The sequence below is a fragment of the Engystomops pustulosus genome, chromosome 7, assembly GCF_040894005.1.
Source record: "Engystomops pustulosus chromosome 7, aEngPut4.maternal, whole genome shotgun sequence".
Taxonomy (NCBI): Eukaryota; Metazoa; Chordata; class Amphibia; order Anura; family Leptodactylidae; genus Engystomops; species Engystomops pustulosus.
Window position 1 is genome coordinate 18,434,962 of NC_092417.1, and position 72,089 is coordinate 18,507,050.

At 45.6% G+C, this 72,089-nt stretch overlaps 2 protein-coding genes and 1 pseudogene across 2 annotated transcripts; all 3 read left to right on the forward strand.

Annotated features, from left to right (window-relative positions):
• The first annotated feature begins 24,552 nt into the window (after positions 1 to 24,552).
• On the forward strand, positions 24,553 to 25,491 carry LOC140070016 (olfactory receptor 5B21-like). Its single transcript, XM_072116350.1, has one exon. The coding sequence runs from the start codon at positions 24,553 to 24,555 to the stop codon at positions 25,489 to 25,491; it is 939 nt and encodes a 312-aa protein (XP_071972451.1).
• A 16,395-nt stretch (positions 25,492 to 41,886) lies between these two features.
• Positions 41,887 to 42,825, forward strand: LOC140070017 (olfactory receptor 5B21-like). Its single transcript, XM_072116351.1, has one exon. The coding sequence runs from the start codon at positions 41,887 to 41,889 to the stop codon at positions 42,823 to 42,825; it is 939 nt and encodes a 312-aa protein (XP_071972452.1).
• Positions 42,826 to 64,393: 21,568 nt separating this feature from the next.
• LOC140070018 (olfactory receptor 5B21-like) lies at positions 64,394 to 65,332 on the forward strand (annotated as a pseudogene).
• Positions 65,333 to 72,089: the final 6,757 nt, after the last annotated feature.

A 72,089-nucleotide genomic window follows, 5' to 3' on the forward strand; every position in this document is an offset into this window, starting at 1 on the left:
ACAAAATATACTGGCAAACTTTTATCATTTACCGATATTATTTCAGCGCTCTTGCGCATCTGTTTACATTCCCCTCACCCGCCATAACCCAAACTTATAAGAACGCTACTACACTTGATCTTATACAAAAGGTTCTTAGAAGTGCTGTTCGGGGAGAAGCCTAGAGACAGGGGCTTGGATTGGCGAAAGCTCGCCTGGCAGCGGAGTGCCAGCTCCATCTCAAGATCCAACTAACATAGTTTTAACTGCAGCACCTTTAATCTACTACTAGTTCACTGCCTCCTTACATGGTCCCCTTATCAAACGAGTTGTGTCAGGCAGAATTTTGGGTTGTTTTCATGGCTTCCACATCAAACTTGTTAACTTTGTTGCCACCCTGCTGTGTAATCCACAAAATATACTGGCAAACTTTTATCATTTACCGATATTATTTCAGCGCTTCTTGCGCATCTGTTTACATTCCCCTCACCCGCCATAACCCAAACTTATAAGAACGCTACTACACTTGATCTTATACAAAAGGTTCTTAGAAGTGCTGTTTGGGGAGTAGCCTAGAGACAGGGGCTTGGATTGGCGAAAGCTCGCCTGGCAGCGGAGCGCCAGCTCCATCTCAAGATCCAACTAACATAGTTTTAACTGCAGCACCTTTAATCTACTACTAGTTCACTGCCTCCATACATGGTCCCCTTATCAAACGAGCTGTGTCAGGCAGAATTTTGGATTGTTTTCATGGCTTCCACATCAAACTTGTTAACTTTGTCGCCACCCTGCTGTGTAATCCACAAAATATACTGGCAAACTTTTATCATTTACCGATATTATTTCAGCGCTCTTGCGCATCTGTTTACATTCCCCTCACCCGCCATAACCCAAACTTATAAGAACGCTACTACACTTGATCTTATACAAAAGGTTCTTAGAAGTGCTCTTCGGGGAGAAGCCTAGAGACAGGGGCTTGGATTGGCGAAAGCTCGCCTGGCAGCGGAGCGCCAGCTCCATCTCAAGATCCAACTAACATAGTTTTAACTGCAGCACCTTTATTCTACTAGTTTACTGCCTCCATACATGGTCCCCTTATCAAACGAGCTGTGTCAGGCAGAATTTTGGGTTGTTTTCATGGCTTCCACATCAAACTTGTTAACTTTGTCGCCACCCTGCTGTGTAATCCACAAAATATACTGGCAAACTTTTATCATTTACCGATATTATTTCAGCGCTCTTGCGCATCTGTTTACATTCCCCTCACCCGCCATAACCCAAACTTATAAGAACGCTACTATACTTGATCTTATACAAAAGGTTCTTAGAAGTGCTCTTCGGGGAGAAGCCTAGAGACAGGGGCTTGGATAGGCGAAAGCTCGCCTGGCAGCGGAGCGCCAGCTCCATCCCAAGATCCAACTAACATAGTTTTAACTGCAGCACCTTTAATCTACTACTAGTTCACTGCCTCCATACATCGTCCCCTTATCAAACGAGCTGTGTCAGGCAGGATTTTCAGGTGTTTCACCAGATACATAGTGGAACTCGGCCCATCTGTCGCCGCCATGCTGGAGACCTGAAGTTGCAATCATAGCAGCGCAATATGGATGCCCCATACTGTCGCTCTAAATCATGGAACCATTTCCGTAAAAACAATTAAAAATAGAACCACTATGCTATTCCATTATTCCTAGGTGAAATATTCAAACGACCCGGCCTGCTTTGAAAATTATAATTTTTTCAAAGTAAACGCTTCTGGCCCCCAGGCCCTTTTGGGTGGGGAGGAGCCGAGAGACAGGGGCTTGGACAGGCGAAAGCTCGCCTGGCAGTGGACCGCCAGCTCCATCCCAAGATTAGGCAGCCTCAGAGGCATCCATGCATGCTGTCCCTGATGTTTCCTGTCCATTTTGCCTCCACGATCCTCCACAGCATCCACCAATGTCTCATTTCAACTCTCTATACCCCAGACGCTGGAGCACGAAAGGATATGCAGCACATCATCCCCTTATCAAACGAGCTGTGTCAGGCAGAATTTTCAGGTGTTTCACCAGATACATAGTGGAATTCGGTCTATCTGTCGCCGCCATGCTGGAGACCTGAAGTTGCAATCATAGCAGCGCAATTCGAATGCCCCATACTGTCGCTCTTAATCAAGGAAGTCGTCTCCATGGCTGCCTCCACATGTCGTCCCCTTATCAAAAGAGCTGTGTCAGGCTCATTTTTCGGGTGTTTCACCAGATACGTTATGGAACTTGGTCACTATGTCGCCACCATGCTGTGTTATCGACTAAATATACCGTCAACCTTTTGTTCACATAGGAAATCATTTCCCCTCCTTTGGTGAAACGTGAGTCCATTTAGGGTATGTCGCCATGACACTCTCTAGCCTGCCACTGCTGCCGCTGCCTCTGCATGCCGTCCCCTTTAGTGTCAGGGTGAATTATTGCATGTTTTAGATGCTATCTAGCCTTATTCTGACACTCTGTCATGGCCATGCTGTTGCCCATAATTTTGGCATAATGGTGCGATTAAGCAGCCTCAGAGGCATCCATGCATGCTGCCCCTGCTGTTTCCTGTCCATTTCCGTGGTGTTTCCATCCTTTTCTGAGGTTCCCAGGTGTTTGGCCAAACTTTCCTGTGCAGAGCCTTGGTCCCCTTGAAAAATGCTCGAGTCTCCCATTGACTTCAATGGGGCTCGTTATTCGAGACGAACACTCGAGCATCGGGAAAAGATTGCCTCGAATAACGAGTACCCGAGCATTTTAGTGCTCGCTCATCTCTAGTTGCCACTATGTTTGGTTTTTCCCTTTATTTCATCTGTCAGAAGGAAAGAAAAGCTTCACGATTGATAGCCAAAAGCAGGAGTGGATGCAGAACACAGATTACATGCAAATATCCCATTTACTGGTCATCTCTGTTTTGGATCCACCCCTGTTTGTTTTTGGCTTTAGCAATACAGATGGATTATTGACTGATTGAAAGCGGACACTGACGGATGAAAAGAAGGGGAAAATGATCAGTGACGTCAATGCAAAATTACTGCCGACACCCTCTCCACTTCTACATGTATCAGCGTTTAACAGAACAGGTTCTGTCATAATCTATGGAATCATCTGATGTCAGTGTAAAAAGAGTGGGTATATTTTGTAATGTTGGCCTCTGTAAGTGCCCATGGAATTGAAGAGTAAAGTGATTCTAAGAGCGGTGGCTGTCATGTGCATGTCATACTAAAACACATCATCAAAGATTAAACCATGCTCCCTTTGCATATTTGAGCATGGCACAACGTTTTACAACACCCTACAGGCTCTCTGCAGCCAGGAAATACCAGTTTTTAAAAAATCATTCACCATGATGGGGTCGAATAGAATTTTTGAAAAATTTGCCCACCTCTATCTGTCTTGTTTGCTCACTAGCTTTTCATGAAGGACACTTTTTCAAGTAAGCAATACTTGTTTCTAATGTCTTATCTAGAGATGAGCGAACACTAAAATGCTCGGGTACTCGTTATTCGAGACGAACTTTTCCCGATGCTCGAGTGCTCGTCTCGAATAACGAACCCCATTGAAGTCAATGGGAGACTCGAGCATTTTTCAAGGGGACCAAGGCTCTGCACAGGGAAGCTTGGCCAAACACCTGGGAACCTCAGAAAAGGATGGAAACACCACGGAAATGGACAGGAAACAGCAGGGGCAGCATGCATGGATGCCTCTGAGGCTGCATAATCGCACCATTATGCCAAAATTATGGCCAACAGCATGGCCATGACAGAGTGACAGAATGAAGCTAGATAGCATCTAAAACATCCAATAATTGACCCTGACACTATAGGGGACGGCATGCAGAGGCAGCGGCAGCAGCGGCAGGCTAGAGAGTGGCATGGCGACATACCCTAAATGGACTCAGGCTTCAAACCAATGGGTGGCAGAGAGGAACCAAAGGAGGTGAGCAAGAAGCGCTCAAATAATATCGGTACATGATAAAAGTTTGCCAGTATAGTTTGTGGATTACACAGCAGGGTGGCGACAAAGTTAACATGGAAGCCATGAAAACAACCCAAAATTCTGCCTGACACAGCTCGTTTGATAAGGGGACCATGTATGGAGGCAGTGAACTAGTAGTAGATTAAAGGTGCTGCAGTTAAAACTATGTTAGTTGGATCTTGGCATGGAGCTGGCGCTCCGCTGCCAGGCGAGCTTTCGCCAATCCAAGCCCCTGTCTATAGGCTACTCCCCAAACAGCACTTCTAAGAACCTTTTGTATAAGATCAAGTGTAGTAGCGTTCTTATAAGTTTAGGATATGGCGGGTGAGGGGAATGTAAACAGATGCGCAAGAAGCGCTGAAATAATATCCCTAAATGGTAAAAGTTTGCAAGTATATTTTGGGGATTACACAGCAGGGTGGCGACAAAGTTAACAACTTTGATGTGGAATGCCCTGTAATAGCTCTTGGGCGGTGTGCCTTTTATCGCCTAGGCTCAGCAGTTTCAGCACCGCCTGCTGTCGCTTAGCGACGGCACTGCTGCTGTGCCTAGAGCTACCGACTGATGGCGCCATGCCCACGGATGGTAATTCGGAGGAGGAGGAGGTGGAGGAGGGGTGGGAGGAGGTATAGTAGGCCTTTGAGACCTGGACCGAGGTAGGCCCCGCAATTCTCTGCGTCGGCAGTATATGACCAGCCCCAGGGTCAGACTCGGTCCCAGCCTGCACCAAGTTAAGTGTAGTAGCGTTCTTATAAGTTTGGGATATGGCGGGTGAGGGGAATGTAAACAGATGCGCAAGAAGCGCATGATGCGCATGGAGCTGGCGTTCCGCTGCCAGGCGAGCTTTCGCCAATCCAAGCCCCTGTCTCTAGGCTACTCCCCAAACAGCACTTCTAAGAACCTTTTGTATAAGATCAAGTGTAGTAGCGTTCTTATAAGTTTAGGATATGCCGGGTGAGGGGAATGTAAACAGATGCGCAAGAAGCGCTGAAATAATATCCCTAAATGGTAAAAGTTTGCCAGTATATTTTGTGGATAACACAGCAGGGTGGCGACAAAGTTAACAACTTTGATGTGGAATCCATGAAAACAACCCAAATTTCTGCCTGACACACCTCGTTTGATAAAGGGACGATGTATGGAGGCAGCTATATGGACGACTTTTGGAGGTAGCAATGGAGACAACGTGTGGAGGCTGCTATGGAGACAATTTAATTTGGATAGTGCCTGTATGTGGCAGTCCCAAACATTTTTCAAACCAGAGGAGCAGGTAGGTGGCCCTCCAGTAAAATGGGATAGATTGAGTGCCTGTATGTGGCAGTCCCAAAAATGTTTCAAACCAGAGGAGCAGGTAGGTGGCCCTCCAGTAAAATGGAATAGATTGAGTGCCTGTATGTGGCAGTCCCAAAAATTGTTCAAACCAGAGGAGCAGGTAGGTGGCCCTGCAGTAAAATGGAATAGATTGAGTGCCTGTATGTGGCAGTCCCAAAAATTGTTCAAACCAGAGGAGCAGGTAGGTGGCCCTGCAGTAAAATGGAATAGATTGAGTGCCTGTATGTGGCAGTCCCAAAAATGTTTCAAACCAGAGGAGCAGGTAGGTGGCCCTCCAGTAAAATGGAATAGATTGAGTGCCTGTATGTGGCAGTCCCAAAAATTGTTCAAACCAGAGGAGCAGGTAGGTGGCCCTGCAGTAAAATGGAATAGATTGAGTGCCTGTATGTGGCAGTCCCAAAAATTGTTCAAACCAGAGGAGCAGGTAGGTGGCCCTGCAGTAAAATGGAATAGATTGAGTGCCTGTATGTGGCAGTCCCAAAAATGTTTCAAACCAGAGGAGCAGGTAGGTGGCCCTCCAGTAAAATGGAATAGATTGAGTGCCTGTATGTGGCAGTCCCAAAAATTGTTCAAACCAGAGGAGCAGGTAGGTGGCCCTGCAGTAAAATGGAATAGATTGAGTGCCTGTATGTGGCAGTCCCAAAAATTGTTCAAACCAGAGGAGCAGGTAGGTGGCCCTGCAGTAAAATGGAATAGATTGAGTGCCTGTATGTGGCAGTCCCAAAAATGTTTCAAACCAGAGGAGCAGGTAGGTGGCCCTCCAGTAAAATGGAATAGATTGAGTGCCTGTATGTGGCAGTCCCAAAAATTGTTCAAACCAGAGGAGCAGGTAGGTGGCCCTGCAGTAAAATGGAATAGATTGAGTGCCTGTATGTGGCAGTCCCAAAAATTGTTCAAACCAGAGGAGCAGGTAGGTGGCCCTGCAGTAAAATGGAATAGATTGAGTGCCTGTATGTGGCAGTCCCAAAAATTGTTCAAACCAGAGGAGCAGGTAGGTGGCCCTGCAGTAAAATGGAATAGATTGAGTGCCTGTATGTGGCAGTCCCAAAAATGTTTCAAACCAGAGGAGCAGGTAGGTGGCCCTCCAGTAAAATGGAATAGATTGAGTGCCTGTATGTGGCAGTCCCAAAAATTGTTCAAACCAGAGGAGCAGGTAGGTGGCCCTGCAGTAAAATGGAATAGATTGAGTGCCTGTATGTGGCAGTCCCAAAAATTGTTCAAACCAGAGGAGCAGGTAGGTGGCCCTGCAGTAAAATGGAATAGATTGAGTGCCTGTATGTGGCAGTCCCAAAAATGTTTCAAACCAGAGGAGCAGGTAGGTGGCCCTCCAGTAAAATGGAATAGATTGAGTGCCTGTATGTGGCAGTCCCAAAAATTGTTCAAACCAGAGGAGCAGGTAGGTGGCCCTGCAGTAAAATGGAATAGATTGAGTGCCTGTATGTGGCAGTCCCAAAAATTGTTCAAACCAGAGGAGCAGGTAGGTGGCCCTGCAGTAAAATGGAATAGATTGAGTGCCTGTATGTGGCAGTCCCAAAAATGTTTCAAACCAGAGGAGCAGGTAGGTGGCCCTCCAGTAAAATGGAATAGATTGAGTGCCTGTATGTGGCAGTCCCAAAAATTGTTCAAACCAGAGGAGCAGGTAGGTGGCCCTGCAGTAAAATGGAATAGATTGAGTGCCTGTATGTGGCAGTCCCAAAAATTGTTCAAACCAGAGGAGCAGGTAGGTGGCCCTGCAGTAAAATGGAATAGATTGAGTGCCTGTATGTGGCAGTCCCAAAAATGTTTCAAACCAGAGGAGCAGGTAGGTGGCCCTCCAGTAAAATGGAATAGATTGAGTGCCTGTATGTGGCAGTCCCAAAAATTGTTCAAACCAGAGGAGCAGGTAGGTGGCCCTGCAGTAAAATGGAATAGATTGAGTGCCTGTATGTGGCAGTCCCAAAAATTGTTCAAACCAGAGGAGCAGGTAGGTGGCCCTGCAGTAAAATGGAATAGATTGAGTGCCTGTATGTGGCAGTCCCAAAAATGTTTCAAACCAGAGGAGCAGGTAGGTGGCCCTCCAGTAAAATGGAATAGATTGAGTGCCTGTATGTGGCAGTCCCAAAAATTTTTTAAAACAGAGGACCGGGTAGGTGGCCCTCCAGAAAAATGGAATAGATTGAGTGCCTGTATGTGGCACTCACAAAAATTGTTTCAAACAGAGGACCGGGTAGGTGGCCCTCCAGAAAAATTAAATGCATGAAGTACTATAGCAAGAGCCAGTGGGCCCTGTCAAAAATTAGCCATTTTCCTCTGCTTTACTGTACAAAGAGGAGGAGAAGGAGGAAAATGAGGAGGAGGAGGAGGAGTGGATCAATTATTCAGGTTGAGCTTCCTTCACCTGGTGGAGATTGGAAATTCTGAGAAATCCAGCCTTTATTCATTTTAATAAGCGTCAGCCTGTCAGCGCTGTCAGTCGACAGGCGTGTACTCTTATCGGTGATGATGCCACCAGCTGCACTGAAAACCCGCTCGGACAAGACGCTAGCGGCAGGGCAGGCAAGAACCTCCAAGGCGTACAGCGCCAGTTCGTGCCACATGTCCAGCTTTGAAACCCAGTAGTTGTAGGGAGCTGTGTGATCATTTAGGACGATGGTATGGTCAGCTACGTACTCCCTCACCATCTTTCTGTAAAGATCAGCCCTACTCTGCCGAGACTGGGGACAGGTGACAGTGTCTTGCTGGGGTGACATAAAGCTGGCAAAAGCCTTGTAAAGCGTACCCTTGCCAGTGCTGGACAAGCTGCCTGCTCGCCTACTCTCCCTCGCTACTTGTCCCGCAGAACTACGCACTCTGCCGCTAGCGCTGTCAGAAGGGAAATACTGTTTCAGCTTGTGCACCAGGGCCTGCTGGTATTCATGCATTCTCACACTCCTTTCCTCTCCAGGGATGAGAGTGGGAAGATTTTGCTTGTACCGTGGGTCCAGGAGAGTGAACACCCAGTAATCGGTGCTGGAATAAATTCTTTGAACGCGAGGGTCACGGGATAGGCAGCCTAGCATGAAATCTGCCATATGCGCCAGAGTACCAACGCGTAAGAATTCACTCCCCTCACTGGCCTGACTGTCCATTTCCTCCTCCTCCAACTCCTCCAACTCCTCTTCTTCTGCCCATACACGCTGAACAGTGAAGGACTCAACAATGGTCCCCTCTTGTGTCTCGCCAACATTCTCCTCCTCTTCCTCCTCATCCTCCTCCACCTCCACCTCCTCCGATATGCGCTGAGAAACAGACCTCAGGGTGCTTTGGCTATCAACAAGGGAATATTCTTCCCCCGTCTCTTGTGACGAGCGCAAAGCTTCCGACTTCATGCTGACCAGAGAGTTTTTCAACAGGCCAAGCAGCGGGATGGTGAGGCTGATGATGGCGGCATCGCCACTGACCATCTGTGTTGACTCCTCAAAGTTACTCAGCACCTGACAGATATCAGACATCCACGTCCACTCCTCATTGTAGACTTGAGGAAGCTGACTGACCTGACTACCAGTTCTGGTGGAAGTTGACATCTGGCAGTCTACAATCGCTCTGCGCTGCTGGTAAACTCTGGATAACATGGTCAGTGTTGAATTCCACCTCGTGGGCACGTCGCACAACAGTCGGTGAGCGGGCAGTTGGAGGCGGCGCTGCGCTGCCCTGAGAGTGGCAGCATCTGGGCTGGACTTCCTGAAATGCGCACAGATGCGGCGCACCTTCGTGAGCAAATCAGACAGATTGGGGTATGTCTTGAGGAAACGCTGCACTATCAGATTTAACACATGGGCCAGGCATGGCACATGTGTCAGTCTGCCGAGTTGCAGAGCCGCCACCAGGTTACGGCCGTTGTCACACACAACCATTCCCGGCTTGAGGTTCAGCGGTGCCAGCCACAGATCAGTCTGCGCCGTGATGCCCTGTAATAGCTCTTGGGCGGTGTGCCTTTTGTCGCCTAGGCTCAGCAGTTTGAGCACCGCCTGCTGTCGCTTAGCGACGGCACTGCTGCTGTGCCTAGAGCTACCGACTGATGGCGCCGTGCCCACGGATGGTAGTTCGGAGGAGGAGGTGGAGGAGGGGTGGGAGGAGGAGGAGGCATAGTAGGCCTGAAACACCTGGACCGAGGTAGGCCCCGCAATCCTCGGCGTCGGCAGTATATGAGCAGCCCCAGGGTCAGACTCGGTCCCAGCCTCCACCAAGTTAACCCAATGTGCCGTCAGCGATATATAGTGGCCCTGCCCGGCAGCACTCGTCCACGTGTCCGTGGTCAGGTGGACCTTGTCAGAAACGGCGTTGGTCAGGGCACGGATGATGTTGTCTGACACGTGCTGGTGCAGGGCTGGGACGGCACATCGGGAAAAGTAGTGGCGGCTGGGGACCGAATACCGAGGGGCGGCCGCCGCCATGAGGTTGCGAAAGGCCTCGGTCTCTACTAGCCTATAGGGCAGCATCTCCAGGCTAAGCAATCTGGAGATGTGCACATTAAGGGCTTGGGCGTGCGGGTGGGTAGCACTATATTTGCGTTTCCGCTCCAGCGTCTGGGGTATGGAGAGCTGAACGCTGGTGGATGCTGTGGAGGATCGTGGAGGTGACGATGGGGTTTTTGTGGCAGGGTCCTGGGCAGGGGGCTGACTAGCAGCTGACACAGGGGAAGGAGCAGTGGTGTGCACGGCCGGAGGTGAACGGGCTTGTTGCCACTGAGTGGGGTGCTTAGCATTCATATGCCTGCGCATACTGGTGGTAGTTAAGCTAGTAGTGGTGGAACCCCTGCTGAGCCTGGTTTGGCAAATGTTGCACACCACAGTCCGTCGGTCATCCGGTGTTTCCTTAAAGAACCTCCACACTTCTGAAGATCTAGCCCTCGCCGCAAGAGCCCTCACCACGGGAGCTTCACTAGTTGACAGTGGCGCTGATGCACCAGCTCTGGCCCTGCCTCTCCGTCTGGCCCCACCACTGCCTCTTCCAACCTGTTCAGGTCGAGGACTCTCCTCCGTCTCAGAAGCACTGTGTTCACCCGGCCTCTCAACCCAGCTTGGGTCTGTCACCTCATCATCCTCCGATCCCTCAGTCTGCTCCCCCCTCGGACTTCCTGCCCTGACAACAACTTCCCCACTGTCTGACAACCGTGTCTCCTCATCGTCGGACACCTCTTTACACACTTCCACTACGTCAAGAAGGTCATCATCACCCACAGACTGTGACTGGTGGAAAACCTGGGCATCGGAAAATTGCTCAGCAGCAACCGGACAAGTGGTTTGTGACTGTGGGAAGGGTCCAGAAAACAGTTCCTCAGAGTATGCCGGTTCAAATGCCAAATTTTCCTGGGAGGGGGCAGACTGGGGGGGAGGAGGCTGAGGTGCAGGAGCTGGAGGAGTGGGGATTTCGGTGACATGGGTGGACTGCGTGGAAGACTGACTGGTGGTGGACAAATTGCTCGAAGCATTGTCAGCAATCCACGACATCACCTGTTCGCACTGTTCTGGCCTCAACAGTGCTCTACCACGAGTCCCAGTAACTTCAGACATGAACCTAGGGAGTGTAGCTCTGCGGCGTTCCCCTGCTCCCTCATCAGCAGGTGGTGTCTCACCCCGCCCAGGACCACGGCCTCTGACCCCTGCAGTAGTTGGACGCCCACGTCCCCGCCCTCGTCCTCTACCCCTAGCCCTCGGGTTAAACATTTTTAAAATGAGAGTTATAACTTTTTTTTTTTTTTTACTTCTTTTTGTTTTTTTTGGTGTTTTTTTGTGTGTTTTTTTTTTTTTTGTGTTTTTTGTTTTTTTTTGAGTTTTTAAAACCAAACAATCCTATCCTATTGCTATGGCTATTTTCTAGCCAAGTATCAAAGGAAGCACACTACTATGCCAGATGAGATGACACTGAGTTATTGCCTAATAGAAATCCAACCCCTACTGAATTTTGCCACTTCGGCCTTTGCTATGGATATGTGCGCCACTAAGCGCAGAACACAGCGGTCGCAAGTCTCACTACAAATTGCTCAGAATTGGCAAGTACATGCACTGCAGAAACTACAGCCACCAGCAGATCAACCAGAAATCAAATATATAGAACGCTACTGTAGGCTTCAAGAAGCTGTTTGTATTCTCCTATGGCTATTTTCTAGCCAAGTATCAAAGGAAGCACACTACTATGCCAGATGAGATGACACTGAGTTATTGCCTAATAGAAATCCAACCCCTACTGAATTTTGCCACTTCGGCCTTTGCTATGTATATGTGCGCCACTAAGCGCAGAACACAGCGGTCGCAAGTCTCACTACAAATTGCTCAGAATTGGCAAGTACATGCACTGCAGAAACTACAGCCACCAGCAGATCAACCAGAAATCAAATATATAGAACGCTACTGTAGGCTTCAAGAAGCTGTTTGTATTCTCCTATGGCTATTTTCTAGCCAAGTATCAAAGGAAGCACACTACTATGCCAGATGAGATGACACTGAGTTATTGCCTAATAGAAATCCAACCCCTACTGAATTTTGCCACTTCGGCCTTTGCTATGGATATGTGCGCCACTAAGCGCAGAACACAGCGGTCGCAAGTCTCACTACAAATTGCTCAGAATTGGCAAGTACATGCACTGCAGAAACTACAGCCACCAGCAGATCAACCAGAAATCAAATATATAGAACGCTACTGTAGGCTTCAAGAAGCTGTTTGTATTCTCCTATGGCTATTTTCTAGCCAAGTATCAAAGGAAGCACACTACTATGCCAGATGAGATGACACTGAGTTATTGCCTAATAGAAATCCAACCCCTACTGAATTTTGCCACTTCGGCCTTTGCTATGGATATGTGCGCCACTAAGCGCAGAACACAGCGGTCGCAAGTCTCACTACAAATTGCTCAGAATTGGCAAGTACATGCACTGCAGAAACTACAGCCACCAGCAGATCAACCAGAAATCAAATATATAGAACGCTACTGTAGGCTTCAAGAAGCTGTTTGTATTCTCCTATGGCTATTTTCTAGCCAAGTATCAAAGGAAGCACACTACTATGCCAGATGAGATGACACTGAGTTATTGCCTAATAGAAATCCAACCCCTACTGAATTTTGCCACTTCGGCCTTTGCTATGGATATGTGCGCCACTAAGCGCAGAACACAGCGGTCGCAAGTCTCACTACAAATTGCTCAGAATTGGCAAGTACATGCACTGCAGAAACTACAGCCACCAGCAGATCAACCAGAAATCAAATATATAGAACGCTACTGTAGGCTTCAAGAAGCTGTTTGTATTCTCCTATGGCTATTTTCTAGCCAAGTATCAAAGGAAGCACACTACTATGCCAGATGAGATGACACTGAGTTATTGCCTAATAGAAATCCAACCCCTACTGAATTTTGCCACTTCGGCCTTTGCTATGGATATGTGCGCCACTAAGCGCAGAACACAGCGGTCGCAAGTCTCACTACAAATTGCTCAGAATTGGCAAGTACATGCACTGCAGAAACTACAGCCACCAGCAGATCAACCAGAAATCAAATATATAGAACGCTACTGTAGGCTTCAAGAAGCTGTTTGTATTCTCCTATGGCTATTTTCTAGCCAAGTATCAAAGGAAGCACACTACTATGCCAGATGAGATGACACTGAGTTATTGCCTAATAGAAATCCAACCCCTACTGAATTTTGCCACTTCGGCCTTTGCTATGGATATGTGCGCCACTAAGCGCAGAACACAGCGGTCGCAAGTCTCACTACAAATTGCTCAGAATTGGCAAGTACATGCACTGCAGAAACTACAGCCACCAGCAGATCAACCAGAAATCAAATATATAGAACGCTACTGTAGGCTTCAAGAAGCTGTTTGTATTCTCCTATGGCTATTTTCTAGCCAAGTATCAAAGGAAGCATCACTCCTGCCTAACAGTAAGCTAATAGAACACCCTAACGCTTTCCCTGACCAGCAGCAGCTCTCTCCCTAGCGGCATCCAGAGACAGAATGATCCGAGCAGCGCAGCCAGCGGCTAGTCTATCCCAGGGTCACCTGATCTGGCCAGCCAACCACTGCTATCGACGTGTAAGGGTACCACGTCATGCTGGGTGGAGTGCAGAGTCTCCTGGCTTGTGATTGGCTCTGTTTCTGGCCGCCAAAAAGCAAAACGGCGGGAGCTGCCATTTTCTCGAGCGGGCGAAGTATTCGTCCGAGTAACGAGCAGTTTCGAGTACCCTAATGCTCGACCGAGCATCAAGCTCGGACGAGCATGTTCGCTCATCTCTAGTCTTATCCAATTGGCCCTAGTTTTAGAGCAGTCTCAGTTCTTTGTACACTGCTTTACAGGTTACTAAAGAACAGTAGAATAAGGTAATGCAATGTCTGGTCAATCCATTGCCACCTTGAGGCATCTAAAATCCATTACTTGTTTTTGTATTTTTTGCAGAGAGTCTCTATATACAATCAGCTGTGTCTTGTATGACTGACTTCCTCCTGCTGCCCTTAGCTCCCTTGGCCTGGTATGTAGCTGCCATAGCCATGACACAAAGTAGGCTTTCTATCCTGTCTTATTTCATTACTATGTTAATGACTGATAGGTTATTCACCTTTAAGCTTTTTATTTGGTTTAGACATGTGCAAAGGTATAATTGTGGTCTCCGCGACTTTGATAGCTACCAATAGTCACATGACCTACTTGAAAGTAACCACTTTTAAGGTAAGGGTTAAGTCAAAGAATTAACTAATTCCATCTTACAACTGATACCTCAGTTGTAATCAGAGTAGATTAGGGATCAGGGGGGTCCTGCAAATCTTCTCGTAAAATCTCTCCAAGGTTTTTCATATTCACTATGTTTCCTGCGGTCATAGGCGCTTAGTTCTTCCAATATAGCAAATTGGGCTATTTTGTTGATCCATTGCCTTATCGATAGGGGTCTTGTCTGCTTCCATAAGAGTCGAATAAGGGATTTGGCCATAAGTAGGAGAAAGTGGGAAAGTTTCCCAAGGTACATTTTAGGTTGTGTGTTCAGGTTAATGTTGAGGAAGAGGAGCTTAGGAGTGATATGTGGGGCCTTTGAGCATATACTATGAATGATAGAGTCCACATCAGACCAGAAAGGTTTTATTTTTTCTCACTCCCACCATATATAGGTGTATGATATGATATCCAATTTGCATCTCCAGCAAATGTCTGGGATATCATGGTTGAATTTGTGGAGGGTTAAGGGCGTTTTGTACCATAGTGAGGTGAGTTTAAAGTTTATTTCTTGCATTGTGATGCATTTGGAGGGGCCACAACTGATTTTGAGGATATGTGTGATTTCTTCTGGTTCGAGATGTATCTGTTACACTTTTTCCCATGCACCCATGTATTGTGGGCTGGTGGAACTGTCCATTTCTATACATTTTTTTTATAGATCATGGATGTGAGTTTAGGGAGTGGGGATGTAGTGGCCAAGAATTCTTCTATCCATGTTAAATTCCTGTCGAGGGGGCGTATTTTTAACAATTCTTTAAAATTTGCTTTGATTTGCTAGCACCAGATAAAGTTGGACCCAGGGAATTGTTTATGAAAATCCGCAAAGAGTGGGAATGCACCATATAGTAAAATATCAGAAACTGTCCTATCACTCATAGATATCTGGGGAAGGAGACAATGGGGGTCATTTACTAAGGGCCCGATTCGCGTTTTCCCGACGTGTTACCCGAATATTTCCGATTTGCGCCGATTGTACCTGAATTGCCCCGGGATTTTGGCGCACGAGATCGGATTGTGGCGCATCGGCGTCGGCATGCGCGCGACGGAAATCGGGAAGCGTGGCTGAACGAAAACCTGACGGATTCGGAAAAACTGGCATTTAAAAAAGGAATTTGTGTCGCGGAACTTGCACTCACCTTCATCCAGGATAGGATCGTGAAGGTCTCCAATTTTCATGATGGGGGATGGTACCTTCCCTATCTCAGGGATTTTCATAGTTTCATAGTTTATATGGTTGAAAAAAGACACTTGTCCATCAAGTTCAACCAAGGAAGGGAAGGGATTGGATGAGGAAGGGATTTACGGGAAACAATTCTATATAACATAACCATCAATGTTATTTAGGTTTAAAAAGGCATCTAGACCCTTCTTGAAGCTCTCTACTGTCCCTGCTGTGACCAGCGCCTGAGGCAGGCTATTCCACAGATTGACCGTTCTCACAGTAAAAAAGCCCTGTCGCCTCCGGTGATTAAACCTTGATTTCTCTAAACGGAGACAGTGCCCCCTCGTCTTTTGATTTGATTTAATCTGAAACAACTCACCACCATATTTTTTGTATGGACCATTCATATATTTAAATAAATTAATCATGTCCCCTCGTAGTCGTCTCTTTTCCGGACTAAATAAATCTAGTTGTTTTAATCTTTCCTCATAACTAAGACCCTCCATACCCCTTATCATTTTTGTGGCTCTATGTTGAACCCTCTCCAGCTCCAGGGCATCCTTTTTATGGACCGGTGCCCAGAACTGGACAGCATATTCCAGGTGAGGCCGAACCAGTGCCTTGTATAGTGGTAATATTACATCCCTATCACGAGAGTCCATACCACTTTTGATACATGACAAGATCCTACTAGTTTTAGAGGCAGCTGCTTGACATTGCATGCTGTTACTCAATTTATGATCTACTAGTACCCCCAGGTCCTTCTCAACAATGGACTCTCCCAGATTTACTCCCCCAAGTACATATTTTGCCTTTGGATTATTGGACCCCGGGTGCATAACCTTACATTTATCCACATTAAACCTCATTTGCCAAGTGGATGACCAAACATTCAGTTTGTCCAAGTCATCCTGCAGCCTGTGAACATCCTCCATAGACTGTAATACACTACACAGTTTGGTGTCATCTGCAAAAATAGACACAGTGCTATTAATTCCTACCTCTATATCATTAATAAATATATTAAATAGTAGTGGGCCAAGCACAGAACCCTGGGGTACACCACTCATAACTGGTGACCATTCCGAGTAGGAATCATTGCCCACGACTCTCTGGATACGATCCTTCAGCCAGTTTGCAATCCAATTGCAAATGATTTCTGCCAAACCAATAGCCCTAATTTTACCCATCAGGCGTCTATGAGGGACAGTGTCAAATGCCTTTGCAAAGTCCAAGAACACAATATCCACAGCTGCTCCTCTATCCAGGCACCTGCTCACCTCTTCATAGAAGCAGATAAGGTTAGTTTGACAACTTCTATTCTTAGTAAACCCATGCTGGCTGTCACTTATTATACTATTTGATGTCACATACTCCAGTATAAAGTCTTTTACTAACCCTTCCAGTATTTTCCCCACAATGGAAGTTAAGCTTACAGGCCTGAAGTTGCCTGGCGGAATTTGGAGGGTGCCATCCAAGTTTGAGCAACTGCTAGTGTGAGGGGGTTTCCGTACTTTGTTAGGTGATCTTTATGTAATAAGATTTGAGTCACAGATCTACCCAAGATTTCTTCCACAATGTGTACATATGATTTGGAGTTGTAATTTTTATACTAGTCCCTGAGCCTGGTTAGGAATAAAAATAATTTTATAAATGAAATGCTTCTGATTAAACCAGTGTTGTTAGGGAGTGTGTTACCCTGCCTAAAGAGATAGGATATGAGAGCACATTTGAAACTTTGGAGGTTGGGTATTAGTCTGATAGTCCGGATTATGGCATTCAATAGATTTACTGCAGCTCGGGACAGTGCCGTAACTGACATAGACTGGAGAAACCCTTGGATGACCAATTAGTAGAGAGTTATAGTAGTCTAGGCGAGAGTGAATCACAGTGATTATTAGCATTTTAGAAGTTTCCATTGTAAGAAATTTTCAGATTCTTTCTAAGATGCAACCAGCAAGAGGATGAGATTGAATATATGGTCCAAAGAAGAAGTTGGAGTCCAGGGCAACCTTAAGACAGCAGACTTGTTGCCTTAGGCGTATGGTGACATCACAATGGAATTGGATAGATCAAGTTTAGGTCAGTTAATAGACAGTGGAAAGACACGAAGTTCCGTTTTGTAAAGATTACATTTCAAGAATAGAGAGGCCATGATATTAGAAATAGCAGAGAGACAGTGACTGGTGAGCAGGAGTACAGACTCATATAGCTGGATATCATCAGCATAAAGGTGATATGAAAATTAAATCTGCTAATGGTTTGTTCAATGGAGGCAGCATAGAGGGAAAATAGAAGAGGACCTAGGACTGAGCCCTGAGGAACCACCACAGTGTGAAGAAGAGGAGAAGAGAGAGATCCAGAGAAGGAGACACTGAAGTTGCGGTCAGAGAAATAGGAAGAAAACCAAGAAAGTGCAGTGTCCTTCAATCTAGCAAAGCCTCCTGGGGAGGAGCTGGTGGTCCACAGTATCAAACACTACTGAGTGATCCAGTAAAATGAGGAGAGAATAGTGCCATTAGAATTAGCAGTGAGGAGATCATTGGAGCTTTTAGAAAGAGCAGTTTCAGTGGAGAGCATAGAGTGGAAACCAGATTGTAGGAGAGAGTTAGTCGAGAATAGACCAGGCGTTCCAGGAGTTCGGGTTAGAAGGGGAGATTAGAGACTGGTCGATAGTTAGCAGCACTTGGTGGGACCAGGGAAGGCTTTGTTAGTAATGGGTTGACAACTGAATGTTTATAGGAATAGGCATAGACAGCAGAAGAGAGAGCGAGGTTGAAGATTTTAGTGAGGTGATAAGTGACCACTGTGGAGAGAAACTTTATGAGGAGTGAGGGGATGGGGTCACTAGTGCAGCTAGTGGGGCAAGCAGAGAAGAGGAGCCTGGACACTTCATCCTCTGACTGTCTCAAAGTAAAAGAGTGAAAAGGCTGAAGTAGCAGAGAAGGGGATAAATGGAGTTAGTGGAGAGGGAGATTATTTCTTGGTAAATTAAGTCAATTTTTTTTCTTTGAAGTAGGAGGCGAGATCTTCAGCCCCAAGGTTTGCAACAAGTGGCTGCACCTTTGGTGTTAGTAATGAGAGAAGAGTATTGAAGAGCCTTTTATGATTGTTAGAGAGAGCATATTAGATTCATGAAATACACCTGCTTGGCGAGATGGACGGCAGTGACAAGTTTGGAGCAGGTACGATGGTTGCCGACGTCTGTGTTGAAATGTTCAAACTAAGGGAGGTGCCACCTCAACTATGGCACTTTTCATGTTGTGACTTTAGTGGTTAATAGCAAGATTAGAACAGGAGACAGGAAATGGGGTCAGTGATGACCACAAAGATTCTATGATCAAGAATGGCCTGCAGAAAATGAATGGACTATTCTGAAGTAGGCTTCTATGAGCCCTCCACTTCAACGTCTCTTTCATGAACTTAATTGGATAAAAACAGTACCTCTAGACTGCTTCACTCCAAGCAGAAAGCTATCACATGGGGGATTTTCTGCGTAGTTGTATATATGCTTATCTGCCCATGTGGTCTAAAATATGTGGGGAGGACCATAAGAAAATTAAAAACTCGAATCAGTGAACATTTTAGAAACATCAAAAAAGGGCACACATATCAAGGATCGCGCAGGATCCGTGCACAATGTAACGTCACAGAAATTGTACATGGTGAAGAGGCGGAACGTACGCTCTGGAGGAACAATTGGAACTAACGGTGGAGTGACCAGGTTCCTGATCCGGAAGACTATACACGTACACCGCAACACTCCTCGAGCTGAGGAACGGGTGAGCTACTCCAGGAGGACGAACGCCATACTGTGAAAATCCCCCATGTGATAGCTTTCTGCTTGGAGTGAAGCAGTCTAGAGGTACTGTTTTTATCCAATTAAGTTGATGAAAGAGACATTAAAGCAGAGGAACATTTTTGTATCTTTATATTTATTGTGAATGGGACATTGGACTTTCTATCCCTGTTTCCTCTTGCGCCGTTGTTCTTTTTTACTTTCCAAGCTACCTTTCAATCATTGTAATATCTTCTATGAGCCCTGTCTGAAATCCTATTTAGCATCCTTGGATGAAGCTGAAACATGCTATCTGGAACCCTACATACCCGAGACAAACTGAAGCTATTTTCTCATGAGGAGTGTCCCAAAATACCTGCTGAGAGGTGCAGAAATCTCATTTACAGTTACAAAAATTGTTCAATTGCAGGTATGGTAAGGGTACCATCCTATCCAGTTTTATTCAAAAAACTCTTTTGAATCATGACTGTAAAACAATGGGGCAGATTTACTAACCCGGTCCATTTGCGATCCAGCGGCGCGTTCTCTGCGGTGGATTCGGGTCTTCCGGCGATTCACTAAGGCAGTTCCTCCGACGTCCACCAGGTGTCGCTGCTGCGCTGAATGCACTGGAGTTGACCAAGCCGGGCCGAGTGAAGGTAAGCGCGTGTCCAGCGACACTTTTTTTAAAAAAAATGCTGCAGTTTTTCCTAATCCGTCGGGTTTTCGTATGGCCACGCCCCCCATTTCCGTCGCGTGCATGCCAGCGCCGATGCACCACAATCCGATCGCTTGCGCCAGAATCCCAGGGAAATTCATGGAAAATCGGCGCAAAATGGAAATATTTGCGTAACCCGCTGGTAAAACGCGATTCGGGCCCTTAGTAAATGACCCCCAATGTCTGCCTTTCATTTGTTATTTTTATAGACATTTCATTTATTTTCCCTTTTGTCATATTCAAGTTATTTCTGTGACCATTGTGGGATTTTCCTTTCATTAAACGAAGGGCACCAACAATTTTGTCCATCTCGTTAGAAAAGCGCAATATTGTCTGAAAATAGAACTTAAGAACTAGGTAGAAAAATACAATATTCTCGGACAACAGGACTTCTGAACAATGTAGAAAATGACAAGGTTTTGTATGCCATTTTCTCACTGGCCACACTTATCTGATCCAAATATTTTTGTGGCTATTCTCATTGATTACACTTTTCTAAGTAAAAAAAGTAAAAAAAATGTAAGATTCTCTGACAAGGAGACTTCTGAACCAGGAAGAAAGGGGCAATTTTGTCTGTCAACAGGACTTTTCTGAACTAGGTATTTGTGTGCCCTTTTCTCACTGATCAACTTTTCTGAGTAACGTATTTGTGTGTGCCCTTTTCAGTGAACACATATTTATGAGCAAAGTAGACAAAGTAACAAGATTCCTGAACGAGCTTTGTGTGAATGCTATTCTCACTGACCACACTTTTCTGAACTAGGTAGAAAAGTGCAATCTTCTTTAACAACAGGACTTTTCTGAACTATGCAAAGTGCAAGGTATGATTGATGAGAATTTAAGATTTTTCTCTGGCTGATTACTAGACAGAGACTGGATTTTAAAGATTTTGCTGGTTGACAAAGTACATGCTAATCATCAGGTGTGGCATTTTCAACTATTGCTGTAAAATCCTGTATAAACAGTAAGAACATCCCTGCACTGATGCATTTCTCCACAGTGCCCTTATAAGGGCAACCAAAATGTACTATAACTTGCAAAAATTGCCGCAAGTTATACCTGAAATCTATGCCAGCCTGGACCAAACATAGATTTTTGTCAATTATTGAACATTAACATATTACACCAGCCTTAATATATCAGCCCCAATGTTTTTCAATAAAGTACATTAGGCAGCACCACTGTGTACGGCCCAAATTACCCAATTCTTCTATCATCTTTTTTTTTTCTTTTTAAATCTTTTAAATGTCCCTGTCTTCTTCGCTAGTAAACTCCAAAAATCTGTGTACAAAAGTATTTAGTCTGTGTTGTAAAAAGTTTGAAAAAAGTTTTTCTTTTTTTTAATTAAAAGTAATGAGATGAAGCAAACCGACTTTGAAACTTTCTTAACTTCTTTAGATGATTTTCTTAATTCTTTGGAGGAGCGTGTGTCAGGAGACCCATTATTATCACTGAGAGCTCTGAACATTGTGATAAATCTCTATCCACTCATTTACATGAAAAGAGGGATATTGCTGATACTTATATAAGGAGATGTAATCCTAATTCTCGTGTCTGTCTCTTTTTTTTTGGTGAGAAGGACATTCCATCAACAGAGCCAGGAATATTTCACCGGAAATATAAGTAAGAAGCCATGAAAAATGTCATATAAAGAAATCAAAAATAAGTTGTTATAATTTTTTACTGACTTGAAATGGCCCTTTCTTTGGTGACTAATAACCACACGTTCTTGAGGTAGGTGCATTCTAGAATTGTATATGAGTTATCATAAAAAATAAGGGTCTGTGTGACATTAAATCTTTAGAGAGATACAATTCTGTTCCCAATATTCTGCAAAAACTATTAATATGGAGGGTCCTTTCTTTCTTTAGCAAATATTATGTTAATATTGGTTAGGGTAAATTTTTATTTTTAAAATTATTTTATTGTTTTATATTTTTACCAAAAATACATTAAAGGGGTTGTCCGAGTTTTGAAAAAAAATATATATGTGGCCGGGAGCGGGCTGCCTAAAACAATAAAGCTGTACTTACCTTCCGGTGCCCTCCCGTATCCAGCGCTGCTGTTGCTCCGGTCCGGGCGCCATGTAAACAAACATGGCCGCCGGAGCAGCGCTGCATTCAGCTTCCGGCCGGACACGACAACCTTCCGGCCCCCATACACAATGCTGTGTAAAGGGAAGGATAGGCGTACCCGGCCACGGCCGGCCGGAAGCTGAATGCAGCGCTGCTCCGGCGGCCATGTTTGTTTACATGGCGCCCGGACCGGAGCAACAGCAGCGCTGGATACGGGAGGGCACCGGAAGGTAAGTACAGGTTTATTGTTTTAGGCAGCCCGCTCCCGGCCACATATATATATATTTTTTTAAACTCGGACAACCCCTTTAACCTCTTTGCAGCTTTTTTTTTGTAAATTTTTCACTCTCCACCTTCAAAAATCCATAACTTTTTCATTTTTCCATGTACAGAGCTGTGTGAGGGCTTATATTCTACGTAACAAATTTTACTTGTCAGTGAGGGTATTTATTAATTCATGCCGTGTACTGGGAAGCTGGAAAAAAAATCCAAATGTGGTAAAATTGTCGAAAAAACACATTTGTGTCACTTTGTTTTTCTTGCTCAGTTTTTAAGGCAATCACTGTGCTTCATTCTTTGGTTCAGTACAATTACGGTTATATCAAATTTATACAATTTTCAAAAATGAAAACAATCTGAATGAAAAAATAGTTTTGCCATCTTCTGACACTAATTACTATTTTATACTTTGATGTACGGAGCTGTGTGAGGTGTCATTTTTTGCGAGATGAGCTGATGTTTCATTGTTACCAATTAGAGGACTATGCAATGTTTTGATCACTTTTTATGAAATTTTTATAAAAGTTTCGGACATTTGTGCTCAATGCTCCTTTTTGGGGTTTCCCCTAAAGAAAGATTGGAATATTTAGGTTTATTTAAATTTTTTTACATTTTTTAAACTTTTTTTTTTTACTATTTTTTAGACCATCTAGGGCAGTGATGGCAAAACTTTAAGAGACCGAGTGCCCAAACTACAACAAAGACCCGTTTATTTATCGCAAAGTGCCAACATAGAAATTTAATTTGTGATTTATACTCCCTTCTCTGTCACCAATAAAGCAAATAGTCCCAGGTAGAGCTGTCACTTTATAATAGCTCTGTGCACAGCAAGTCCTGGGCTGTCTGGGACTGCAGGAAGATACCTGGAGTCCTCTCTGGTGATGGACTGAGTGCTCACAGAAAGGGCTCTGAGTGCCACCTCCAGCACCAGTGCCATAGGTTAGCCATCACTGATCTAGGGTTTTTTCAGTGATCCAAAGAGCCCTGACACACAATACCATCCATAAGTTTCATTGAAAAATGATAATTTTTATCTTTATGACACGTAAATCCAATTTGCATAATAATTTGGAATGTGATGTATGTGCTACAACATGTAGCCACATGTACCACTTTTGTGCGCCTAAGTGTAGTAGTTGCATCTACATTCTGGTGCACTGTTATAAATCACTTTACCTTAACACACTTTAGGCACAACATTGGCGCAGTTTCGGCGTAATGTTAGATTCGGGCACTTACATGTGCTCCTGCTACAAGCTCCTCTCTGCTTCTCCCACATCCCAGAATGAAGATAACACTCACAGCAGCACCTAGGTGTGTGACACCCTGCACCCAGTGATGTCCTCAGCAGGGGCTTCTCCTGGAAAGGATCCCCCAGTGCTGGTCTCCTGCTGCACCCCTGTAATTCTGCACAGTATCCTCCTCAGACACCAGTGTGATCTTCTCTGTAGTATCTGCAAAATTCTGCAAACTTCTCTCCTGTCCTGCTCTGAGCTGAGGATTTTGCAGAATGTTTTGTAAATAGAAGGTGATGAACTGTAAATAGAGTCTGCACAGTGTTTGTATTATCTGTACTAGTGTCTGCAGTGTCTAGCTGAGTGGGGCTGAGAGTGCTTACTTCTCAGTTAACGCCAGTTAAGTGTTTTTGCGCCCGTTTTTTTGTGCCTGAATGAAAAGTTGCAAGTGATGAATATCATTAAGCGCAACAAAACATCTGGATTTGTAGGATAGATGAGGGAAACATGGTTATTTTTGCTGCGTGGCTAGTTTGGAGTTTAATCGCAAAAATGGTGCAAAAACATTGCGCCAGTATGAAGAGGTGCGGAAAACATCAGAAAAAACGAGTGATACCTGTGGCCCATAGTATTTGATATAGTATTTGTATAGTATTTGATAGTATTTTGTGAGTGTAGCTTAAGAAGACTACCAGCAGATTTATCAAGCGTCAAAGTTCCTTTAATGTATCTGAAGCAGCAGAACTCCAAAGACAGATGTAGAATTGTCATAAGGAGCTGGTCTAATGATAAATTACCCATTTTGTGTTTGACACTCTTAATTTAGTATTTTTCTTAGTACCAGTAGGGGACATCAATGTGTTTTATATCTTTGTAGTATGTTGTGTCTGTAACAGTGTCATACTACACCATATGAGAACAACTCTGAAGTAGTGTTGAAAAGACCTGAAGACCAGTTCGGGTCTGTGCCAAACTATTCTGATTTGGGTCCCACACCGGTAATGTCTGCGATGGCTGCCGGCAAGTCTTTGAAGAAAACCTAACATCAGAAATCTATCAATTAAGGTAAATCTAATGGTTGGTTTCTAGTAACGTGCTAAAGGACATTTTATCAAGCTAATATCCAAAATTATGTGACCACAAACAATAATGTCACCAAAATTGTAAAACATGGAGAATTTGTAAATACAATAATACTCACAAAATTTGGTAAATCAACTTAATTGTATGTATTAACATTCTGTGTAGTAAATAACTATGTTGTTCTTTGCTTAAGGTTCTGGGTGTTCCTATGGAGAACTTTAACCAGACTCTTCCAGATGTGTTCTACCTGCTTGGTTTATCTACTGTCCCTCACATCCAGGTTATAGGGTCCCTTATGTTTGTGGTGATGTATACTATTATATTGGCAGGAAATTGTCTTCTTCTCATTACAGTGAGGATGAGCCCAAAATTACACACCCCTATGTACTTCTTCCTGAGTAATCTCTCCTTTGTGGACATCTGTTTCTCCTCCACCATAGTTCCTGTGATCCTCAGGAATACCCTATCCACTGACAAGAGCATTTCAGTAGAAGGTTGTATGGCCCAGATGCTCTGCTATTTAGGAATTGGGGGAGTAGAATGTCTCCTACTTGCCGTTATGGCTTATGATAGGTTTGTAGCCATTTGTAGACCATTACACTATGTCAGTCTTATGAATACAAGGTTTTGTATTATTTTAGCCCTAATACCATGGATTCTTGGTTTCATAAACTCCTCTATACAAGTGCACCTCACCTGGAGACTTCCCTTCTGCAAGAGTCATCATATCAACTACTTCTTTTGTGAAGTACCTCCCCTGCTTAGGCTCTCCTGCAGAGATACTTGGCTGAATGAGATATCAATGTATTTAGCAGCTGGGATTCTTGTTTTATGCTCCTTCTCCTTAACTTTGATTTCCTATATTTACATTATTGCCACCATTATAAAGATGCACTCTTCAAGTAGATATGCAGTGTTTTCTACATGCTCCTCCCACCTCACTGTTGTCACCCTCTATTATGGAACCATCATGTCCATTTATCTTCAGCCTCGATCTTACCACTCAGTTGAGAAAGACAAGTTTGTATCTGTTCTCTATACTGTGGTGACACCAATGTTTAATCCCATCATCTACAGCATCAGGAATAAGGAGGTTAAGACCTGTATAGTACAAAATCTCAAGCAGGTTATATCTCCTTCTGCTTGATGGCATGTCGTTGGTCATCTTCTAAATGTGGTCTCAAGTTTAGGTTAAGACCTATGTCATGCAAATGAAAAACACCTTGGTAGATAGACGGTAGATATTTTATTTTTATAGTTATCCAGGGAAAATGTCCCGGTGCTTAGACCTTTCTGGGTTAAAGTTATTGATGACCTATAGCTAAACAGTAGGGGTTTGGATTGACGGTCTACGCGGTTTCTATTAGGCCAAGCAAAAGCAGCACTCCAGCACTTCAAGCTTGAAAATGTTTCCATCGTTGATAAACAAACTTTATTCAGGAGTGCTGCATCTATAAGTTGAAGTTCCTGAGGTTGGTGAGGCTAGAGAAAGCGCCAGATGGCGCGAAACGGCTGCCTTGTTGTACCCCCCGCTCCTACCTCTATCCTGACTGGTCCGTGCCATTGTACTTTTTATCCGATGACAAAATAAAGAAGATGTTTTAATGGTGAGTGGCCGCGTTTTCTATTCTTCGTTACTATAAATTGGAGATGCCTTGGTCCTTGATGCCTAAACAGGAAAACGTTTGACTTTTCAGCCTTTCTACGTTGCAAAGGCCACTTTAAGCAAAAGTAAACATGCCAGGACATGGAACAAGGTGGGCCAAGGTTGGAGCACCTTGGCCATATAAATGTATTATTACCTGTGCCAAAAAACCTGGGTTAGGTTGTATCTGAAATCTATGCCAGCCAGTAAAAGTTGTAGATCTCTACTTCAGCACCAATACTGCACCAGGAATGTTGTAAAACTCTTAGTAATCCTGGCATGTTTTATTGGATTTTACAATCATTAAGCTTGGTTCACAAATATTCCATCCTAAATCAGGGACATTGGGGTACACTTACTAAGGGTCTACACCACGCATTTTCGTCGGGTTTCCCGACTATTTCCGATTTGCGCCGCATTTAAGTGGGGTTTTTGATGCACGCGATCGGATTTTAGCACAATCGCGCCGACTTGCATGCGGCACAAATCAGGGGGCATGGCCGACAGACAATCCGACTAATTCGGACTAAGCGTGGGATCTACAATTCAAATTGCGTCGCAAGACAATGCACTCACATACACTGGGAAGAAGAAGGTGAACTCCTGTGGACCTCAGCGAGAAAGCGACTGATGCAGGAAAATGGAAGCACGTTCTTGAAGAATCATGCCGGAATTCATCCTCGTCGGAGAACGCACCTTGGGGATTGCGACAGGACCGGGTAAGTAAATGTGCCCCATTGGGGCACATTTACTTACCCGGTCCAGTCGCGATCCAGCGGCGGGTTCTTCGATGCTGATTCGGGTTCTGCCGGGATTAACTAAGGTCTGTGCGCCGATATTCACCAGGTTTCGCTGCGCCGAGGTCTGCCGAAGTTCACCTACTTTTTTCTGGTGTATGTGAGTGCTTGATCTTGCGACACAAATGGCTTTTTAAATTCTGCGGTTTTTCCGAATCCTTCGGGTTGTCCGGTGGCCACGCCCCCCGATTTCTGTCACATGAAAGTAGGCGCGATTGCGCCAAAAATCGATCGCGTGCGCCACAATCCGGTGAAATACAGCGCAAAGCGGAAATATTCGGGAAAAACCTGACGGATTCACGGCTGCGGTCCCTTAGTAAATGTGCCCCATTGTGTTTCAAGGTCATTAACATGTATTCTGCAGGTCAATAAACAGATAACCATCCCCTAATAGCTAATACAGTTATCACTGGAAAAAGAGGATGATGTATTGGATATTTTCCGTGGAAAATGATGAGGAACAGCTATCCAGGCAGAGATGTAAAGGCTTCACACCTGAACGTTATCTGTTCTTTTTGACCTAAAAAAAGGTAACTTTCCGAAGTGGAAACATAATGGGGCAAAATTGTCTATACGTAAGGTGTTGAACAATAAGACCAGATATTTGCTGCATCTGATTTATCAAAGCGTTTGAAGGTAAATGAAAATTCTGGCATAGACTAAAACTGTCAAGTCTTTGTATTATCTTATAGTTTGCTAAGTTTCCACCAGAAAAATGTGCCACAATTCCAGCACGTGTATAATTCTTGACACACATCCCTTTTCCCACAAGGTCTGCAGTCACCTCCTCCCTGTCCCGCTAGTTGTAAAAAGGTCTAAAAACTGCCTAAAATGCTTCTTCAATGTGAAGTGGTCATCAGGAACATCATTTTTAGCTGGTATCAGGTTTCAATAGCTTATACTATGCTGGCTTTCAAAATTTTTAGGCTTTATATGAATTTATTTAATATTACCTGAATTCCTGCCAACACCATGTGGTGAATCCATGGTGAGGGCTGCTGCAGCTCGTGTGTGCCTGTGTCTCCTCACATAATCTTCCACTCTGCCACACCATCCCCTTCTATCACCTACTCAATGAACTATAGAATTCTGCACAAGATATTCTTATCACATGCAGAAAAAAAATGTGTTGTGTCTGCTCCTACACCTGCATGGTCAATGCTAACTCTCGTCCCAAATACTACAGTATAAGTAATAATTATAAGAAGAAAAGTCCAGCAGAATCTATAATGTCCATGATAAATCAAGAGCTTTATCTATTTTCCCATGCCAATTCTTTCTAAGTGTTTAACGTAGATAAACTGCACTGTTTGGGTCCGTGCCTAACATCACAGGTTCAGACCCCTGAAAACCAATCTCAGCTAGAAGTCTGGGTTCAGATTCGGCCATAGTGTCTGAAAAAGCAGCTTTTAGCTATAGCATCCACAGTCATGCCCAGTATGGACAAGGCTGTGATTGGCCAGAAGGAATATGTAACTCGCTGTATAAGATGTGAGCGCAATTAAAGCCAGGGGGAAGCAAGGCAGAGGCTGCAGAATGAGCCGTACACAGTCAGCCTGGAGTTTAGAAAGATTTTATAACCCCCTTCCCTTTTCTGGGCAGGTAGGTAGGGAGGGAGAGGAGGCTGCTATATTGAGGGACAGATAGAAATCTCCAATACTTGCCCTTTTCAGGGCAGTGATGATAACTGTGTGATAACTGTGTGTGTATATCCATACTGTCTATTAGCACAGTGACATAAGCTTCATGTGTATACTCTATCGTTTTCTAATGCAGTGACATTAGTCGCATGAGTATACCCTAATTGTCTGCTGAATAATGAGATTGTTATATTCTAATGGGTTTTTAGCTTTGTTATTAGCACTAAAATGCTCGGGTGCTCGTTTTTCGAGACGAACTTTTCCCGATGCTCGAGTGCTCGTCTCGAATAACGAGCCCCATTGAAGTCAATGGGAGACTCGAGCATTTTTCAAGGGGACCAAGGGTCTGCACAGGGAAGCTTGGCCAAACACCTGGAAACCTCAGAAAATGATGGAAACACCACGGAAATGGACAGGAAACAGCAGGGGCAGCATGCATGGATGCCTCTGAGGCTGCTTAATCGCACCATTATGTCAAAATTATGGGCAACAGCATGGCCATGACAGAGTGACCAAATGAGGCTAGATAGCATGTAAAACATCCAATAATTGACACTGACACTATAGGGGACGGGATGCAGAGGCAGCGGCAGCAGCGGCAGGCTAGAGAGTGGCATGGTGACATACCCCAAATGGACTCAGGCTTCAAACCAATTAGAAAAATTCCTTTTGGCGAGGATAACGTGTAGCACTGTATGTATCAGTATTTTGCCTGGTTAAGGCGGCAGAGAGGAACCAAAGGAGGTGAGCAAGAAGCGCTGAAAGGATTTCCTATGTGAACAAAAGGTTGACTGTATATTTAGTCGATAACACAGCATGGTGGCGACATAGTGACCAAGTTCCATAACGTATCTGGTGAAACACCCTAAAAATGAGCCTGACACAGCTCGTTTGATAAGGGGACAACATGTGGAGGCAGCCATGGAGACGACTTCCATGATTAAGAGTGACAGTATGGGGCATCCATATTGCACTGCTATGATTGAAACTTCAGGTCTCCAACATGGCGGCGACAGATGCGCCGAGTTCCATTATGTATCTGGTGAAACACCTGAAAATTCTGCCTGACACAGCTCGTTTGATAAGGGGATGATATGCTGCATATCCTCTCATGCTCCAGCGTCTGGGGTATAGAGAGTTGAAAGTTGCGCATGGAGACATTGGTGGACGCTGTGGAGGATCGTGGAGGCGAAATGGACAGGAAACAGCAGGGGCAGTATGCATGAATGCCTCTGAGGCTGCCTAATCTTGGGATGGAGCTGGCGGTCCGCTGCCAGGCGAGCTTTTGCCTGTCCAAGCCCCTGTCTCACGGCTCCTCCCCACCCAAAATGGGCCTGGGGGCCAGAAGCATTTACTTTGAAAAAATTATAATTTTCAAAGCAGGCGGGGTCGTTTGAATATTTCACCTAGGAATAATGAAATAGCATAGCGGTTCTATTTTTAATTGTTTTTTTCGGAAATGTTTCTATGATTAAGAGCGACAGTTTGGGGCATCCATATTGCGCTGCTATGATTGCAACTTCAGGTCTCCAGCATGGCGGCGAGTTCCATTATGTATCTGGTGAAACACCCGAAAATTCTGCCTGACACAGCTCGTTTGATAAGTGGACGATGTATGGAGGCAGTAAGGTAGTAGTAAATTAAAGGTGCTGCAGTTAAAACTATGTTAGTTGGATCTTGGGAGGAGCTGGCGGTCCGCTGCCAGACGCGCTTTCGCCTGTCCAAGCCCCTGTCTCTCGACTCCTCCCCAAACAGCACTTCTAAGAACCTTTAGTATAAGATCAAGTGTAGTAGTGTTCTTATAAGTTTGGGTTATGGCGGGTGAGGGGAATGTAAACAGATGCGCAGGAAGCGCTGAAATAATATCGGTAAATGATAAAAGTTGCCAGTATATTTTGTGGATTACACAGCAGGGTGGCGACAAAGTTAACAAGTTTGATGTGGAAGCCATGAAAACAACCCAAAATTCTGCCTGGCACAGCTCGTTTGCTAAGGGGACGATGTATGGAGGCAGCTATATGGACGACGTTTGGAGGCAGCTATGGAGATGACGTGTGGAGGTAGCAATGGAGACAACGTGTGGAGGCAGCTAAAAAGACGACGTGTGGAGGCTGCTAGGGAGACAATTTAATTTGGATAGTGCCTGTATGTGGCAGTCCAAAAAAGTTTTCAAATCAGAGGAGCAGGTAGGTGGTCCTCCAGAAAAATTAAATAGATTGAGTGCCTGTATGTGGCAGTCCAAAAAAGTTTTCAAACCAGAGGAGCAGGTAGGTGGTCCTCCAGATAAATTAAATAGATTGAGTGCCTGTATGTGGCACTCCCAAAAATTGTTTAAAACAGAGGACCGGGTAGGTGGCCCTCCAGAAAAATTAAATACATAGAGTACTATAGCTAGAGCCAGTTTTCCCTGGCAAAAAATTTCCTCTGCTTTAGTGTACAAAGAGGAGGAGAAGGAGGAAAATGAGGAGGAGGAGTGCATAAATTATTCAGGTTGAGCTTCCTTCACCTGGTGGAGAATGGAAATCCTGAGAAATCCAGGCTTTATTCATCTTGATAAGCGTCAGCCTGTCAGTGCTGTCAGTCGACAGGCGTATACGCTTATCGGTGATGATGCCACCAGCTGCACTGAAAACCCGCTCGGACAACATGCTAGCGGCAGGGCAGGCAAGAACTTCCAAGGCGTACAGCGCCAGTTCGCACCACATGTCCAGCTTTGAAACCCAGTAGTTGTAGGGAGCTGTGTGATCTTTTAGGACGATGGTATGGTCAGCTACGTACTCCCTCACCATCTTTCTGTAAAGATCAGTCCTACTCTGCCGAGACTGATGACAGGTGACAGTGTCTTGCTGGGGTGACCTTGTAAAGCGTAACCCTGCCAGTGCTGGACAAGCTGCCTGCTCGCCTACTCTCCCTTGCTACTTGTCCCGCAGAAGTACGCCCTCTGCCGCTAGCGCTGTCAGAAGGGAAATAATGTTTCAGCTTGTGCACCAGAGCCTGCTGGTATTCATGCATTCTCACACTCCTTTCCCCTCCAGGGATGAGAGTGGAAAGACTTTGCTTGTACCTTGGGTCCAGGAGAGTGAATACCCAGTAATCGGTGCTGGAATAAATTCTTTGAACGCGAGGGTAACGGGATAGGCAGCCTAGCATGAAATCTGCCATATGCGCCAGAGTACCAACGCGCAAGAATTCAATCTCCTCACTGGCCTGACTGTCCATTTCCTCCTCCTCCAACTCCTCTTCTTCTGCCCATACATGCTGAACAGTGAAGGGCTGAACAATGCTCCCCTCTTCTGTCTCGCCAACATTCTCCTCCTCTTCCTCCTCATCCTCCTCCACCTCCTCCAATATGTGCTGAGAAACAGACCTGAGGGTGCTTTGGCTATCAACAAGGGAATCTTCTTCCCCCATCTCTTGTGATGAGCGCAAAGCTTCCAACTTCATGCTGACCAGAGAGTTTTCAACAGGCCAAGCAGCGGGATGGTGAGGCTGATGATAGTGGCATCGCCACTGACCATCTGTGTTGACTCCTCAAAGTTACTCAGCACCTGAAAGATATCAGACATCCACCTTCACTCCTCATTGTAGAATTGAGGAAGCTGACTGACCTGACTACCAGTTCTGGTGGAAGTTGACATCTGGCAGTCTACAATCGCTCTGCGCTGCTGGTAAACTCTGGATAACATGGTTAATGTTGATTTCCACCTCGTGGGCACGTCGCACAACAGTCGGTGAGCGGGCAGTTGGAGGCGGTGCTGTGCTGCCCTGAGAGTGGCAGCATCTGTGCTGGACTTCCTGAAATGCGCACAGATGCGGCGCACCTTCGTGAGCAAATCAGACAGATTGGGGTATGTCTTGAGGAACCGCTGAACTATGAGATTTAACACATGGGCCAGGCATGGCACATGTGTCAGTCTGCCGAGTTGCAGAGCCGCCACCAGGTTATGGCCGTTGTCAAACACAACCATACCTGGCTTCAGGTTCAGCGGTGCCAGCCACAGATCAGTCTGCGCTGTGATGCCCTGTAATAGCTCTTGGGCGGTGTGCCTTTTATTGCCTAGGCTCAGCAGTTTGAGCACCGTCTGCTGTTGCTTTGCGACTGCACTGCTGCTGTGCCTAGAGCTACCGACTCGGAGGAGGCGGAGGCATAGTAGGCCTGAGAGACCTGGACCGAGGTAGGCCCCGCAATCCTCGGCAGTATATGACCAGCCCCAGTGTCAGACTCGGTCCCAGCCTCCACCAAGTTGACCCAATGTACTGTCAGCGATATATAGTGGCCCTGCACGGCAGCAGTCGTCCACGTGTCCGTGGTCAGGTGGACCTTGTCATAAACGGCGTTGGTCAGGGCACGGATGATGTTGTCTGACACGTGCTTTTGCAGGGGTGGGACGGCACATTGGGAAAAGTAGTGGCGGCTGGGGACCGAATACCGAGGGGCGGCAATCGCCATGAGGTTGCAAAAAGGCCTTGGTCTCTACCAGCCTATAGAGCAGCATCTCCAGGCTAAGCAATCTGGAGATGTGGACGTTGAGGGCTTGGGCGTGTGGGTGGGTTGCACCATACTTCCTTTTGCGCTCCAGCGTCTGGGGTATGGAGAGCTGAACGCTGCGCATGGAGACATTGGTGGATGCTGTGGAGGATCGTGGAGGCGAAGATCTGTTTTTCGCACGGGAGGTGTTTGGGCCGGGGTCCTGGGCAGGGGGCTGACTAGCAGCGGCAGCAGATGACACAGGGGAAGGAGCAGTGGTGTGCCTGGCCGGAGGTGAACCAGCTGGGTGCCATTGAGTGGGGTGTTTCGCATTCATATGCCTGCGCATACTGGTGGTAGTTAAGCTAGTAGTGGTGGAACCCCTGCTGATCTTGGTGTGGCACAGGTTGCACACCACAGTCCGTCGGTTATCCGGTGTTTCTTTAAAGAACCTCCAGACTTCCGAAAATCTAGCCCTCGCCACGGGAGCTTGACTACATGAAACATTTGTCGCTGATACACCAGCTCTGGCCCTGCCTCTCCGTCTGGCCCCACCACTGCCTCTTCCAACCTGTTCTCGTCGAGGACTCGCCTCCATCTCAGAAGCACTGTGTTCACCCGGCCTATCAACCCAGCTTGGGTCTGTCACCTCATCATCCTCCGATCCCTCAGTCTGCTCCCCCCTCGGACTTCCTGCCCTGACAACAACTTCACCACTGTCTGACAACCGTGTCTCCTCATCGTCCGACACCTCTTTACACACTTCTTCCACTACGTCAGCAATGTCATCATAACCCACAGACTGCGACCGGTGGAAAACCTGGGCATCGGAAAAGAGCTCAGCAGCAACCGGACAAGTGGTTTGTGACTCTGGGAAGGGTCCAGAAAACAGTTCCTCAGAGTACGCCGGTTCAAATGCCAAATTTTCCTGAGAGGGGGCAGACTGGGGGGAAGGAGGCTGAGGTGGAGGAGCTGGAGAAGTGCTGATTTCGGTGACATGGGTGGACTGCGTGGAAGACTGACTGGTGGACAAATGGCTAGAAGCATTGTCCACAATCCACGACATCACCTGTTCGCAAAAAAAAAAAAAAAAAAAAAAAAAAATATATATATATATATATATAATGCTATTGTAGGCCTAAGAAAGTCGGTTTGGTTCTTGTATGCCTAGTTTCTAACCTACAGACAGCATACAACAACTAGATTTTAAGTCACTTTAAGTTTTGAAAAAAAAAAAAAATCGTCAGACTGTGCCTAATTCAATCAAACCCCTAATAAATTGTCCCATTTAGGTGTTTGAGATGGATATGTGTATCACTAAGAGCTAAATATAACGTTCAGAAGTCTCCCTGCAAATTCCTCACAATATGGTACTAGCTGCAGTACTAGTGCCAGCAAGCCCAGCCACAAACAAACAAAAAAAAATATATATATAACGCTATTCTAGCCCTAACAAGGGCTGTTGGGTTCTTGTAGACTCACTCCTGCCTAACAGTAAGCTAATATAACACCCTAACGCTATCCCTGACCAGCAGCAGCTCTCTCCCTAACAGCATCCAGACACAGAATGATCCGAGCAGCGCGGGCAGGGGCTAGTCTATTCCAGGGTCACCTGATCAGGCCAGCCAACCACTGCTATCGACGTGTAAGGGTACCCCGTCATGCTGGGTGGAGTGCAGAGTCTCCTGGCTTGTGATTGGCTCTGTTTCTGGCCGCCAAAAATCAAAACGGCGGGAGATACCATTTCCTCGAGCTGCCGAAATACTCGTCCGAGCAACGAGCAGTTTCGAGTACGCTAATGCTCGAACAAACATCAAGCTCGGACGAGTGTGTTCGCTCATCTCTATTTGTTATGTTTTTTTCTTCACTTTCTTAAACTTTTATTTCATCCTGTTTTGGGAATGTCGCCCCAATGGGAAATGTTATTCAGGGGAAATCGGGGATAGTTGGGGGGATAAGTATCATGGCTCACTTACCCATAACTAACGCCTGACTTTACAGAAAAAAGCACCAAACTGTAGACAGCTAATAGACAGTAATAGATAATATAAAATGTCTTGAATTTGTAAATATAAAAATAAAATTTTGACCAGAGATAGGCGATTTTGTTAAATTGGGTTCATCCCAATTCGCCATATTTTTTGAATAAATGTGATTCGACCCGAATCGAATCATAAAGAATCACGTAAAAAAAACAACAACAGGTATTTCCTGGTTGCAGAGAGCCTGTAGGGTGTTGTAGAACATTGTGCCATGCTTAAATGTGCATAGGAAGCGTGGTTTGGTCTTCAATCAATGCTGTGTTTTAGTATGACATGCACATGACAGCCGCCGCTCTTAGAATCGCTTCACTCTCCATGTGTACTTACTGAGGCCAACTTCACTAAATAAGCGAAGCGGGAACGCAGCCTGACAAGGTAACATCTGTGCCAGCTTGAAAGGACCGAGCTGAGGGCCAAAATCCCACTATAAAATCAAAGAGTGCATTCTTTTTACACTGACATCAGATGACTCCATAGATTACGACAACCTGTTCTGTTAAACAGGGATACATGTAGACACCTCCCAAAAAATTGTAGAGGATGCCGTATTGGATTCTGCAGAGGATTCTTCATTGACATCACTGATCATTTTTCCCTTCATTTTGTCCATCAGTGTCCGCTTTCAATTTGTCAATAATTCATCATCAGTATTGCTAAAGCCAAAAACAAACAGGAGTGGATCCAAAACAGAGTTTACCGGTAAATGGGATATTTGCATGTCCTCTGTGTTATGTATCCACTTCTGCTTTTGGCTATCAATCCTGAGGCTTTTCATTCCTTCTAACAGATGAAATGAAGGGGGAAACTAAACATAGTGGCAACGTCATAGAGCGATGGAGGGTGAAAACAGCATTATGAAAATCACAGGGTGTTCCAGGGAGACAGCGGTCAGATGGCAGCAGCATGAGTAGGCCGCAGAGTGGCACAATGACAAATTATGGAGGTGGCAGAAACATGGTAGGCCACAAAGTGGCACAACGATAAGAGTGTGGAGGTGGCAGCAGCAGAAGGTGCTTACAGGTGGCAGCAACATGGTGGCAGCAACATGAAAAGCCACAGAGTGGCCCAATGACAAATTATGGAGGTGGCGGAAACATGGTAGGCCACAGAGTGGCACAATGACCGAGCGGGGAGGGGGCAGTGGCAGCAGCAGGAGCAGAAGCAGAAGGCCACAAAGTGCCACAATGATAAGAGTGGCGGCAGCAGAAGCAGCAGCAGAAGCCCACAGGTGGCAGCAACATGATGGCAGCAACATGGAAAGCCACAGAGTGGCCCAATGATAGAGGTTGGAGGTGGCGGCAGCAGCAGCAGGAGCACACAGGTGGTCTCAACATGGTGGCAACAACAGAAAAAGCCACAGAGTGGCACAATCATAGAGGCGGGAGGTGGTGGCAGCAGCAGGAGTCCACAGCAGAGGAGGCCACATTGTGGCACAATGACGAATTTTAAAATTAATTTGAAGAACTGTAAACGTGGCACTAGCAGCAGCAGCATGAGGTCACAGGTGTGGAGGTGCCGGCAACATGGTAGGCCACAAAGTGGCACAATGGTGTAGTGTGGAGGCGGCATCAGCAGCAGCAGGAGCCCGCAGAGTGGTACAATGATATAGTGTGGAGGTGGCGTCAGCAGCAGCAGGAGCCCACAGAGTGGCACAATGATATAGTGTGAAGGTGGCGTCAGCAGCAGCAGCAGGAACCCACAGAGTGGCACAATGATGTAGTGTGGAGGTGGCGTCAGTAGCAGCAGGAGCCCACAGAATGGCACAATGATATAGTGTGGAGGTGGCTGACAATTCCAGGTAGGAGGCAGATGGAGCAACTGGCAGCAGATGTGTGCCATCAGGTAGGTGGCAGCATCAGAATAGTGGCAGGTAAGTAGAACCCAGACTCATTTCTTAACGTTTGGGGGGAGGCGTCATGGCTGATCTAATCTGATGCATAAAGCATAGGTGAGTTGAAATCCTGTCCGATCCAAGCTTGATTCATCTTGACAAAGGTCAGTCTCTCTACATTACGGGTGGACAAGCGGGCTCTCCTTGGGGTAACAATGGCCCCCACTGCACTGAACACCCGGAATTCTCTGATGCCACACTACTGGCCGGGCAGGACAGCTTCTCTACTGCAAACTCTGCAAGTTGCCGACAAGCTTTAAGTGTCTTATCACCAAGAAGAATTGGAGGAAGCGGAGGAAGAAGAAGAGGAGGCTAAAGAAGAAGAGGGGCCCTAAATAGGGGGGTACTTTCACGGGTGACTCCGTGATCCACGTCTCGGATCACAGGGGCACCCTTGGTATGTTGCGCTACGCGGTGCCCCTGCTCCCCGCCTGTTCTTACCTCTCCAGGCTCCTGGCTACGCTCGGATCCCAGCTTGTAGGCCACATGCCCCCTTCCTTCCCGGCTGAGTGCTCCTGCTGCTCAGGTGCACACCCGCCGACTTGTGCTAATTTAAAGGGCCAGCATCCTCCTAATTGGTGCTGGCTAATACGGTGTGCCTTTATAATCTAGCACCTCACTTCACTCTCTGCAGGATCTTCAAGTTAGTATAGCTGTAGTGAAAGCCCTCCTGTGTTTCCTAGTGTTCCTGCGTTCCCTGGTTTCCTCCGTGTTCCAGTGTTTCCTGTCTCCCTGTGGTGTTTCTGTCTCCCTGTGGCATTCCTGTGTCCCTGTGGTGTTCCTGTTGCATTCCTGTGGCGGTCCTGTGTTCCTGTAGCGGTCCTGTGTCCCTGTGGTGTTCCTGTGGCATTCCTGTGGTGGTCCTGTAGTCCTTTGGCGGTCCTGTGTTCCTGTAGCGGTCCTGTGTTCCTGTGTTGGTCTTGTGTTCTTGTGGTGGTCCATTGTTCCTGTGGCAGTCCGGTATCCCAATGGTCTTCCTGAGGTCCTGCTATCCAGCCGAGGTCCTGCCATGCAGGCGAGCTCCTGCCTACCTGAGGTCCGTTCCTGTGTCCGGCTTAGCAGTTCCTACTCCGTCCTTGTGGTTCTTGTGATTCCTGTTCCCTGCTTCTCTACCTTGGCTGCCATCCCGGGCCTAGTCACACCTGTGGAACGATGTGGTGGCTTCCTGCCACAGCAAGACCATCCTGCTTTGCGGCAGGATTTGGCGGAGACCAGGGGGCCACTTAGTCTCCAGTCCCGTGTTGCGGCTAGTACCATCATCTCCCGCGGTGGTCCAGGGAGTCCACAGACTTTAGCCTCAAGAGACCCTCCCACACCCCTGTGTGTGACAACATGCTAATCATCAGGTGTGAAATTTGCAACTATTGCTGTGGAATCCTGTATAAACAGTAAGAACATCCCTGCACTGATGCATTTCTTCACAGTGCCCTTATAAGGGCAACCAAAATGTACTATAACTTGCAAAAATTGCTGCAAGTTATACAAGAAATCAATGCCAGCCTGGACCAAACATAGATTTTTGTCAATTATTGAACATGTCACATATTACACCAGCCTTAATATATCAGCCCCAAAGTTTTTTTTAAATGTCCCTGTCTTCTTCTCTAGTAAACTCCAAAAATCTGTGTACTGTGTTGTAAAAAGTTTTTGCCAGGAAAAGCTTTGTTTTTATTTACAATTAAAAGTAATGAGATGAAGCAAACCGACTTTGAAACTTTCTTAACTTCTTTCGATGATTTTCTTAATTCTTTGGAGGAGGGTGTGTCAGGAGACCCATTATTATCACTGAGAGCTCTGAACATTGTGATAAATCTCTATCCATTCATTTACATGAAAGGAGGGATATTGCTGATACTTATATAAGGAGATGTAATCCTAATTCTCGTGTCTGTCTCTTTTTCTGTGAGAAGGACATTCCATCATTACAGCCAGAAATATTTCACCGGAAATACAAGTAAGAAGCCATGAAAAATTTCATATAAAGAAATCAAAAATGTGTTAAGTTGTTATACTTTTTTATTGACTTGTAATGGCCCTTTGTTTTGTGACTAATAACCACACGTTCTTGAGGTAGGTGCATTCTAGAATTGTACATGGGGTATCATAAAATATAGGGTTCTATGTGACATTAAATCTGAGGTGCGATCCAATATTGTTCCCAATATTCTGCAAAAACTATTAATATGAACGGTCAACTTTTTTGGAAACATTATTACTCCATCCTCTCTTTCTTTAGCAAATATTATATTAACCCCCTTAAGGATCAAGCCCTTTTTCGTTTTTTGCGTCTTTATTTTTCACTCCTCACCTTCAAAAAGCTATACCTTTTTTTTTTTGCATGTAAAGAGCTGTGTATGGGCTTGTTGGGCTTTAAGGAATTCTGAATGCAGTGAACATGATAAAAAAACACATTTGCGCCATTTCTTGTGGGCTTGGATTTTACGTCTTTCACTGTGCACCCCAAATGATAGGTCTACTTCATTCATTTGGGTAGTGCGATCTCTGAGATGACAAATTTTATTATGTTTCCATACATTTACAAAACTTAAATCCCTCCTGCACAAAAAAAACATTCTTCTAGCACTAATAAATTTTTCGTACTTTGGTGTACAGAGCTGTGGGTGGTGTCATTTTTTGCTAATTTTGATGGCATTTTAAATGCTTCTATACTTAGGACTGTACGACCTTTCGATCACTTTTTATTTAATTTTTAATATTTTTCAAAATGGGAATAAAAAGCCATTTTGGGCGCTATTTTCTGTTACGGGGTTAAACACAGTGAAAAAAACGTTTTTATATTTTGAAAGATCAGGCATTTTCGGACGTGGCGATACCTAAGGTGTTTATGATTTTTACTGTTTATTTATATTTATATGACTTCTAGGGAAATGGAGGTGATTAGAATTTTTAGTTTTTTTTAATCTAATTTTTTTTTTAACTTTTTTTATTTTTTACTATTTTTAAGACTCCCTAGGGTACTTTAACCCTAGGTTGTCTGTTTTTTCCTACCATATACTGCCATCTATTATAATGTGCAAATCGCACAATGTAATAGATAGCCTAGATCATGATAGCCTCGAATCTTTGTTTGACGCGAGGCTGTCATGGCAACGGATCGCCACTCCCTGATGACGTTATGGGGGGCGAAGTGAGCCCTCTTCATACTCCCCCATGTGCAACAAGACTTAAGGATATGGCTTATTCCGCTATGGGGTCAATATTGGTTAGGGTAAATTTTTATTTTTAATATGATTTTATTGTTTTATATTTTTACCAAAAATACATTAACCTCTTAGCAGCTTTTTTTTGTTAATTTTTCACTCTCCACCTTCAAAAACCCAGAACTTTTTCATTTTTCCATGTACAGAGCTGTGTGAGGGCTTATATTCTGCATAACAAATTATTCTTGTCAGTGAGGGTATTTATTAATTCATGCCATGTACTGGGAAGCTGGAAAAAAATTCCACATGTAAAATTGCCGAAAAAACGCATTTGTGTCACTATCTTGTTTTTCTTGCTCAGTTTTTAAGGCAATCACTGTGCACCCTAAATAACCCCTCTGCTTCATACTTTGATTCAGTACAATCACGGTGATATTAAATTTATACAATTTTCAAAAATGAAAACAATCTGTAAGAAAAAATAGTTTTGCCATCTTCTGACACTAGTTACTGTTTTATACTTCGGTGTACGGAGCTTTGATCACTTTTTATAAAATTTTTTATGTAATGTAAACCGGTGTAAAATTGCCATTCCAGACATTTGTGCTCTATGTTCCTTTATGGGGTTCACCCCCGGGAATAATCATTTTTATATTTTGATAGATCTGGCATTTTGGGACACGGCAGTACCTTACGTGTTTGTGATGTTCATTTAGTTGTTTATCAATTCTAGAGAAAGGGGGGAGATTTGAATTTTTAAGTTTCTTTTATTATTTTATCATTTTTAAAACTTTTTTTAACTATTTTTTAGGTTTTTTTTTAGTGATCAAAAGAGCCCTGACACACAATACCATCCATGCGTTTCGTTGAAAATTATAATTTTTATCTTTATGACACTTAAATCCAATTTGCATAATCATTTAGAATGTGAAGTATGTGCTATAATATATAGGGGGTCATTTACTAAGGGCCCGATTCGTGTTTTCCCAACGTGTTACCCGAATATTTCCGATTTGCGCCTATTTTTCCTGAATTGCCCCGAGAGTTTGGCGCACGCGATCAGATTGTGGCGCATCGGTGCCGGCATGCACGCAACAGAAATCGGGGGGCGTGGCCGAATGAAAACCCGACGGATTCGGAAAACCGCCTTTTTTTTTAAAAAAAAGTGTCCAGCGCTTACCTGCACCCAGCAATGGATCGTGAACTCCGGCGGAACTCCGGCGGACCTCGGCGGACTTCAGCACAGCAGCGACACCTGGTGGACGTCGGAGGAACTGCCTTAGTGAATCGCCGGAAAACCTGAATCCACTGCAGAGAACGCGCCGCGTATGGACCGGGTAAGTAAATCTGCCCCATAGTATTTGTATTTTATATAGTATTTCCTAGTATTTTGTAAGTGTAGCATAAGAAGACTGCCAACATATTTATCAAGGGTCAAAGTTTCTGTAATATCTGAGGCCGCAGAACTCCAAAGACAGATGAAGAATTGTCATGAAGAGCTGGTCTAATGATAAATTATTCCCTTTGCGTTTAAAACTCTTAACTCAATATTTTTCTTAGTACCAGTAGGGGACATCAATGTGTTTTATATCTTTGTAGTATGTTGTGTCTGTAACAGTGTCATACTACACCATGTGAGAACAACTCTGAAGTAGTGTTGAGAAGTCCTGAAGACCCGTTTAGGTCTGTGCCAAATTATGCTCATTTGGGTCCCACGCCGGTAATGCGTACATTTTATCTAGCTAATATGCTAAATTATGTGACCACAAGCAATAATGTCACCAAAATTGTAAAACATAGAGAATCACAAAATTTGGTAAATCTACTTAATTATATATATTAACATTCTGAGTAGTAAATACCTATGTTGTTCTTTGTTCAAGGTTCTGGGTGTTCCTATGGAGGACTTTAACCAGACTCTTCCAGATGTGTTCTACCTGCTTGGAGTATCTACTGACCCTCACCTCCAGGTTATAGGGTGCCTTATGTTAGTGTTGATGTATACTATTATATTGGCTGGAAATTGTCTTCTTCTCATTACAGTGAGAATGAGCCCAAAATTACACACCCCTATGTACTTCTTCCTGAGTAATCTCTCCTTCATTGACATCTGCTTCTCCTCCACCATAGTTCCTTTAATCCTCAGGAATACTCTATCCTCTGACAAGAGCATTTCAGTAGAAGGTTGTATGGCCCAGATGCTCTGCTATTTAGGACTTGGTGGAGCAGAATGTCTCCTTCTTGCCGTCATGGCTTATGATAGGTTTGTAGCCATTTGTAGACCATTACACTATGTCAGTCTTATGAACACGAGGTTTTGTATTATTTTAGCCCTAATACCATGGATTATTGGTCTTATAAACTCCTCTATACAAGTGCACCTCACCTGGAGACTTCCCTTATGCAAGACTCATCATATCAACTACTTCTTTTGTGACGTACCTCCCCTGCTTAGGCTCTCCTGCAGAGATACTTGGCTTAATGAAATATCAATTTATTTAGCAGCTGGGATTGTTGTTTTAAGCTCCTTCTCCTTAACTTTGATTTCCTATATTTACATTATTTCAACCATTTTAAAGATGCACTCTTCAAGTAGATATGCAGTGTTTTCTACATGCACCTCCCACCTCACTGTTGTCACCCTCTTTTATGGAACCATCATGTTCATCTATCTTCAGTCTCGATCTAACCACTCAGTTGAGAAAGACAAGTTTGTATCTGTTCTCTATACTGTGGTGACACCAATGTTTAATCCCATAATCTACAGCATCAGAAATAAGGAGGTTAAGACTTGTATAGTACAAAATCTCAAGCAGGTTATAAATCCTTCTGCTTGATGGCATGTCGTTGGTCATTTTATAAATGTGGTTTAGGTTAAGACTAGAGATGAGCGAGTATACTCGTCCGAGCTTGATGCTCGTTCGAGTATTATGGTACTCAAAACGGCTCGTTGCTCGGACGAGTATTTCCCCTGCTCGAGATCGAGCATTTAATTGAAAAAACACTGTGAAGAACAATGAAGAATAGAATAAAAACAGTGAACACAGTGAACACAGGATCATTTAAGTGAAAAACACAGTGAAAAACACAGTGAAGAATAGATTACAGATGTTCGGCACATCTGCTTACTTATCGGAAGATACGCGCAGAACGGTGCGAACAAAATAGTATGTGAAGAACAATATATATGTGTGAAGAACACATTGAAGAACACGGTGAGCAGGACAGAGACACCGGGGAGCAGCACAGAGACACTGGGGAGCAGCACAGAGACACCGGGGAAGCGGCAGCACAGAGACATCGGGGAGCAGCACGGAGACATCGGGGAGCAGCACGGAGACATCGGGCAGCACGAGACATGGGACAGCGGCAGCACGGAGACATCGGGCAGCAGGGAGACATCGGGCAGCACGGAGAGATCGTGCAGCTGGGAGACATCGGGCAGAAGGGAGACATCGGGCAGCAGGGAGACATCAGGCAGCAGGGAGACATCGGACAGCATGGAGACATCGGGCAGCACGGAGACATCGGGCAGCAGGGAGACATCGGGCAGCAGGGAGACATCGGGCAGCAGGGAGACATCAGGCAGCAGGGAGACATCAGGCAGCAGGGAGACATCGGGCAGCACGGAGACATCGGGCAGCACAGAGAGATCGGGCAGCAGGGAGACATCGGGCAGCACAGAGACACCGGGGAAGCGGCAGCACAGAGACATCGGGGAGCAGCACGGAGACATCGGGGAGCAGCACGGAGACATCGGGCAGCACGAGACATGGGACAGCGGCAGCACGGAGACATCGGGCAGCAGGGAGACATCGGGCAGCACGGAGAGATCGTGCAGCTGGGAGACATCGGGCAGCTGGGAGACATCGGGCAGCAGGGAGACATGAGGCAGCAGGGAGACATCGGACAGCATGGAGACATCGGGCAGCACGGAGACATCGGGCAGCAGGGAGACATCGGGCAGCAGGGAGACATCGGGCAGCAGGGAGACATCAGGCAGCAGGGAGACATCAGGCAGCAGGGAGACATCGGGCAGCACGGAGACATCGGGCAGCACAGAGAGATCGGGCAGCAGGGAGACATCGGGCAGCACGGAGACATCGGGCAGCACGGAGACATCGGGCAGCACGGAGAGATGGGGCGGCAGGGAGACATCGGGCAGCAAGGAGACATCGGCAGCAGGGAGACATCGGGCAGCACGGAGAGATCGGGCAGCAGGGAGACATCGGGCAGCACAGAGACATGGGGCAGCACGGAGACATGGGGCAGCACGGAGACATCGGGCAGCAGGGAGACATCGGGCAGCATGGAGACATCGGGCAGCACGGAGAGATCGGGCAGCAGGGAGACATCGGGCAGCAGGGAGACATCGGGCAGCACAGAGAGATCGGGGAGACTTCAGTGGAAGAAGAGCAGCGGATCCCGGGACAGCGTATCTCCCGACAAGTAAGCAGATGTGCCGAACATCTGCAATCTATTCTTCACTGTGTTTTTCACTGTTTTTATTCTATTCTTCACTGTTCTTCACATGTGCTAACTTGTTGGGAGATAATATACGCGCGGAACAGTGAAGAATAGATTGCAGATGTTTGTATACATCTGCTAACTTATCAGAAGACATTCTTTTTCAATTAATTAACACATTTTATTCCCGAACCATGGTCCCTTTGAAAAATGCTCGAGTCTCCCATTGACTTCAATGGGGCTCGTTATTCGAGACGAGCACTCGAGCATCTGGAAAAGTTTGTCTCGAATAACGAGCACTCGAGCATTTTAGTGCTCGCTCATCTCTAGTTAAGACCAATGTCAAGCAAATGAAAACCACCTTGCTAGATAGGCGGCAGATATTTTATTTTTATAGTTATCCAGGGAAGATGTTAGGGTGCTTAGGGTTTGGATTGACGGTATACGCGGTTTCCATTAGGCCAAGCAAAAGCAGCACTCCAGCACTTCAAGCTTGAAAATGTTTCCATCGTGTATAAACAAACCTTATACAGGAGTTCTGTATCCATGGATTCATCTTAGAATCACCATGAGTATTCCCAGTGGAGATGCCTTGGTCCTTGATACCGAAACAGGAAAACCTTTGACTTTCCAGCCTTTCTGCATTGCACAGGCCTTTTTAAACAAAAGGAAGCATGTCAGGACATGGAACAAGGTGGGCCAAGGTTGGAGCGCCTTGGCCATACAAATGTATTATTACCTGCGCCAAAATCCTGGGTTAGGTTGTATCTGAAATCTATGCCAGCCAGTAAAAGTTGTAGATCTCTACTTCAGCACCAATACTGCAACAGGAATGTTGTAAAACCCTTAGTAATTCTGGCATGTTGGATGTTAAGTTTGGCTCACAAATGGTCCATCCCAAATCACGGACATTGGCGCACATTTACTAAGGGTCTGCACGGCGCATTTTCGTCGAGTTTCACGACTATTTCTAATTTGCGTCGCATTTCAGTGGAGTTTTTGGCACACGCGATCGGATTTTGGTGCAATTGCGCCGACTTGCATGTGACACAAATCGGGGGCCGTGGCCGACGGATAACCCGACTGATTCGGACTAAGCGCGGGATTTACAATTCAAATTGTGTCGCAAGACAATGCACTCACATACACCGGGAAGAAGGTGAACTCCAGTGGACCTCAGCGGGGAAGCGACTGATGCAGGAAAATGGAAGCACGTTCTTGAAGAATCGCGCCGGACTTTATCTTCGACGGAGAATGCACCTCGGGGATTGCGACAGGACCGGGTAAGTAAATGTGGCCCATTGTGTTTCAACATCATTAACATGTATTCTGCAGGTCAATAAACAGGTAACCATCACCCAAAGAGCTAATACAGTTATCACTGGAAAAAGAGGATGATGTATTGGATATTCTCCTTCTTACTGATGAGGAACAGCTATCCAGGCAGAGTTGTTAAGGCTTCACACCTGAACATTATCTGTTCTTTTTCACCTAAAAAAGGTAACTTTCCGAAGTGTAAACATAATGGGGCAAAATTGTCAATACATAAGGTGTTGAACAGTAAGACTAGATATTTGCTGCATCTGATTTATCAAAGTGTCTGAAGCTGAATGATAATTCTGGCATAGACTAAAACTGTCTTTGTATTATCTTATAATTTGCTAAGTTTCCACCAGTGCAATGTTGTCATGGGTGCCCCTGTGACCCCGGAACCAGCCTGCATCCTAACTTACCTTCCTTAGCTCCAGCGGTGGTCTCCACGTAGTGGTCCTCTTGGCCTGCAGATCTCCGACTTCTAGGACGTGCGTGCACCAGCTCTGTAAGATTTAATAGGCTAGCATTGGCGCTGGCCTGCTGTCTGCTTTGATATATTCCAGCCCATTCCTTTTTGCTTCTATGCCTGTGAGAGAGCTTTGTTCCTTGCCCTTTGCGATTAACCTGATATTCCGTTAAGACTTCGATTTTGTTTCTGACTTTACTCCTGTGCTGCCTGTTCTGACCTACTGCTATGTCTTTGACTCCGATCCTGTGCTGCCTGTCCCAACCACGCTTCTGCATCATGACTTTGTACTGTGCCTTGACCGCCACCATGGACAAAGTCGCGTCTGTGGAGCTACAAGGTGGTACCACACTGCACCAAGTCCAACTCCGATGACCTTTTGCCTGTCCCAACCACACTTCTGCCTCATGACTTTGTACTACGCCTTGATCGCCACTGCGGCCAAAGTCGCGCCTGTGGAGCGACAAGGTGGTCACACGCTGCAGCAAGTCCAACTCGCTTTGCTGCGGGCTCTGGTGAAATCTGGTTCACTGTGGTCCAGTGGGTCCAATACCCCTGGTGCCTGACCAATGTGCCACAATTCCAGTACGTGTATAATTTTTGATACACATCCCTTCTCCCACAAGGTCTGCAGCCACATCCTCCCTGTCCCGCTAGTTGTAAAAAGGTCTAAAAACTACCTAAAATGCTTGTTTAATGTGAAGCGGTCATCAGGAACATAATTTTTAGCTGGCACTTTAGCTTATACTATGCTGGTTTTCAATGTGCCTATTTCAACATTCTTTATCATTTCTACACCTTATTCAAATTTATTTGTGATTACCTGAATTCCTGCCAAAAGCATGTGGTGAGTCCAGGGTAGCTGCAGCCCACGTGTGCCTGTGTCTCATCATATATTCTTCCACTCTGCCACACCATCCCCTTCCCTCACCTACCTGCTAAATGAACATGTCAATGCACATGATGGGTGAGGTAGCTACATGAGTGTGAAGGAGACTGAGACACAGACACACACAAGCTGCAGTTGCCTTCTCCCTACTCACCACACATCTAATCGGAACTGACCTTAAAAATGAGACTTCAAAATCGCGCTGCAGTCCATCAATTTTACAATAATTAGTTTTGTCTCAACTTACACAGCACCTTTTGGTAAGTATTATTTTGGTCCTGTATAACTTGGGGGGGGGCACATTTAATGTCTATATCTAACAAAAAAATTTCCCCAGGAAAATATAGAATTCTGCACAAGATATTCTTCTCACATGCAGCAAAGACATGTGTTGTGTCTGCTCCTACACCTGCATGGTCAATGCTAACTCTTGTCCCAAATACTAGAGTATAAGTAATAATATATAGAAGAAAAGTCCAGCAGGATTTATAGTGTCCATGATAAATCGAGAGCTTTATCTATTTTTCCATGCCAATTCTTTCTAAGTGTTTAATGTAGATAAACTGCACTGTTTGGGTCTGTGCCTAACATCACAGGTTCAGACCCTTGAAAACCAGCTTAGCTAGAAGTCTGGGTTCAGGTTCAGCCATAGTGTCAACTGAAAAAGCAGCTTTAACTATAGCATCCACAGCCATGCCCAGTATGGACAAGGCTGTGATCGGCCAAAAGGAATATGTAACTCGCTGTATAAGATGTTCCAGATGTACACCCAGGGGAAGCAAGGCAGAGACTGCAGAGGGATCTGTGGACAGTCAGACTGTAGTTTAGAAAGATTTTGATGCCCTTTTCTGGGCACGTAGGTAGGTAGGGAGAGGAGGCTGCTATATTGAGGGACAGATAGAGATTTCCAATACTTGCCCTTTTCAGGGCAGTGATGATATCTGTGTGTGTATATCTATAGCATATTTTAGTGCAGTGACGGTGTATGACCCATACTGTCTTCTAGCACAGTGACATTGCTTCATGTGTATACTCTATCGTTTTCGGTTGCAGTGACATTAGTCGCATGAGTATACCCTAACTATCTACTGAATAATGATATTGTTATATTCTAATTGGTTTTTTGCATTGTTATGTTTTTTTCTTCACTTTCTTCATCTTTTAATTTATCCTGTTTTAAGAATTTCACCCCAATGGAGAATGTCATTCAGGGGAAATATCCGTGAATCGGAGATAGTTGGGGGGATACGTATCATGGCTCACTTACCCTTAACTAACTCCTGACTTTAAAGAAAAAAACACCAAACTGTAGACTGCTAAAATGTTTACTAAAATAGATAATATAAAATGTCTTGAATTTGTAAATAAAAAAATAAAATTATGACTATAATCAAAAATACAGTGAAACGTTGAACATCTTAAATGTTGTAGTGAATAGCTCTGGCAGTCGCTAGATAGTAGTGCAAGAAGCAGGGACATATGCAGGTTATAGTTCAAATCAAAATATATACGGCCTGAAAATAAGAACGTGCAAAATTTACTTTATTCACAAATAATTAAAAGATGACCCTAATCAGGGCTCTTTAACAACTTTCAACAGGCTTCCATCTCATAGCATAGGAGTTAGCCTCAACAAATAAAAATCACTCACACTTTTGTTCCCTTACTATATGTTGGACTAACAGAGTACTTTATCACATCAGTTGTTTCTTTAAACGCCCCCACAAAACGCCCCCGTAGAGTGACAAATAGACACAGCTATGGTAGCTATCACATTGGCATTGTGTTGGCCATAAGACTACATAATAACCCTGTACTTAGTATACATAAAGTAGTGATGGAATTAACAAATAAACTACCCACTTTTGTCAATTTGTCTGCCTGACACGTTTCAAAACTGACCCACCCTGTCTATATGTCCTCAGAGGCAACATATTGAATATAGTAGGATTGAAACATTCTTTCCATGCACGTTATAGCTAGAGATGAGTAAGCACTAAAATGCTCAGGTGCTCGTTATTCAAGAAGAACTTTTCTCGATGCTCGAGTGCTCGTCTTGAATAACGAGCCCCAATGAAGTCAACGGGAGACTCGAGCGTTTTTCAAGGGGACCAAGGCTCTGCACAGGGAAGCTTGGCCAAACACCTGGAAACCTCAGAAAATAATGGAAACACCACGGAAATGGACAGGAAACAGCAGAAGCAGCATGCATGGATGCCTCTTAGGCTGCTTAATCGCACCATTATGCCCAAATTATGGGCAACAGCATGGCCATGACAGAGTGACCAAATGAGGCTAGACAGCATCTAAAACATCCAATAATTGACCCTGACACTATAGGGGATGGCATGCAGAGGCAGCGGCAGCAGCGGCAGGCTAGAGAGTGGCATGGCGACATACCCCAAATGGACTCAGGCTTCAAACCAATTTTAAAAATTCCTTTTGGCGAGGATAACGTGTAGCACTGTATATATCAGTATTTTGCCTGGTTAAGACGTCAGAGAGGAACCAAAGGAGGTGAGCAAGAAGCGCTGAAATGATTTCCTATGTGTCGATAACACAGCATGGTCGCGACATAGTGACCAAGTTCCATAACGTATCTGGTGAAACACCTGAAAAATGAGCCTGACACAGCTCGTTTGATAAGGGGACGACATGTGGAGGCCATGGAGACGACTTCCATTATTAAGAGTGACAGTATGGGGCATCCATATTGCTTCTATGATTGAAACTTCAGGTCTCCAGCATGGCGGCGACAGATGCGCCGAGTTCCATTATGTATCTGGTGAAACACCTGAAAATTCTGCCTGACACAACTCGTCTGATAAGGGGATGATGTGCTGTATATCCTCTCGCGCTCCAGCATCTGGGGTATAGAAAGTTGAAAGTTGCGCATGGAGACATTGGTGGACGCTGTGGAGGATCAGGGAGGCAAAATGGACAGGAAACAGCAGGGGCGGCATGCATGGATGCCTCTGAGGCTGCCTAATCTTGGGATGGAGCAGGTGGTCCGCTGCCAGGCGAGCTTTCGCCTGTCCAAGCCCCTGTCTCTCGGCTCCTCCCCACAAAAAATGGGCCTGGGGGCCAGAAGCGTTTACTTTGAAAAATTATAATTTTCAAAGCAGGCGGGGTCGTTTGAATATTTCAACTAGGAATAAAGGAATAGAATAGCGGTTCTATTTTTAATTGTTTTTTCGGAAATGGTTCCATGATTAAGAATGACAGTATGGGGCATCCATATTGCGTTGCTATGATTGCAATTTTAGGTCTCCAGCATGGCGACGACAGACGGGCCAAGTTCCATTATGTATCTGGTGAAACACCCAAAAATTCTGCCTGACACATTTCGTTTGATAAGGGGATGATGTGCTGTATATCCTCTCACGCTCCAGCGTCTGGGGTATAGAGAGTTGAAAGTTGCGCATGGAGACATTGGTGGACGCTGTGGAGGATCGTGGAGGCAAAATGGACAGGAAACAGCAGGGGCAGCATGCATGGATGCCTCTGAGGCTGCCTAATCTTGGGATGGAGCTGGCGGTCCGCTGCCAGGCAAGCTTTCGCCTGTCCAAGCCCCTGTCTCTCGGCTCCTCCCCACCCAAAATGGGCCTGGGGGCCAGAAGCGTTGACTTTGAAAAAATTATAATTTTCAAAGCAGGCGGGGTCGTTTGAATATTTCACCTAGGAATAATGGAATAGCATAGTGGTTCTATTTTTAATAGTTTTTTCGGAAATGGTTCCATGATTAAGAGCGACAGTTTGGGGCATCCATATTGTGCTGCTATGATTGCAACTTCAGGTCTCCAGCATGGCGGCGACAGATGGGCCGAGTTCCATTATGTATCTGGTGAAACACCCGAAAATTCTGCCTGACACAGCTCGTTTGATAAGGGGACGATGTATGGAGGCAGTAAAGTAGTAGTAGATTAAAGGTGCTGCAGTCAAAACTATGTTAGTTGGATCTTGGGATGGAGCTGGCGGTCCGCTGCTGTCCAAGCTGTCCAAGCCCCTGTCTCTCGGCTCCTCCCCAAACAGCACTTCTAAGAACCTTTTGTATAAGATCAAGTGTAGTAGTGTTCTTATACGTTTTGGTTATGGCGGGTGAGGGGAATGTAAACAGATGCGCAAGAAGCGCTGAAATAATATCGGTAAATGATAAAAGTTTGCCAGCATATTTTGTGGATAACACAGCAGGGGGGCGACAAAGTTAACAAGTTTGATGTGGAAGCCATGAAAACAACCCAATTCTGCCTGGCACAGCTTGTTTGCTAAGGGGACGATGTATGGAGGCAGCTATATGGACGACTTTTGGAGGCAGCTATGGAGATGACGTGTGGAGGTAGCAATGGAGACAACGTTTGGAGGCAGCTACAAAGACGACGTGTGGAGGCTGCTATGGAGACAATTTAATTTGGATAGTGCCTGTATGTGGCAGTCCAAAAAAGTTTTCAAACAGAGGACCGGGTAGGTGGCCCTCCAGAAAAATTAAATACATAGAGTACTATAGCTAGAGCCAGTTGGCCCTGGCAAAAAATAGCCAGTTTCCTCTGTTTTAGTGTACAAAGAGGGGGAGAAGGAGGAAAATGAGGAGGAGGAGTGCATAAATTATTGAGGTTGAGCTTCCTTCACCTGGTGGAGAATGGAAATCCTGAGAAATCCAGGCTTTATTCATCTTGATAAGCGTCAGCCTGTCAGTCGACAGGCGTGTACGCTTATCGGTGATGATGCCACCAGCTGCACTGAAAACCCGCTCGGACAACTCGCTAGCGGCAGGGCAGGCAAGAACTTCCAAGGCGTACAGCGCCAGTTTGGGCCAGATGTCAAGCTTTGAAACCCAGTAGTTGTAGGGAGCTGTGTGATCATTTAGGACCAGGGCCTGCTGGTATTCATGCATTCTCACACTCCTTTCCTCTCCAGGGATGAGTGTGGAAAGATTTTGCTTGTACCTTGGGTCCAGGAGAGGGTCACGGGATAGGCAGCCTAGCATGAAATCTGCCATATGCGCCAGTGTACCAACGTGCAAGAATTCACTCACCTCACTGGCCTGACTCTCCATTTCCTCCTCCTCCAACTCCTCTTCTTCTGCCCATACACACTGAACAGTGAAGGACTGAACAATGCTCCCCTCTTCTGTCTCACCAACATTCTCCTCCTCTTCCTCCTCATCCTCCTCCACCTCCTCCAATATGCGCTGAGAAACAGACCTGAGGGTGCTTTGGCTATCAACAGGGGAATCTTCTTCCCCCGTCTCTTGTGACGAGCGCAAAGCTTCCGACTTCATGCTGACCAGAAAGTTTTTCAACAGGCCAAGCAGCGGGATGGTGAGGCTGATGATGGCGGCATCGCCACTGACCATCTGTGTTGACTCCTCAAAGTTACTCAGCACCTGACAGATATCAGACATCCACGTCCACTCCTCATTGTAGACTTGAGGAAGCTGACTGACCTGACTACCAGTTCTGGTGGAAGTTGACATCTGGCAGTCTACAATCGCTCTGCGCTGCTGGTAAACTCTGGATAACATGGTTAATGTTGAATTCCACCTCGTGGGCACGTCGCACAACAGTCGGTAAGCGGGCAGTTGGAGGCGGCGCTGCGCTGCCCTGAGAGTGGCAGCATCTGTGCTGGACTTCCTGAAATGCGCACAGATGCGGCGCACCCTCGTGAGCAAATCAGACAGATTGGGGTATGTCTTGCGGAACCGCTGAACTATGAGATTTAACACATGGGCCAGGCATGGCACATGTGTCAGTCTGCCGAGTTGCAGAGCCGCCACCAGGTTACGGCCGTTGTCACACACAACCATGCCTGGCTTCAGGTTCAGCGGTGCCAGCCACAGATCAGTCTGCGCCGTGATGCCCTGTAATAGCTCTTGGGCGGTGTGCCTTTTATCGCGTAGGCTCAGCTGTTTGAGCACCGCCTGCTGTTGCTTAGCGACGGCACTGCTGCTGTGCCTAGAGCTACTGACTGATGGCGCCATGCCCACGGATGGTAGTTCGGAGGAGGAGGTGGAGGAGGCATAGTAGGCCTGAGAGACCTGGACCGAGGTAGGCCCCGCAATCCTCCGCGTCGGCAGTATATGACCAGCCCCAGGGTCAGACTCGGTCCCAGCCTCCACCAAGTTAATGTGCCGTCAGCGATACATAGTGGCCCTGCCCGGCAGCACTTATCCACGTGTCCGTGGTCAGGTGGACCTTGTCAGAAACGGCGTTGGTCAGGGCACAGATGATGTTGTCTGACACGTGCTGGTGCAGGGCTGGGACGGCACATCGGGAAAAGTAGTGGCGGCTGGGGACCGAATACCGAGGGGCGGCTGCCGCCATGAGGTTGCAAAAGGCCTCCATCTCTACCAGCCTATAGGGCAGCATCTCCAGGCTAAGTAATCTGGAGATGTGGACGTTGAGGGCTTGGGCGTGTGGGTGGGTTGCACTATACTTCCTTTTGCGCTCCAGCATCTGGGGTATGGAGAGCTGAACGCTGCGCATGGAGACATTGGTGGATGCTGTGGAAAATCGTGGAGGCGAAAATGTGTTTTTCGCACGGGAGGTGTTTGGGTAAGGGTCCTCAATAGGGGGCTTACTAGCAGAGGCAGCAGATGACACAAGGGAGCAGTGGTGTGCCCGGCCGGCACTGCTGCTGTGCCTAGAGCTACTGACTGATGGCGCCATGCCCACGGATGGTAGTTCGGAGGAGGAGGTGGAGGAGGCATAGTAGGCCTGAGAGACCTGGACCGAGGTAGGCCCCGCAATCCTCCGCGTCGGCAGTATATGACCAGCGCCAGGGTCAGACTCGGTCCCAGCCTCCACCAAGTTAATGTGCCGTCAGCGATACATAGTGGCCCTGCCCGGCAGCACTTATCCACGTGTCCGTGGTCAGGTGGACCTTGTCAGAAACGGCGTTGGTCAGGGCACAGATGATGTTGTCTGACACGTGCTGGTGCAGGGCTGGGACGGCACATCGGGAAAAGTAGTGGCGGCTGGGGACCGAATACCGAGGGGCGGCTGCCGCCATGAGGTTGCAAAAGGCCTCCATCTCTACCAGCCTATAGGGCAGCATCTCCAGGCTAAGTAATCTGGAGATGTGGACGTTGAGGGCTTGGGCGTGTGGGTGGGTTGCACTATACTTCCTTTTGCGCTCCAGCATCTGGGGTATGGAGAGCTGAACGCTGTGCATGGAGACATTGGTGGATGCTGTGGAAAATCGTGGAGGCGAAAATGTGTTTTTCGCACGGGAGGTGTTTGAGTAAGGGTCCTCAATAGGGGGCTTACTAGCAGAGGCAGCAGATGACACAAGGGAGCAGTGGTGTGCCCGGCCGGCACTGCTGCTGTGCCTAGAGCTACTGACTGATGGCGCCATGCCCACGGATGGTAGTTCGGAGGAGGAGGTGGAGGAGGCATAGTAGGCCTGAGAGACCTGGACCGAGGTAGGCCCCGCAATCCTCCGCGTCGGCAGTATATGACCAGCCCCAGGGTCAGACTCGGTCCCAGCCTCCACCAAGTTAATGTGCCGTCAGCGATACATAGTGGCCCTGCCCGGCAGCACTTATCCACGTGTCCGTGGTCAGGTGGACCTTGTCAGAAACGGCGTTGGTCAGGGCACAGATGATGTTGTCTGACACGTGCTGGTGCAGGGCTGGGACGGCACATCGGGAAAAGTAGTGGCGGCTGGGGACCGAATACCGAGGGGCGGCTGCCGCCATGAGGTTGCAAAAGGCCTCCATCTCTACCAGCCTATAGGGCAGCATCTCCAGGCTAAGTAATCTGGAGATGTGGACGTTGAGGGCTTGGGCGTGTGGGTGGGTTGCACTATACTTCCTTTTGCGCTCCAGCATCTGGGGTATGGAGAGCTGAACGCTGCGCATGGAGACATTGGTGGATGCTGTGGAAAATCGTGGAGGCGAAAATGTGTTTTTCGCACGGGAGGTGTTTGGGTAAGGGTCCTCAGTAGGGGGCTTACTAGCAGAGGCAGCAGATGACACAAGGGAGCAGTGGTGTGCCCGGCCGGAGGTGAATAAGCTTGGTGCCATTAAGTGGGGTGTTTAGCATTCATATGCCTGCGCATACTGGTGGTAGTTAAGCTAGCAATGGTGGAACCAATGCTGATCTTGGTGTGGCACAGGTTGCACACCACAGTCCGTCGGTCATCCGGTGTTTCTTTAAAGAACCTCCAGACTTCCAAAAATCTAGCCCTCGCCACGGGAGCTTGACTACGTGAAACATTTGGCGCTGATGCACCAGCTCTGGCCCTGCCTCTCCGTCTGGCCCCACCACTGCCTCTTCCAACCTGTTCTCGTTGAGGACTCGCCTCCTTCTCAGAAGCACTGTGTTCACCCGGCCTATCAACCCAGCTTGGGTCTGTCACCTCATCATCCTCCGATCCATCAGTCTGCTCCCCCCTCGGACTTCCTGCCCTGACAACAACTTCACCACTGTCTGACAACCGTGTCTCCTCATCGTCCGACACCTCTTTACACACTTCTTCCACTACGTCAACAATGTCATCATCACCCACAGACTGCAACCTGTGGAAAACCTGGGCATCGGAAAAGAGCTCAGCAGCAACCGGACAAGTGGTTTGTGACTCTGGGAAGGGTCCAGAAAACAGTTCCTCAGAGTACGCCGGTTCAAATGCCAAATTTTCCTGAGAGGGGGCAGACTGGGGGGAAGGAGGCTGAGGTGGAGGAGCTGGAGGAGTGCTGATTTCGGTGACATGGGTGGACTGCGTGGAAGACTGACTGGTGGACAAATGGCTAGAAGCATTGTCCGCAATCCACGACATCACCTGTTCGCATTGTTCTGGCCTCAACAGTGCTCTACCAGAAGTCCCAGTAACTTGAGACATGAACCTAGGGAGTGTAGCTCTGCGGCGTTCCCCTGCTCCCTCATCAGCAGGTGGTGTCTCACCCCACCCAGGACCACGGCCTTTGACCCCTGCAGTAGTTGGACGCCCACGTCCACCCCCTCGTCCTCTACCCCTAGCCCTCGGGTTAAACATTTTCAAAATTAAAGTGTAAACTGTAAATTTTTTGGGATTTTTTTGTTTTTTTTTGTTTTATTTGTGTTTTTTTTTTTTTTACAAAACGATGCTATCCTATTGCTATGGCTAGTTTCTAACCTACACTGACAGCACACAACTGGATTTTGTGCTGTGCCTGATGACTTTGTGTTATAAAAAAAAATAAAAGATCAGCAGACTGTGCCTAATTTAATTAAACCCCTAATAAATTGTCCCACTTAGGTGTTTGAGATGTGTGTGTCACTAAGAGCTAAATAGAACGTTCCCAAGTCTCTCTGCAAATTCCTCACAATATGGTACTAGCTGCACTACTAGTGCCAGCAAGGCCAGCCACAAGCAAATCAACCAAAAATAAAATATATAACGCTATTGTAGCCCTAAGAAGGCCTCTTGGCTTCTCGTATGGCTAGTTTCTAGCCTACACTGACAGCACGCTTCTGTGCCTGTGCCTGATGACTTTGAGTTATAAAAAAAAATAAAAGTAAAAAAAAAAATCGTCAGACTGTGCCTAATTCAATAAAACCCCTAATAAATTGTCCCACTTAGGTGTTTGAGATGGATATGTGTATCACTAAGAGCTAAACACAACGGTAGAAAGTCCCCCTGCAAATTCCTCACAATATGGTACTAGCTGCACTACTAGTGCCAACAAGCCCAGCCACAAGCAAACAAAAAAATAAATAAATAAAACGCTATTCTAGCCCTAACAAGGGCTGTTGGGTTCTTACAGACTCACTCCTGCCTAACAGTAAGCTAATATAACACCCTAATGCTATCCCTATAGCAGCAGCAACTCTCTCCCTAACAGCATCTAGACAGAGAATGATCCGAGCAGCGCGGGCAGGGGCTAGTCTATTCCAGGGTCACCTGATCAGGCCAGCCAACCACTGCTATCGACGTGTAAGGGTACCACGTCATGCTGGGTGGAGTGCAGAGTCTCCTGGCTTGTGATTGGCTCTGTTTCTGGCCGCCAAAAATCAAAACGGCGGGAGATACCATTTTCTCGAGCTGGCGAAATACTCGTCCGAGCAACGAGCAGTTTCGAGTACGCATCAAGCTCGGACGAGTGTGTTCGCTCATCTCTATTTCTTATGTTTTTTTCTTCACTTTCTTAAACTTTTAATTTATCCTGTTTTGGGAATGTCGCCCCAACGGGAAATGTTATTCAGGGGAAATCGGGGATAGTTGGGGGGATAAGTATCATGGCTCACTTACCGATAACTAACGCCCGACTTTACAGAAAAAAGCACCAAACTGTAGACAGCTAAAATCTTTACTAAAATAGATAATATAAAATGTCTTGAATTTGTAAATATAAAATTATGACCAGAGATAGGCGATTTTGTTAAATTGGGTTCATCCCAATTCGCCAAATTTTTTGAAAAAATGTGTTTCGACCCGAATCGAATCATAAAGAATCACGTAAAAAAAAAAAAAGGTATTTCCTGGTTGCAGAGAGCCTGTAGGGTGTTGTAGAACGTTGTGCCATGCTTAAATGTGCATAGGGAGCGTGGTTTGGTCTTCAATCAATGCTGTGTTTTAGTATGACACGCACATGACAGCCGCCGCTCTTAGAATCGCTTCACTCTCCATGTGTACTTACAGAGGCCAACTTTACTAAATAAGCGAAGCGGGAACGCAGCCTGACAAGGTAACATCTGTGCCAGCTTGAAAGGACCGAGCTGAGGGCCAAAATCCCACTATAAAATCAAAGAGTGCATTCTTTTTACACTGACATCAGATGACTCCATAGATTACGACAACCTGTTCGTTAAACAGGGATACATGTAGAAACCTCCCAAAAAAGTGCAGAGGATGCCGCATTGGATTCTGCAGAGGATTCTGCATTGACGTCACTGATCATTTTTCCCTTCATTTTGTCCATCAGTGTCCGCTTTCAATTTGTCAATAATCCATCATCAGTATTGCTAAAGCCAAAAACAAACAGGAGTGGATCCAAAACAGAGTTGACCAGTAAATGGGATATTTGCATGTCCTCTGTGTTATGTATGCACTTCTGCTTTTGGCTAGCAATCCTGAGGCTTTTCATTCCTTCTGACAAATGAAATGAAGGGGGAAACTAAACATAGTGGCAACGTCATAGAGCGATGGAGGGTGAAAACAGCATTATGAAAATCACAAGGTGCTCCAGGGAGACAGCGGTCAGTTGGCAGCAGCATGAGTAGGCCGCAGAGTGGCACAATGACAATTTATGGAGGTGGCAGAAACATGGTAGGCCACAAAGTGGCACAACGATAAGAGTGTGGAGGTGGTGGCAGCAGAAGGAGCCCACAGGTGGCAGCATCATGAAAATCCACAGAGTGGCCCAATGACAAATTATGGAGGTGGAAGAAACATGGTAGGCCACAGAGTGGCACAATGACCAAGCGGGGAGGAGCAGTGGCAGCAGCAGGAGCAGAAGCAGAAGGCCACAAAGTGCCACAATGATAAGAGTGGCGGCAGCAGGAGCCAACAGGTGGCAGCAACATGATGGCAGCAACATGGAAAGCCACAGAGTGGCCCAATGATAGAGGTTGGAGGTGGGGGCAGCAGCAGCAGGAGCACACATGTGGCCTCAACATGGTGGCAACAACAGAAAAAGCCACAGAGTGGCACAATCATAGAGGCGGGAGGTAGTGGCAGCAGCAGGAGTCCACAGCAGAGGAGGCCACATGGTGGCACAATGACGAAGTTTAAAATGAATTTGAAGAACTGTAAACATGGCACTAGCAGCAGCAGCATGAGGTCACAGGTGTGGAGGTGCCGGCAACATGGTAGGCCACAAAGCGGCACAATGATGTAGTGTGTAGGCGGCATCAGCAGCAGCATGCCCCACATAGTGGCACAATGATATAGTGTGAAGGTGGCGTCAGCAGCAGCAACAGCAGGAACCCACAGGGTGGCACAATGATATAGTGTGAAGGTGGCGTCAGTAGCAGCAGCAGCAGGAACCCACAGAGTGGCACAATGATATAGTGTGAAGGTGGCGTCAGCAGCAGCAGCAGGAACCAACAGAGTGGCACAATGATGTAGTGTGTAGGTGGCGTCAGTAGCAGCAGGAGCCCACAGAATGGCACAATGATATAGTGTGGAGGTGGGGTCAGCAGCAGGAGCCCACAGAGTGGCACAATGATATAGTGTGGAGTTGGCTGACAATTCCAGTCCTTGGTAAAGATGGTAGGAGGCAGATGGAGCAACTGGCAGCAGATGTGTGCCATCAGGTAGGTGGCAGCATCAGAATAGTGGCAGGTAAGTAGAACCCAGACTCATTTCTTAATGTTTGGGGGGAGGCGTCATGGCTGATCTAATCTGATGCATAAAGCATACGTGAGTTGAAATCCTGTCCGATCCAAGCTTGATTCATCTTGACAAAGGTCAGTCTCTCCACATTACGGGTGGACAAGCGGGCTCTCCTTGGGGTAACAATGGCCCCCGCTGCACTGAACACCCAGAATGCACTACTGGTCGGGCAGGACAGCTTCTCTACTGCAAACTCTGCAAGTTGCCGCCAAGTTTTAAGTGTCTTATCACCAAGAAGAATGGGAGGAAGCGGAGGAAGAAGAAGAGGAGGCTGAAGAAAAAGAGGGGCCCTAAATGGGGGGGTACTTTCACGGGTGACCCCGTGATCCATGTCTCGGATCGCAGGGGCACCCTTGGTATGTTGCGCTACGCGGTGCCCCTGCTCCCCGCCTGTTCTTACCTCTCCAGGCTCCTGGCTTCGCTCGGATCCCAGCTTGTAGGCCACATGTCCCCTTCCTTCCCGGCCGAGCGCTCCTGCTGCTAGGGCGCACGCCCGCCGACTTGTGCTGATTTAAAGGGCCAGCATCCTCCTAATTGGTGCTGGCTAATCCGGTGTGCCTTTATAATCTAGCACCTCACTTCACTCTCTGCAGGATCTTCAAGTTAGTATCCTTGTAGTGAAAGCCCTCCTGTGTTTCCTAGTGTTCCTGCATTCCATGGTTTCCTCCATGTTCCAGTGTTTCCTGTCTCCCTGTGGTGTTTCTGTCTCCCTGTAACATTCCTGTGTCCCTGTGGTGTTCCTGTTGCATTCCTGTGGCGGTCCTGTGTTCCTGTAGCGGTCCTGTGTTCCTGTGTTGGTCCTGTGTTCTTTTGGTGATCCTGTGTTCCTGTGGCAGTCCGGTATCCCAATGGTCTTCCTGAGGTCCTGCTATCCAGCCAAGGTCCTGCCATCCAGGTGAGCTCCTGCCACCTGAGGTCCGTTTCTGTGTCCGTCTTAGCAGTTCTACTCCGGTGATCAGTCCTTGTGGTTCCTGTGATTTCTGTTCCCTGCTTCTCTACCTTGGCTGCCATCGCGGGCCTAGTCACACCTGTGGAACGATGTGGTGGCTTCCTGCCACAGCAAGACCATCCTGCTTTGCGGCAGGATTTGGCGGAGACCAGGGGGCCACTTAGTCTCCAATCCCGTGTTGTGGCTAGTACCATCATCTCCCGTGGTGGTCCAGGGAGTCCACAGACTTTAGCCTCAAGAGACCCTCCCACACCCCTGTGTGTGACAACATGCTAATCATCAGGTGTGATATATGCAACTATTGCTGTGGAATCCTGTATAAACAGTAAGAACATCCCTGCACTGATGCATTTCTTCACAGTGCCCTTATAAGGGCAACCAAAATGTACTATAACTTGCAAAAATTGCTGCAAGTTATACAAGAAATCTATGCCAGCCTGGACCAAACATAGATTTTTGTCAATTATTGAACATATTACATATATATATCACATATTACACCAGCCTTAATATATCAGCCCCAAAGTTTTTTTTAAATGTCCCTGTCTTCTTCTCTAGTAAACTCCAAAAATCTTTGTACTGTGTTGTAAAAAGTTTTTGCCAGGAAAAGCTTTGTTTTTATTTACAATTAAAAGTAATGAGATGAAGCAAACCGACTTTGAAACTTTCTTAACTTCTTTCGATGATTTTCTTAATTCTTTGGAGGAGGGTGTGTCAGGAGACCCATTATTATCACTGAGAGCTCTGAACATTGTGATAAATCTCTATCCATTCATTTACATGAAAGGAGGGATATTGCTGATACTTATATAAGGAGATGTAATCCTAATTCTCGTGTCTGTCTCTTTTTCTGTGAGAAGGACATTCCATCAACAGAGCCAGAAATATTACACCGGAAATACAAGTAAGAAGCCATGAAAAATTTCATATAAAGAAATCAAAAATGTGTTAAGTTGTTATACTTTTTTATTGACTTGTAATGGCCCTTTGTTTTGTGACTAATAACCACACGTTCTTAAGGTAGGTGCATTCTAGAATTGTACATGGGGTATCATAAAATATAGGGTTCTGTGTGACATTGAATCTGAGGTGCGATCCAATATTGTTCCCAATATTCTGCAAAAACTATTAATATGAACGGTCAACTTTTTTGGAAACGTTATTACTCCATCCTCTCTTTCTTTAGCAAATATTATATTAACCCCCTTAAGGATCAAGCCCTTTTTCGTTTTTTGCGTCTTTATTTTTCACTCCTCACCTTCAAAAATCTATACCTTTTTTTTTTGCATGTAAAGAGCTGTGTATGGGCTTGTTGGGCTTTAAGGAATTCTGAATGCAGTGAACATGATAAAAAAACACATTTGCGCCATTTCTTGTGGTCTTGGATTTTACGTCTTTCACTGTGCACCTCAAATGATAGGTCTACTTCATTCATTTGGGTAGTGCGATCCCTGAGATGACAAATTTTATTATGTTTCCATACATTTACAAAACTTAAATCCCTCCTGCACAAAAAAAAACATTTTCTAGCGCTAATAACTTTTTCGTACTTTGATGTACAGAGCTGTGGGTGGTGTCATTTTTTGCTAATTTTGATGGCATTTTAAATGCTTCTATACTTAGGACTGTACGACCTTTCGATCACTTTTTATTTAATTTTTAATATTTTTCAAAATGGGAATAAAAAGCCATTTTGGGCGCTATTTTCTGTTACGGGGTTAAACACAGTGAAAAAAACGTTTTTATATTTTGAAAGATCAGGCATTTTCGGACGTGGCGATACCTAAGGTGTTTATGATTTTTACTGTTTATTTATATTTATATGACTTCTAGGGAAATGGAGGTGATTAGAATTTTTAGTTTTTTTTAATCTAATTTTTTTTTTAACTTTTTTTATTTTTTACTATTTTTAAGACTCCCTAGGGTACTTTAACCCTAGGTTGTCTGTTTTTTCCTACCATATACTGCCATCTATTATAATGTGCAAATCGCACAATGTAATAGATAGCCTAGATCATGATAGCCTCGAATCTTTGTTTGACGCGAGGCTGTCATGGCAACGGATCGCCACTCCCTGATGACGTTATGGGGGGCGAAGTGAGCCCTCTTCATACTCCCCCATGTGCAACAAGACTTAAGGATATGTCTTATTCCGCTATGGGGTCAATATTGGTTAGGGTAAATTTTTATTTTTAATATGATTTTATTGTTTTATATTTTTACCAAAAATACATTAACCTCTTAGCAGCTTTTTTTTGTTAATTTTTCACTCTCCACCTTCAAAAACCCAGAACTTTTTCATTTTTCCATGTACAGAGCTGTGTGAGGGCTTATATTCTGCATAACAAATTATTCTTGTCAGTGAGGGTATTTATTAATTCATGCCATGTACTGGGAAGCTGGAAAAAAATTCCACATGTAAAATTGCCGAAAAAACGCATTTGTGTCACTATCTTGTTTTTCTTGCTCAGTTTTTAAGGCAATCACTGTGCACCCTAAATAACCCCTCTGCTTCATACTTTGATTCAGTACAATCACGGTGATATTAAATTTATACAATTTTCAAAAATGAAAACAATCTGTAAGAAAAAATAGTTTTGCCATCTTCTGACACTAGTTACTGTTTTATACTTCGGTGTACGGAGCTTTGATCACTTTTTATAAAATTTTTTATGTAATGTAAACTGGTGTAAAATTGCCATTCCAGACATTTGTGCTCTATGTTCCTTTATGGGGTTCACCCCCGGGAATAATCATTTTTATATTTTGATAGATCTGGCATTTTGGGACACGGCAGTACCTAACGTGTTTGTGATGTTCATTTAGTTGTTTATCAATTCTAGAGAAAGGGGGGAGATTTGAATTTTTAAGTTTCTTTTATTATTTTATAATTTTTAAAACTTTTTTTAACTATTTTTTAGGTTTTTTTTTAGTGATCAAAAGAGCCCTGACACACAATACCATCCATGCGTTTCGTTGAAAATTATAATTTTTATCTTTATGACACTTAAATCCAATTTGCATAATCATTTAGAATGTGAAGTATGTGCTATAATATATAGGGGGTCATTTACTAAGGGCCCGATTCGTGTTTTCCCAACGTGTTACCCGAATATTTCCGATTTGCGCCTATTTTTCCTGAATTGCCCCGAGAGTTTGGCGCACGCGATCAGATTGTGGCGCATCGGTGCCGGCATGCACGCAACAGAAATCGGGGGGCGTGGCCGAATGAAAACCCGACGGATTCGGAATACCGCCTTTTTTTAAAAAAAAAAGTGGCCAGCGCTTACCTGCACCCAGCAATGGATCGTGAACTCCGGCGGAACTCCGGCGGACCTCGGCGGACTTCAGCACAGCAGCGACACCTGGTGGACGTCGGAGGAACTGCCTTAGTGAATCGCCGGAAAACCTGAATCCACCGCAGAGAACGCGCCGCGTATGGACCGGGTAAGTAAATCTGCCCCATAGTATTTGTATTTTATATAGTATTTCCTAGTATTTTGTAAGTGTAGCATAAGAAGACTGCCAACATATTTATCAAGGGTCAAAGTTTCTGTAATATCTGAGGCCGCAGAACTCCAAAGACAGATGAAGAATTGTCATGAAGAGCTGGTCTAATGATAAATTATTCCCTTTGCGTTTAAAACTCTTAACTCAATATTTTTCTTAGTACCAGTAGGGGACATCAATGTGTTTTATATCTTTGTAGTATGTTGTGTCTGTAACAGTGTCATACTACACCATGTGAGAACAACTCTGAAGTAGTGTTGAGAAGTCCTGAAGACCCGTTTAGGTCTGTGCCAAATTATGCTCATTTGGGTCCCACGCCGGTAATGCGTACATTTTATCTAGCTAATATGCTAAATTATGTGACCACAAGCAATAATGTCACCAAAATTGTAAAACATAGAGAATCACAAAATTTGGTAAATCTACTTAATTATATATATTAACATTCTGAGTAGTAAATAACTATGTTGTTCTTTGTTCAAGGTTCTGGGTGTTCCTATGGAGGACTTTAACCAGACTCTTCCAGATGTGTTCTACCTGCTTGGAGTATCTACTGACCCTCACCTCCAGGTTATAGGGTGCCTTATGTTAGTGTTGATGTATACTATTATATTGGCTGGAAATTGTCTTCTTCTCATTACAGTGAGAATGAGCCCAAAATTACACACCCCTATGTACTTCTTCCTGAGTAATCTCTCCTTCATTGACATCTGCTTCTCCTCCACCATAGTTCCTTTAATCCTCAGGAATACTCTATCCTCTGACAAGAGCATTTCAGTAGAAGGTTGTATGGCCCAGATGCTCTGCTATTTATGACTTGGTGGAGCAGAATGTCTCCTTCTTGCCGTCATGGCTTATGATAGGTTTGTAGCCATTTGTAGACCATTACACTATGTCAGTCTTATGAACACAAGGTTTTGTATTATTTTAGCCCTAATACCATGGATTATTGGTCTTATAAACTCCTCTATACAAGTGCACCTCACCTGGAGACTTCCCTTATGCAAGACTCATCATATCAACTACTTCTTTTGTGACGTACCTCCCCTGCTTAGGCTCTCCTGCAGAGATACTTGGCTTAATGAAATATCAATTTATTTAGCAGCTGGCATTGTTGTTTTAAGCTCCTTCTCCTTAACTTTGATTTCCTATATTTACATTATTTCAACCATTTTAAAGATGCACTCTTCAAGTAGATATGCAGTGTTTTCTACATGCACCTCCCACCTCACTGTTGTCACCCTCTTTTATGGAACCATCATGTTCATCTATCTTCAGTCTCGATCTAACCACTCAGTTGAGAAAGACAAGTTTGTATCTGTTCTCTATACTGTGGTGACACCAATGTTTAATCCCATAATCTACAGCATCAGAAATAAGGAGGTTAAGACTTGTATAGTACAAAATCTCAAGCAGGTTATAAATCCTTCTGCTTGATGGCATGTCGTTGGTCATTTTATAAATGTGGTTTAGGTTAAGACTAGAGATGAGCGAGTATACTCGTCCGAGCTTGATGCTCGTTCGAGTATTATGGTACTCAAAACGGCTCGTTGCTCGGACGAGTATTTCCCCTGCTCGAGATCGAGCATTTAATTGAAAAAACACAGTGAAGAACAATGAAGAATAGAATAAAAACAGTGAACACAGGATCATTTAAGTGAAAAACACAGTGAAAAACACAGTGAAGAATAGATTACAGATGTTCGGCACATCTGCTTACTTATCGGAAGATACACGCAGAACGGTGCGAACAAAATAGTATGTGAAGAACAATATATATGTGTGAAGAACACATTGAAGAACACGGTGAGCAGGACAGAGACACCGGGGAGCAGCACAGAGACACTGGGGAGCAGCACAGAGACACCGGGGAAGCGGCAGCACAGAGACATCGGGAAGCAGCACGGAGACATCGGGCAGCACGGAGACATGGGGCAGCGGCAGCACGGAGACATCGGGGAGCAGGGAGACATGGGGCAGTGGCAGCACGGAGACATCGGGCAGCAGGGAGACATCGGGCAGCACGGAGAGATCGAGCAGCAGGGAGACATCAGGCAGCAGGGAGACATCGGGCAGCAGGGAGACATCGGGCAGCACGGAGAGATCGTGCAGCAGGGAGACATCAGGCAGCAGGGAGACATCGGGCAGCACAGAGACATCGGGCAGCACGGAGACATCGGGCAGCAGGGAGACATCGGGCAGCAGGGAGACATCGGGCAGCAGGGAGACATCGGGCAGCAGGGAGACATCAGGCAGCAGGGAGACATCAGGCAGCAGGGAGACATCGGGCAGCACGGAGACATCGGGCAGCAGGGAGACATCGGGCAGCACGGAGACATCGGGCAGCACGGAGAGATGGGGCGGCAGGGAGACATCGGGCAGCAAGGAGACATCGGCAGCAGGGAGACATCGGGCAGCACGGAGAGATCGGGCAGCAGGGAGACATAGGGCAGCACAGAGACATGGGGCAGCACGGAGACATGGGGCAGCACGGAGACATCGAGCAGCAGGGAGAGATCGGGCAGCACGGAGACATCGGGCAGCAGGGAGACATCGGGCAGCAGGGAGACATCGGGCAGCACGGAGAGATCGGGGAGACTTCACTGGAAGAAGAGCAGCGGATCCCGGGACAGCGTATCTCCTGACAAGTAAGCAGATGTGCCGAACATCTGCAATCTATTCTTCACTGTGTTTTTCACTGTTTTTATTCTATTCTTCACTGTTCTTCACATGTGCTAACTTGTCGGGAGATAATATACGCGCGGAACAGTGAAGAATAGATTGCAGATGTTTGTATACATCTGCTAACTTATCAGAAGACATTCTTTTTCAATTAATTAACACATTTTATTCCCGAACCATGGTCCCTTTGAAAAATGCTCGAGTCTCCCATTGACTTCAATGGGGCTCGTTATTCGAGACGAGCACTCGAGCCTCTGGAAAAGTTCGTCTCGAATAACGAACACTCGAGCATTTTAGTGCTCGCTCATCTCTAGTTAAGAACAATGTCAAGCAAATGAAAACCACCTTGCTAGATTGGCGGCAGATATTTTATTTTTATAGTTATCCAGGGAAGATGTTAGGGTGCTTAGGGTTTGGATTGACGGTATACGCGGTTTCCATTAGGCCAAGCAAAAGCAGCACTCCAGCACTTCAAGCTTGAAAATGTTTCCATCGTGTATAAACAAACTTTATACAGGAGTTCTGCATCCATGGATTCATCTTAGAATCACCATGAGTATTCCCAGTGGAGATGCCTTGGTCCTTGATACCGAAACAGGAAAACCTTTGACTTTCCAGCCTTTCTGCATTGCACAGGCCTTTTTAAACAAAAGGAAGCATGTCAGGACATGGAACAAGGTGGGCCAAGGTTGCAGCGCCTTGGCCATACAAATGTATTATTACCTGCGCCAAAATCCTGGGTTAGGTTGTATCTGAAATCTATGCCAGCCAGTAAAAGTTGTAGATCTCTACTTCAGCACCAATACTGCACCAGGAATGTTGTAAAACCCTTAGTAATTCTGGCATGTTGGATGTTAAGTTTGGCTCACAAATGGTCCATCCCAAATCACGGACATTGGCGCACATTTACTAAGGGTCTGCACGGCGCATTTTCGTCGAGTTTCACGACTATTTCTAATTTGCGTCGCATTTCAGTGGAGTTTTTGGCGCACGCAATCGGATTTTGGTGCAATTGCGCCGACTTGCATGTGACACAAATCGGGGGCCGTGGCCGACGGATAACCCGACTGATTCGGACTAAGCGCGGGATTTACAATTCAAATTGTGTCGCAAGACAATGCACTCACATACACCGGGAAGAAGGTGAACTCCAGTGGACCTCAGCGGGGAAGCGACTGATGCAGGAAAATGGAAGCACGTTCTTGAAGAATCGCGCCGGACTTTATCTTCGACGGAGAATGCACCTCGGGGATTGCGACAGGACCGGGTAAGTAAATGTGGCCCATTGTGTTTCAACATCATTAACATGTATTCTGCAGGTCAATAAACAGGTAACCATCACCCAAAGAGCTAATACAGTTATCACTGGAAAAAGAGGATGATGTATTGGATATTCTCCTTCTTACTGATGAGGAACAGCTATCCAGGCAGAGTTGTTAAGGCTTCACACCTGAACATTATCTGTTCTTTTTCACCTTAAAAAGGTAACTTTCCGAAGTGTAAACATAATGGGGCAAAATTGTCAATACATAAGGTGTTGAACAGTAAGACTAGATATTTGCTGCATCTGATTTATCAAAGTGTCTGAAGCTGAATGATAATTCTGGCATAGACTAAAACTGTCTTTGTATTATCTTATAATTTGCTAAGTTTCCACCAGTGCAATGTTGTCATGGGTGCCCCTGTGACCCCGGAACCAGCCTGCATCCTAACTTACCTTCCTTAGCTCCAGCGGTGGTCTCCACGTAGTGGTCCTCGTGGCCTGCAGATCTCCGACTTCTAGGACGTGCGTGCACCAGCTCTGTAAGATTTAATAGGCTAGCATTGGCGCTGGCCTGCTGTCTGCTTTGATATATTCCAGCCCATTCCTTTTTGCTTCTATGCCTGTGAGAGAGCTTTGTTCCTTGCCCTTTGCGATTAACCTGATATTCCGTTAAGACTTCGATTTCGTTTCTGACTTTACTCCTGTGCTGCCTGTTCTGACCTACTGCTATGTCTTTGACTCCGATCCTGTGCTGCCTGTCCCAACCACGCTTCTGCATCATGACTTTGTACTGTGCCTTGACCGCCACCATGGACAAAGTCGCGTCTGTGGAGCTACAAGGTGGTACCACACTGCACCAAGTCCAACTCCGATGACCTTTTGCCTGTCCCAACCACACTTCTGCCTCATGACTTTGTACTACGCCTTGATCGCCACTGCGGCCAAAGTCGCGCCTGTGGAGCGACAAGGTGGTCACACGCTGCAGCAAGTCCAACTCGCTTTGCTGCGGGCTCTGGTGAAATCTGGTTCACTGTGGTCCAGTGGGTCCAATACCCCTGGTGCCTGACCAATGTGCCACAATTCCAGTACGTGTATAATTTTTGATACACATCCCTTCTACCACAAGGTCTGCAGCCACATCCTCCCTGTCCCGCTAGTTGTAAAAAGGTCTAAAAACTACCTAAAATGCTTGTTTAATGTGAAGCGGTCATCAGGAACATAATTTTTAGCTGGCATTAGGTTTCAATAGCTTATACTATGCTGGTTTTCAATGTGCCTATTTCAACATTCTTTATCATTTCTACACCTTATTCAAATTTATTTGTGATTACCTGAATTCCTGCCAAAAGCATGTGGTGAGTCCAGGGTAGCTGCAGCCCACGTGTGCCTGTGTCTCATCATATATTCTTCCACTCTGCCACACCATCCCCTTCCCTCACCTACCTGCTAAATGAACATGTCAATGCACATGATGGGTGAGGTAGCTACATGAGTGTGAAGGAGACTGAGACACAGACACACACAAGCTGCAGTTGCCTTCTCCCTACTCACCACACATCTAATCGGAACTGACCTTAAAAATGAGACTTCAAAATCGCGCTGCAGTCCATCAATTTTACAATAATTAGTTTTGTCTCAACTTACACAGCACCTTTTGGTAAGTATTATTTTGGTCCTGTATAACTTGGTGGGGGGGGGGCACATTTAATGTCTATATCTAACAAAAAAATTTCCCCAGGAAAATATAGAATTCTGCACAAGATATTCTTCTCACATGCAGCAAAGACATGTGTTGTGTCTGCTCCTACACATGCATGGTCAATGCTAACTCTTGTCCCAAAACTAGAGTATAAGTAATAATATATAGAAGAAAAGTCCAGCAGGATTTATAGTGTCCATGATAAATCAAGAGCTTTATCTATTTTTCCATGCCAATTCTTTCTAAGTGTTTAATGTAGATAAACTGCACTGTTTGGGTCTGTGCCTAACATCACAGGTTCAGACCCTTGAAAACCAGCTTAGCTAGAAGTCTGGGTTCAGGTTCAGCCATAGTGTCAACTGAAAAAGCAGCTTTAACTATAGCATCCACAGCCATGCCCAGTATGGACAAGGCTGTGATCGGCCAAAAGGAATATGTAACTCGCTGTATAAGATGTTCCAGATGTACACCCAGGGGAAGCAAGGCAGAGACTGCAGAGGGATCTGTGGACAGTCAGACTGTAGTTTAGAAAGATTTTGATGCCCTTTTCTGGGCACGTAGGTAGGTAGGGAGAGGAGGCTGCTATATTGAGGGACAGATAAAGATCTCCAATACTTGCCCTTTTCAGGGCAGTGATGATATCTGTGTGTGTATATCTATAGCATATTTTAGTGCAGTGACGGTGTATGACCCATACTGTCTTCTAGCACAGTGACATTGCTTCATGTGTATACTCTATCGTTTTCGGTTGCAGTGACATTAGTCGCATGAGTATACCCTAACTATCTACTGAATAATGATATTGTTATATTCTAATTGGTTTTTTGCATTGTTATGTTTTTTTCTTCACTTTCTTCATCTTTTAATTTATCCTGTTTTAAGAATTTCACCCCAATGGGGAATGTCATTCAGGGGAAATATCCGTGAATCGGAGATAGTTGGGGGGATACGTATCATGGCTCACTTACCCTTAACTAACTCCTGACTTTACAGAAAAAAACACCAAACTGTAGACTGCTAAAATGTTTACTAAAATAGATAATATAAAATGTCTTGAATTTGTAAATAAAAAAATAAAATTATGACTATAATCAAAAATACAGTGAAACGTTGAACATCTTAAATGTTGTAGTGAATAGCTCTGGCAGTCGCTAGATAGTAGTGCAAGAAGCAGGGACACATGCAGGTTATAGTTCAAATCAAAATATATACGGCCTGAAAATAAGAACGTGCAAAATTTACTTTATTCACAAATAATTAAAAGATGACCCTAATCAGGGCTCTTTAACAACTTTCAACAGGCTTCCATCTCATAGCATAGGAGTTAGCCTCAACAAATAAAAATCACTCACACTTTTGTTCCCTTACTATATGTTGGACTAACAGAGTACTTTATCACATCAGTTGTTTCTTTAAACGCCCCCACAAAACGCCCCCGTAGAGTGACAAATAGACACAGCTATGGTAGCTATCACATTGGCATTGTGTTGGCCATAAGACTACATAATAACCCTGTACTTAGTATACATAAAGTAGTGATGGAATTAACAAATAAACTACCCACTTTTGTCAATTTGTCTGCCTGACACGTTTCAAAACTGACCCACCCTGTCTATATGTCCTCAGAGGCAACATATTGAATATAGTAGGATTGAAACATTCTTTCCATGCACGTTATAGCTAGAGATGAGTAAGCACTAGAGATGAGCGAACATGCTCGTCCGAGCTTGATGCTCGGTCGAGCATTAGGGTACTCGAAACTGCTCGTTACTCGGACGAATACTTCGCCCGCTCGAGAAAATGGCAGCTCCCGCCGTTTTGCTTTTTGGCGGCCAGAAACAGAGCCAATCACAAGCCAGGAGACTCTGCACTCCACCCAGCATGACGTGGTACCCTTACACGTCGATAGCAGTGGTTGGCTGGCCAGATCAGGTGACCCTGGGATAGACTAGCCGCTGGCCGCGCTGCTCGGATCATTCTGTCTCTGGATGCCGCTAGGGAGATAGCTGCTGCTGCTCAGGGAAAGCGTTAGGGTGTTCTATTAGCTTACTGTTAGGCAGGAGTGATTCTCAAAGAACCCAACAGCCCTTCTTAGGGCTACAATAACGTTCTACTTTTTTTATTTTAATTTGCATCTTTTACCATTTTGTGAGGAATTAGCAGGGGGACTTGCTACCGTTGTGTTTAGCTCTTAGTGGCACACATATCCATAGCAAAGACCGAAGTGGGAAAATTCAGTAGGGGTTGGATTTCTATTAGGCAATAACTCAGTGTCATCTCATCTGGCATAGTACTGTGCTTCCTTTGATACTTGGCTAGAAAATAGCCATAGGAGAATACAAACAGCTTCTTGAAGCCTACAGTAGCGTTCTATATATTTGATTTCTGGTTGATCTGCTGGTGACTGTAGTTTCTGCAGTGCATGTACTTGCCAATTCTGAGCAATTTGTAGTGGGACTTGCGACCGCTGTGTTCTGCGCTTAGTGGCGCACATATCCATAGCAAAGGCTGAAGTGGCAAAATTCAGTAGGGGTTGGATTTCTATTAGG

Bases quoted from the DNA above. Each gene is read 5' to 3' on its own strand.
- LOC140070016 (XM_072116350.1), top strand. From the start codon at position 24,553: ATGGAGAACTTTAACCAGACTCTTCCAGATGTGTTCTACCTGCTTGGT.
- LOC140070017 (XM_072116351.1), top strand. From the start codon at position 41,887: ATGGAGGACTTTAACCAGACTCTTCCAGATGTGTTCTACCTGCTTGGA.